The sequence below is a fragment of the Asparagus officinalis genome, chromosome 9, assembly GCF_001876935.1.
Source record: "Asparagus officinalis chromosome 9, Aspof.V1, whole genome shotgun sequence".
Taxonomy (NCBI): Eukaryota; Viridiplantae; Streptophyta; class Magnoliopsida; order Asparagales; family Asparagaceae; genus Asparagus; species Asparagus officinalis.
The window spans coordinates 67,119,352-67,191,440 of NC_033802.1; the positions used below are offsets into that span (position 1 = coordinate 67,119,352).

General features: G+C 41.5%; 3 protein-coding genes across 4 annotated transcripts; 2 read left to right on the forward strand and 1 right to left on the reverse strand.

The window, feature by feature from the left end:
* LOC109824393 (pentatricopeptide repeat-containing protein At3g48250, chloroplastic) lies at positions 2,918-5,094 on the forward strand. Its single transcript, XM_020390983.1, has one exon. The coding sequence runs from the start codon at positions 2,998-3,000 to the stop codon at positions 4,780-4,782; it is 1,785 nt and encodes a 594-aa protein (XP_020246572.1). The 5' UTR covers positions 2,918-2,997; the 3' UTR covers positions 4,783-5,094.
* On the forward strand, positions 11,699-12,514 carry LOC109823185. The gene is made up of 2 exons (XM_020389471.1): positions 11,699-11,831; positions 12,027-12,514. The coding sequence occupies exons 1-2, from the start codon at positions 11,701-11,703 to the stop codon at positions 12,415-12,417; spliced, it is 522 nt and encodes a 173-aa protein (XP_020245060.1). The 5' UTR covers positions 11,699-11,700; the 3' UTR covers positions 12,418-12,514.
* On the reverse strand, positions 12,931-47,703 carry LOC109824481 (pachytene checkpoint protein 2 homolog). Of its 2 annotated transcripts, XM_020391087.1 has the most exons (14): positions 47,425-47,702; positions 47,269-47,332; positions 34,922-35,028; positions 34,748-34,815; positions 34,139-34,242; positions 33,952-34,056; positions 32,670-32,759; positions 32,506-32,581; positions 26,965-27,034; positions 20,361-20,431; positions 20,120-20,210; positions 13,777-13,904; positions 13,321-13,449; positions 12,931-13,237 (listed from the first exon to the last, which is right to left on the reverse strand). In XM_020391087.1, exons 1-14 carry the CDS (start codon positions 47,576-47,578, stop codon positions 13,097-13,099), a joined length of 1,398 nt encoding a protein of 465 aa, XP_020246676.1. In that variant the 5' UTR covers positions 47,579-47,702; the 3' UTR covers positions 12,931-13,096. The 2 variants fall into 2 exon arrangements, with proteins under 2 accessions (XP_020246676.1, XP_020246677.1); XM_020391088.1 differs by lacking the exons at positions 12,931-13,237; positions 13,321-13,449 and adding an exon at positions 13,457-13,607 and having other exon boundaries at positions 47,425-47,703.

Genomic DNA, 72,089 nt, shown 5'->3' on the forward strand with positions numbered 1-72,089 from the left:
AACCCTAACTCAACTACATGTTAATTCATTTGAGCAACACTAGTAATCATTATAAGAACTTATCTAACACAATGGATAATTATAGTTGTTATCCTTGTCATGTATAAATTTATATTACAATGTTCACTCATAAATATAACTACAAATGAACCACAAATATAAAAAGGCTTAATCGAATTTAAATATTTTGATAGGTTTAATAGTAAATTTAACAAATTGTAAGAGTTAAAATGTTTTAAAATTCGCATTGCATGAGAGTTTTTGAGGGAGAATTATCATGTTTGCATGACTGAGGGTACTTGATGAGAGCCCCATATTACTTCACACCACCAACAAATCAAGTAGTGTTAAGCCTCTACACAATCACCGACAAATCTAATACTATTATAAAAGTGTGTTACCATGTTAAAACATTTCTTTCGAAAATACCCTCCAAGTCAAGCTAAAACACATACATGCATGCATAAAAACACATATACGAATACATAAAACACATACTTACATAAACCATACCCCTTCAAATCTTTTTCATAACCACCAATTAAATTAAATGTAATAAATACACCTCCAATTTGTATTCACTATCATTAGAAAATTAATTCAATTAAACTCCTTCTTTATTGTTATATAATAATAACTCAATATAATAATATATATTAACATGTACTAAAGAAATGATAATAAAAAATAAATATTTATAAGATTAATAGGAATATTAAACATTTGATGTTAATAAACCAATAAATACTTATCAATATATTAATAATTATTTATAATATATCAAGTATATCATGAGTAAGTATAAAAGTCCCAAGACAACAAGGCATTCGGATTCTTTTACAGGCATTTACTCCGTAATCAATAGATATGGGTGTGCGTTATAATTCTTTCAGTTTATAACAACTTATTGCCGTAATCAATAGATATGGGTGTGCGTTATAATTCTTTCAGTTTATAACAACTTATTGTTAAAAATAATAAATACATACATGTTTTTCGGTGTGCGTTATAATTCTTTCAGTTTATAACAACTTATTGTTAAAAATAATAAATACATACATGTTTTTTCAGTAACATGCAAACAGAATTGTAGGTTGTCTAAAAATCACTGCAGATAGCTTATCCCCATCAAACACTGATGATGGAAGTTATAATTTGACGGCTTCCAGAAGGCTACAATTTAAAGACTTTCACGTAGATCGATGGAGGTTACAATCTGACGACCTTCACAGCAACTGATGAAAGCTCTATTCAACAGCCTTTACAATAAACATCAGGAGTGACAGTCTAACAACTCTTATATTTTCAAGGAGCCAAGACGAAGGTTGCAATATGATGATCTTTGCAACGCTCTAGCAAAAGAGACTACAAATTGACAGTCTCTTCAAATCAAAACGCGGATATCTCTTAAACCGGAGAGAATTTAGTGAAACAAACGGCACAAACCCCCTTTGAGGTTTGGTTGGCTCTGTCTCATCGAGATAGCCAATTTTTATATATAATTAGTCCAATTTCGACTTACAATTTGAAAGTTATGACATGTTCTTCGCAGCAAGTTATGTTATGAAGTCCGTCTGCAAGACTGGACTTCGCCTGAACATTGGACTTAGTCTGAAGCTCGTCAAGCCCACCTAAGGCTCACCTCTACATCCCAGATTCAAAACGTAGAGGTCGTGCCCGCGTTTCAAGTTCAAAACACAGGGTTCATCCCCAGCGTTCAAGTTCAAAACGCAGGATTCATCCCCATCGTTCTAATTGAAAACGCAAAGGTCATTCCCGTGTTTCAAGTTCAAAACGCAGGGTTCATCCCCAGCGTTCAAGTTCAGACACAGAGTTCATTGCTACATTCCAGACTCAAAACGTAGAGTTCATGCAGAGCCCAACTCTACGTCTCAGGTTCAGAACGCAGAGTTCATTTCTGCGTCTCAGATTCATAACGCTATGCGAACACTACGTTTTTAGCCTTAAGCGCATGTCCAACTCTGCGTTTCAGGTCTAAAATATAGAGTTCGGCCCAGAACGCCAGTTTCGACGTTTGACTCATTCAACACGAGTTAAACGGTTCTAGACACCATTTTCTCCCCACGATTTGAGGGGATTACCACCCTATCATGGAGAGATTTGTGGGGGCGGTTACACCCCATTAAATCCTTATTAAGAAGAGATTTAAGGGGCGGTTACACCCCTAAATCCCCTATAAATAGTTGGAAACTCAACTGAGTTCAGGATCAGGAATTTTAGAGATCAAAAGGCTCTCTCTTTTCTGGATCAGAATTCTTAGAGATCGGCACAAGGTTTCTTGGCAGAAGAAGGATCTCGACAATCTTCAGATCCTCGAAGTTGTTCTTGGAGCTTTCATTAATCTTGGCTTATTAATCGAATTTTCAGTTCAAATCAACTCTGTTACAGAGTTTAAACTCGCTCTGAGTTCTTTAACTCGTCAAGAGTTAATTTCAAACTTACCACGCAAGTTATCCTCGATATCAATCAAGAGGAATCAACCACATTCTAGTGAAATAAGATGTTCGAATCATCAACGAAGAGCAAACTCGACGCGAGCATTCGAGGGAGACACTCCATCGCCACCGTGAAGAACCCAGAATAAGGATTAATTAAGGTAACTGGGCAATCTCCAGTTGCCATGTCTATTGGAGATGTTCAAGCGCTATCTGATATGTCTTATCATTTCTTCATTGATATATGGCTGAGTGTTCGGATTTAAAATTAGTAACGGAACATGTAACATGTTGCAAATGATTTGGTATGAGGGAATCTCTTTTTAGATTTTTTCCGGACACCAGAACCATGCCTTACCCGAAACAATTTTGATATGGGCCGCCCCGGTTTGGCCCATTACCATATGGGCTTTTGTAGACCCGGAATGCGTCCCAGAAGCCAGTTCAGCCTCCTCATCAGTCATGAACCCTAAGCTAAACCTTTCGTTCCCGATCCTTCTTCCTCCTCCCTCCCCTCCTCTTCTCTTCTCTCATCCCCAAAATGCACAGAGTCAAGAGATGGATGCTCGTTCCCTCGTATTCAACCCTGCGCTCTCTCCTCCGACCTTCTTCTTCTTCTTCTTCTTCTTCTTCTTCTTCATCATATTCGTATTCCTCCGATCCCTCAATTTCAAAAGGCCCAGTCACCCAAGAATCAGTGGTCTACGTCCTTAAACAGCTGGACAAGAAACCCCCCAAAGCTCTCGAGTTCTTCAAGCACGTCACCTCCGTCCACGGCTTCAAGCCCGGCCCCACCGCCTACAACCTCATCCTGCGCATCCTCGGCGGCCACCCCGACCACTCTTCTGATTTCTGGCTCCTCCTCAGATCCATGGACTCCTCCGGCCACTCCCTCGATGACGGTACCTACTTAAACCTCCTCTCTAAATTCAAGACCCAGAAAATGCCTGCAGAGGTCTCTGCCCTCTCTCACTTCTACTCTCAGAAACGCAAGGACTCTGCTGCCGATGCCACCGTAGAAAGGGTCTCCAAAGCCCTCCTCCTCACCAGCTCCTCTGAGCCTTGTTGGGATGAGGAGGAGGTCGAGAAGAGAGTGCGAGAAATACATGATTTCCATCTATCCGGAACATTGGTGGCAAAAGTGCTTAGGGAAGTTAGGAATTCTCCTTTGAAGGCTTTGGCATTCTTCCGGTGGTCTGCTTCTGCTTCTTCTGATTACGAGCACGGCTCTGTTGCTTACAACGCCATGGCTCGAGTTCTCGGGAGAGAGGAGTCCATTACGGAGTTTTGGGAGCTGATTGAGGAAATGACGAGAAAGGGTGTGGTGATGGACGTTGACACTTATGTCAAGATGTTAAGGCAGTTTGTGAAGAATAAGATGGTGGAGGAAGCCGTGAAGCTGTACGAGTTCATGATGGACGGGCCTTACAAGCCTGCTGTCCAGGACTGCGGCATCCTCTTGAGGCACATCTCGTTGAGCGGGAATCCTGATCTCGGTCTTGTTTCAAGGGTTGTTACCAAGTACGAGGCTGCAGGGCACTCTTTGTCTAAGGCGGTCTATGATGGGATCCATAGGTCTCTCACGAGCAATGCCAAGTTTGAGGAAGCCGAGGAGATAATCAAGAGGATGAGAGACGAGGGTTATGAGCCGGATAACATCACGTACAGTCAATTAGTGTATGGACTGTGTAAGGCGAAGCGGTTTGAGGAAGCTTGCATGATCTTGGATAAGATGGAAGAGGAGGGATGTGCTCCGGATCTCAAGACATGGACGGTATTGATACAGGGGCAATGTCAGGCCGGTGAAATTGATATGGCTTTAGAATCCCTGAGGAAGATGCTGAATAAGGGTTGCCAGGCTGATGCTGATCTTCTTGATATAGTGGTCAAGGGATTGTGTGGCGGCCAGAGAAGAGTTGATGGTGCTTGCACTTTGGTCACTGAAATGGTTGCCAAAGCCCGCTTAAGGCCATGGCAAGCGACTTACAAGAATCTAATCCAGGAGCTGTTGAAAGAAAGAAGGCTTGAAGAGGCGTTGAAGATTCTTGGTTCGATGAAGAGTCACAAATATCCACCTTTTGCAGATCCTTTTCCTCCATACATCTCAAAGTTTGGAACCGTCGAAGATGCACGAGAGTTCCTAAAAACATTGTCAGTGAAGACTTACCCCTCACACACTGCATACTTGCATGTTTTCAAGTCCTTTTTCGATGAAGGGAGGTACACTGAAGCCCAAGATTTACTTTTCAAATCCCCGCATCACATTCGCAAGCATTCTGAAATTACCAAGCTGTTTGGGTCTCTTAAAGTTGAGAGTGCTGCCTGATTCATTGAATTGGTTTCTGAGAGTTTAAACATCGTTATTTATGAGCGATATATAATGAGGAGTGTAACTCTTTCGGCCTTTTTCGTTTTGATGCAATGATACAGAACAATGGCTAAGCGTAATGTGTTGACGGATGGGAAGTAATGGGTTTGATTGCCAACCATTTTATGCATAGGGCTAGCAAGTTGCAGATTCAGTTATAGCATACAACCATTTAGCAACGATTTGTAGTTATATTACCTCTCTTTTTTTTTAACCAACATTTTGAAGTGTTCTTACAAGTTACTAGTATGAACATTAGTTCTTCTTCGACATGGTTATTATATGAGACCGAAGTGGTCTCAAATTCCACAAAGAGGACGTGAGTTGGCTTGGGTTCGTCCGTGATGAAGAGAGGAGGCGTCAAAGCTTCACTGGCGACAACAAAGGGCAGAGAGCTTTGTTTGGAAATTGAAGAAGTTTTGTTTTGAGCTTTATATTTAATTGAGGCTTCAAGTCTTCACATCGATCATCCCAGCTAATATTTACCCTAGGTGGACAGTGGTTGGCACCATTAACAAAATAACTACAATTCCTAAATTAACCTTCTAACTAACCTTGAATGGTATAGATCATCTCCACTGTGTGTGCTGCTTTGACTCTCCTNAGGTCGAAGCCGAAGCTGGGATCAAGAAGACGAAGAAAAAATCGAGAAAACAGGAGGAAGCCTGCACCGCGACGCAGTCAGCCAGTTTCCTTATCTGTTTTGGATTCTGTTTCTTCCAGGACTCTATATATACCTAAACGTTTTTAGGGCTAAAAAGAACACGAAAAAGAGAGTTTTTTTACTGTAGAAAGAGAGAGAATCTCAGAGAGAGAAAATCCTAGGTTGAGAGTTTGTATTTCTTCTTCAATTAATAAAAGAATTGTGTGGTGTGGCTCCTGAGGACGTAGGCACGTTTGTCGAATCTTGTTAAATCTGGTGTGTTCATCTCCTTTACTCTTTTACAAGCACTGTTTTAAAAAACCTCCGCCTAGTCCGCTTAGGCGTACGCCTAGGCCTAGGCGGTACCTAGGCCGCCTAACTAGCGCCTAGCGCTTAGGCGGTATTTAGGCTGCCCACCTAGATTTTACGAACGTTTAGGGGAGCATTGGCTGCTTACGTGGATTGCACTCTGTAGGCCTTGATTGTGATTTTATGTGTCGTAGCCTACACGTCCTCCAAACTCCATTAACCTCCAAATATGAACACCTTCACTACCTTCTCCGACCTTCAGCAAAACCTCATCGACCACCACTTAAATGAAGAAAAAAAAACGCTCAGAAACCACTTAGGCGCCCGCCTAGGTGACTAAGCGCTGGACGTCAAGTCCGACGCCTAGAAACGTCCAGCGTTTAATGTAACATTGTTTACAAGTTTTGATCTAATTTGTGGTGAATTTTCTACTTTCCTACTTTCAATACAAGGCCCGGAAGGGCAAGGGTTCGATTGATTGTTTCGAAGCCCCAACAACTGGTATCAGAGTTTCGTTTAGCAATTTGTGTGAAAACCATGACAGAGGAAAACAAATCAAAGATCGAGAAGTTTGACGGTTCAGACTTCGCCTACTGGAAATCACAGATGGAGGACTATCTGTACCAGAAGGACTTGTATCGTCCGTTGATGGGCAAGGAGAAGGGACAGAAGAAAGAGGAGTCAGATGGTGATTGGGAGATACTGGATAGGAAAGCTCTAGGGCAAATCCGGTTGTCGTTCGTCAAATCAGTAGCACACAACGTATTAAAGGAGAAGACGACGGTGGGGTTTATGGAAGCGCTCGCGAAGATGTACGAGGAACCGTCGGCAACAAACAACGTGCATCTCGTCAAAACTCTTTTCAACCTCAAGATGACAGAAGGACAGTCCTTCACGATGCACCTCAGCGAGTTCAACACGATTGTTGATCAACTTATCTCCGTAGACATCACGTTTGATGACGAAGTACAGACCTTATTGTTACTATTGCAGTTGTCGGATAGTTGGGCAGGTTGTGTGACGGTAATCAGCAATTCGGCGGGGAAGGAAAAGTTGAAGCTGGGTGAGGTGGTTCGCATGATTCTATCCGAGGAGGTTAGAATGAAATCGTCTGAATCAGAAGGTTCAGGTTTAGCTCTAAGTTTCGAGCAGAGAGGCATAAGCCAGAAGAAAGGAAACCAGAACAAGAATCGGTCAAAATCAATAAAGAAGAGGTCGAACTCGAAGGTTAGGCCTATCAAAGGGAAGTGTTGGAACTGTGGTCAGGAGGGCCATATGTCTTCAGTCTGCAAGAGTCCAAAGAAGGATGCGGATGAGTAGCAGGCTCATATCGTACAGGATGTCTTGATTCTTGCTATGGACAACGACTCGGATTCTTAGGTCATCGACTCAGGAGCCTCTTTCCACGCCACTACTAACAGGAAGCTTCTTTAAAAGTATGTAGCAGGGACTTTGAAAAAATATATTTGGGGAATAACGAGCCATGTAATATTGTTGGAAAGGGTGAAGTACAGATTCAGATGAAGGGCTCTAAGTGGACCTTGAAGAACGTGAGACACGTGCCGAAGCTGAAGAGAAATCTTGTTTCGATGGGACAGCTTGGAACAAAAGGCTATGTTTCGACATTCACAGGGGATTCGTGGAGAATCTCCAACGATGCGATGATAGTTGCTCGAGGCGACAAACTCGGGACTCTATACCTCACCTTACATGCGAGTGACACCCTCGCAATTGTAGCTGGCAAAGAGAGTACAGATCTGTAGCACAACAGGCTAGGGCACATGAGCGAGAAGGAGATGAAGACTGCATCTTTAGGAAGCAGAAGAGGGTTAGTTTCCAGAAGGGTGGAAGGTCACCTAAGGCTCAGAAGCTAGAGTTGATTCATACAGATGTATGGGGTCCAGCCAGTGTGTCTTCTTTTGACGGTTCGAGATATTATGTCACCTTCATCGACGATCACTCGAGGAAGGTGTGGGTCTATTTTATGAAGCACAAGTCAGAGGTGTTCGGAGTCTTCAAGAGGTGGAAGGTCATGGTGGAGAACGAGACAGATCTGAAGGTGAAGTGTCTGAGATCAGACAATGGTGGAGAATATGAACTAGAGGAGTTCAAGAGGTTCTGTGCTACGAATGGGATTCGATTAGAGAGGACTACTCCAGGGACGCCGCAGCAAAACGGCATTCCAGAGAGGATGAACAGAACCTTGACAGAGCATATCAGGAGCATGCGATTACGTACAGGTCTGCCTAAGATATTTTGGACGGATACGGTGCATACGGCAACTTATCTTATTAATCACGGCCCATCAGTTCCATTAGATTTTGGAATTCCAGAGGATGTTTGGAGTGGCAAAAATGTTAATCTCTCACACCTGTGGGTATTTGGTTGTGTGGTTTATGTTCATATCAGTAACCACGTCAGAGACAAGCTAGAGGCTAAGTCACAAAAGTGTACATTCATTGGATACGACATTGATGAGTTCGGGTATCATCTTTGGGATGAGAAGAACAAGAAGATCATCAGGAGCCGAGACGTCATATTCAATGAGAAGATGTACAAGGATAGAGAAATTGCCAAGGATAGCCAAAGAGTAGGAGCAGCACTTCAGATGCAGGTGGATCCGAGTACATGGATATAGAGGAACTTCCAGATAGGGGTGATGATGTTTGTTCTGACCGAAGAATGGAGGAGACTCCAGGTGCAGAAGCAATTACCCAAGGCGTGAAGCTTAGGATGTCATCCAGGGTACCCAAACTGAATCCTAGATATCCTTCATCTATTGATTACTTATTGTTGACAGATAGCGGTGAATCAGAGTGTTATGAGGAGGCTATGTAAGTGAGTGAATCTCAGCAGTGGGAACATACGATGCAGGAGGAGATGGATTCTCTACTCACTAATGAGACATGGGAGTTAGCCCAGCTACCTGCACAGAAGAATGCCTTACATAACAAATGGGTCTATCGGGTCAAGCAAGAGAGTGATGAAATTAAGAGATTCAATACCAGATTAGTAGTGAAGGGGTTTCAATAGCGGGAAGGAGTGGACTACACGAATATATTTTCCCCTGTTGTGAAGCTCACAACCATCAGAGTGGTGTTGAGTTTGGTAGCTGCTGAAGATCTCTTTCTTGAGCAGTTAGATGTGAAGACTGCATTTCTTCATGGTGACTTGGATGAAAAAATCTACATGAAACAGCATGTTGATTTCATTAAAAAAAAGGAAGAGATGGTATGCAAGCTCAAGAAGAGCTTATATGGTTTGAAACAGACTCCGAGACGGTGGTATAAGAAGTTTGATAACTTCATGCAAAACAATGGCTACAGAAGATACAATTCGGATCATTGCTGTTATTTCAAATGGTTCGAGTCCAGCTTTATTATCTTGTTATTATATGTTGATGATATGTTGGTAGCAGGACCGTGTTTAGAAGATATAAACAGTTTGAAGAAACAGCTAGCAAAGAAATTTGCAATGAACGATCCGGGTGCAGCAAAGCATATTCTAGGGATGCGAATCAGTAGGGATGAAGCTGAAGGGACATTGAGATTGAGCCAAGCTGAATACATTGAGAAGGTACTTCAGAGGTTTAATATTCAGGATGCTAAAGTTGTTAGCACGCCCATTGGAAGTCAGTTGAAGTTATCTGAGGAGCAATCGCCTAAGACAGATACAGATAGAGAGTATATGAGCAGGGTGTCATATTTTTCGGTCACTGGGAGTCTCATGTACGCGATGGTTTGCACGAGGTCGGACATCGTCCATGCAGGGGGAGTTGTGAGCAGGTTTGCAAGCAATCCAGGGAAGCAGCATTGGGAGGCCGTGAAGTGGATAATGCGGTACTTGAGGGGAACAACGAATAAGCCACTATGTTTCAGGAGGAATGAGTTGGTGCTGTAGGGATACGTGGATGCAGACTTCGCCGGTGATCATGATACGAGGTGAAGCACCATGGGGTATGTTTATACCTTAGCGTCGACAGCAGTGAGCTGGATCTCACATCTACAGAAGATTGTGACTTTGTCTACAATCGAGGTTGAGTATGTCGCGGTGACTGAAGCAAGTAAGGAGATGATCTGGTTGAACGGGTGTTTGGAAGAGTTGGATCTGAAGTAAGGGAGAAGAGCTCTTTATTGTGATAGCCAGAGCGGAACATGTCGACGTAAAATACCATTTTATACGCTCGCTAGTTGAAGACGGAAAGTTACATTTGATGAAGATTTTGGGGAGTCAAAATCCGGTGGACATGTTAACAAAGGAGAAACTAGAGTTGTGCGCAACTTCAGTCGGCCTTCACGAGTAAAAGACGAAGGCGGAGCCACACACGAGAATCGGCGAAATCGTCGAGATATTGTTGATTGAAGAAATGTTTTTCCGGGTAGGAGAAGATACATGCGAAAAAGGGGAGAGTTCGGGTAAGCTCGCTGATGACACTTTGGTCTCCAAGTGGGAGATTGTTAAAGTGTAGACCCAAAGTCGAAGCCGAAGCTAGAATAAAAAAGATGAAGAAAAAATCGAGAAAACAGGAGGAGACCTGCAAGGTCAACCGCGACGGTCGATCGCGAACGTGCACAGAGCGGGTAGAGCCTGGAGCTGAAGACGGTGGACCGCGGCGATCGACCGCACAAATCTCTGTAATGGATTTTGGTCTCGGGTTTTGGTTCGATCGATCGCCGCGGACGACCGTGGATATTCTGTAGGATTTTTTTGGGCTCTGTCGTTTGATACGGTCGACCGTCGCGGTCGACCGCGATACCTGAGCGGTCAATCGCGACGCAATCAGCCAGTTTCCTTATCTGTTTTGGATTCTGTTTCTTCCATGACTCTATATATACCTAAACGTTTTTAGGGCTAGAATGAACACGAAAAAGAGAGCTTTTTGACTGTAGAAAAGAAAGAGAATCTCAGAGAGATAAAACCCTAGTTTGAGAGCTTGTATTTCTTCTTCAATTAATAAAAGAATTGTGTGGTGTGGCTCCCGAGAACGTAGGTACGTTTGCCGAACCTCGTTAAATCTGGTGTGTTCATCTCCTTTACTCTTTTACAATTTTTGATCTAATTTGTGGTGAATTTCCTACTTTCCTACTTTCAACACAATGTCCGGAAGAGGAAGAGTTCGATTGATTGTTTCGAATCCCCAACAGAAAGGGCATTATTGGTTTTTCTTTTTCTTTTTTTCCTTTTGGATTAAATACGTTACACAGAAACCTTCAATTCTTCACACATCTTTATTTTGTCCTCAAATAGATGAGCAGACAAAACAACCCATCTTGTTATTCTAATTGCAGTAAAGGGTTAATAGAAAATTTAGGTTTTTTTTATATAAAACCTATGTATCCCAAATTTATAGTATTTGCAGATTTATCACTCAAATCTAAGTTTTTGCTAATTATTCATTTATTCTTTCATATTGGATTAAATAGCCTCATAGGTTTCTGTTAAAAATATGCCTATTGTATTGCTCATATTCCATTAAATGATTGGTGCTTAAAAAAGACTATTATGAGCCTAGTTAAATTAATTTGCAATTGTGTTTAGTGAGAGAAGGGATTCAGCTAGGGGATGAGTTTGAGTTATGGAGAGAGGAAAGAGAGATGATTGAGGGAGGGGGGTAATTTTATCATTTTATCCTTCATTTAGTTAAAAATTAACACTTTGGGATGAGAGGATTACTTTAACAACACTAAGGACTCTTCGGCTCGAATAAGAATCCTAATCAGAATCATCCTTATAGGAGTAGTTCATTTGCATCATAGATGGAATAGTTACAAATTAACCTCCCAACTACCGTAAATGGTATGGATTAATACCCTTCTATGAAAGAGGATTCTGATGGAATCTGCAAACGAATTCACGGTTGGGTGACATGGTGTTGGTGTTGGCTTCTACACTTTCTCTCTTGCCCCATCTATTACGCGTCGAACATGCACGCATCATTTTCGATTCTTGTTTATTTTGTGAAAGCAAAACCCTTAGCCTCCTCCTCGCGTTTCCTCTTCGCACCCAAAAAAGAAAAATCTATCTTTCGCTCAAACGTGATCCGAACGCAGTCAGTGTAACGTCCCATGGCCACCCAACCTCCCGCCAATTTATCCTCTATTACTTTACTTTTAATTAAAAGAAAAACAAAAACTCCCCTCACTCTAAAGAATTTAGACCATTAGCCATTGAATGGAGTTGTACCAGGAAATGGGGCTCCACAGCATGCCAAATGCTGATGATGCCTTCTTTTGCTTGGTATTTTTCGCAGGGGTTATAATGCCGTAGGTCCTGCTCAAGGATTGGATCATCATTCAATGATAGGCGATGAGGAGCCCGTTCGAGATTCAACACAAACTATGAGGCTGCACTTTAATGGTGACGATGGCGTTCTTAGAGATAGGATGCTCGTAGGAGAGGAGACAAGGCAGTTCAAGGACTTGTGCTTTGGTTACGATGATGAAGACGACGATATGGAGTGCTGCGTTGTTTGTCTACATGAGTCCGATAAGGACGCGGAGATAAGTCAAGTATCACAGCATGCAGCCACTTCTTCCACCGGGCTTGTCTTGAAAGCTGGCTGTCGGATCACTGCGGCTCCACCTGCCCTCCCTGTTGCATGCCCATCTCTTCGTTTTCACTGTAACGCATTTCATGATTAGCCTCTGTTCTTCACTCAGGCCTTCTATGCTTTTGTTTTTGGGTCTGTGAGAATGGCTTGTAACATGGGAGAACAAATAAAACAAGGTTCTTTTTTTACTTTGTACCCATGACTTCTCAGTTAGTGTTGCAGTGCATACTAGTTAATGATGATTCAAAGCAAAAAATGAATAAACCGTTAGTACAAAGTCAGCCCAATGGTATCAAATTGAATAAGCAAACTTGATAGAAAATTTCAGTCGATTAGTTAAAGGAAATAAAAATCGAGGTTTTGCCATAAGACGGTCTTAAATTGGTGATGCCACTACTGCTAATCATAATTGGACAACTGCGCTATGACTTTGTGATCCGCCAACCTAGAAGACCATATTCAATTGCCCATCTGAAAGGCTGCTGAGTAAAAGCCTACTATATTTTAAAAGTGAAAAGGAAAAAAAATATTATCAAGAGTTGGAAATTTTTGCACCGAGAGGCCTCGAGGTACTCAAGATTGCTTTTGTGCAAAGCCAGGATTATGACAAAAACTGTTTCCTAATTTAAACCATGCGCACCTTGACTTGATGAATGTTACACCAAAATACGCACAAGCTTTAAAAAGATCTTATAAGACGGCAATATACAACAAAGCAATGGCTATAAGCGAACAAAAACAACAAAATTTACAGAGAGCACATTATGATGTTAAGCATGCAGCTCAGACAGCTCTCTTCGCGCAGTCTCTACTAATGTGCATAGAAAATTCCTAGGATCACAGTTGTAAGGATTGGTAATATCAGCATGTGTTAAAAATGGAAGTTTTCTCAGTGCTCTCCCACTTAATCCCTGAATAGAATTTCAAAACCTGATCATCAGAAAAGTGTTTGCCTCTTATTGCCGCGAACAACAAGCACATAATCAGACCTTACCTGGCATGCTTCCGCAGCTTCAAGCAATAGTCTGGAGAGCTCAAGTGAACTTTGATGTTCAGTTGCCTCAGAAGAATGCAGCTTCTCCTTTAAGGTTGAATAGTTTGGGAGCAAAAGATGATCATGATCCTAAACAAGCAAATACTGGGATATCAGTCCGATTACAAATGGAGAAGATCAATTGTAGGCGGCACGATCAGGAAGTATAGGTAGGTCTCTCCTGGTAATACATTTATCAGAGTTCCTGTTTGCGTGTGCCTTTTGGAAGTTCATCACAGAAAAGATGCCTACAAACATCTCACCCAAAATATTTTAGCTTCTGCCGAGCCACCCAAACATTCAGCCATTCATTCAGAAAACACAGCCATATGTACGGGCACGCACCAAAAGTTTTTTTTTTTAATAAAGAGGTACTGTTTAATGAAAATGAGCATTCGCTATAGAAAAATGAAATACCTGAGAGCATTCGAGAATCCCAGAACGGACAAGTTCTTGAATACAGGACCTCAATATCTCATATCGTGCTTGAAGAGTAGGAGGGCCGACATATGCCTTGATATCCGCTCGGTCAACAAACGCAATATCTGCATTCTCAGTACAAGTGAGCTAGCTCATTTTTATGAAAAGGCAACATTGTATGTAACAAATGACGACTATGAGGAACACATATACCATGCAGTTGACAAGTTCTTGTAAGAAATCTTTATTTAGAAAATGATTAAAATTGTTAACATAGCCAAGCATACAACAGATGAGGCTCTTCATTGTACAGGATTCTAAGGACTACTAAAAAGTCCAACCCACTTGAAAGAATGGTAGTGGAAGGGAACAATGTAACAAGGTAGAAAGTATCCTTATCCCTATCTTTGACCAGAGTTTCTGTACCACGTGTGATTTAGGCTGACTGCAAGGATGCAGCCAAAGTTATTTGTTGCGTGGTTGCTTAAACCATCTCATTCTCTTGTTTTTCAAAGCAGAAATTCTTTCATTATGAAATATTATGTGATTTCTCATTGTGGCTGTCTGGCGCGGCATCCCCAACCTCGTAATTAAGTACTTCCAACATTTTAATTAGTCGTTTAAACTTCGTTTTGTGCCTAATTGTGGAAATTCTGGCATCCTATCGAGGAAAATGGGTCTAGATATGTTGGTGTTGAGAGTGGAGACCCAACCCTAAAATCAAAATCAACAAACACATGAAAAATAAGCAAGACAGACTCCACCACACCCTGATGTGGTGTCTGCCACACCCATGTGGCAGGGTGTGGCAGAATCTGCCATGTTTGTCATGGGTGTAGTGTCTGTCACACACTGGTATGGCAGAATCTGTCATGTTTGTCATGGGTGTAGTGCGCGTCACACCCGAATGTGGCAGACTCGTTTTAGAATTCTAATCTGTTTAAGATTGTGTTTTGATATAGACAGAAACACGTCCCTTTAGGGTTTATGAGAGAAAAAGAACACGAAAAAAGAAGGTTTTGAGGGCTCTTTGAGATCAGAAATCCTAGAGAGAGAGAGGCCAATTGCAAGCATTGTAATCTTCTTCAATTAATCAAAGAATTGTGTGATGTGGCTCCCGAGGACGTAGGCACGTTGCCGAACCTCGTTAAATCTGGTGTGTTCTTTCTTGTTATTATTTCTTGTAAGTTTTCATCTTTGATTTGTGATGAATTTCTTTCTTGCTCAACTCTCAAACACAAGATCCGGAAGGGTACGGATTCGATTTGATTGTTTCGAATCCCCAACAACTGGTATCAGAACTTCGTTCAGCAAACGTGTGAGAGAGAGTCATGGCAGAGGAAATCAAATCTAAGATCGAAAAGTTTAACGGTTCAGACTTCGCCTAATAGAAGTCACAGATGGAGGACTATCTGTACCAGAAGGACTTATATCGCCCGTTGATTGGCAAAGATAAGGGATAGAAGAAAGAGGAGTCAGACGATGATTGGGAGATAATGGATAGGAAAGCTCTAGGGGAAATCCGGTTGTCGCTCGCCAAGATAGTCGCACACAACATATTGAAGGAGAAGACGACGGTAGGACTTATGGAAGCGCTCCCCAAGATGTACGAGCAACCGTCTGTAGCAAACAAGGTGCATCTCGTCAAAACTCTTTTCAACCTCAAGATGACAGGACTTCAAGATACACCTCAGCGAGTTCAACACGATTGTTGATCAACTCACCTCCGTAGATATCACGTTTGATAACGAAGTACAAGCCCTATTGATTCTATCGCAGTTATCGGATAGTTGGACAGGTTGTGTGCCGGCAATCAATAATTCGACGGGGAAAGAGAAGTTAAAACTGAGTGAGGTTGTTAGCATAATTCTATCTGATGAGGTTAGAAGGAAATCGTCTGAATCAGAAGGTTCAGATTCAGCTCTAAGTTTCGAGCAGAGAGGCAGAAGCCAGAAGAAAGGGAACCAGAACAGGAATCAATCGAAGTTGAAGAAGAGGTCGAACTCGAATGTTAGGCCTACCAAAGGGAAGTGATGGAACTGCGGCCAGAAGTGTCATACGTCTTCAGTCTGTAAAAGTTCAAAGAAGGATGCAGGTGAGCAGGAGGCTCATATCGTGCAGGATGCTTTAATCCTTGCTACGGACAGCGATTCGATTTTTAGGTCATCGACTCAGGATACGTTTCGACATTCACCGGGGATTCATGGAGGATCTCCAGCGGTACGATGGTTGTTGCCCGAGGTAACAAAACAGGAACGCTCTACCTCACATCACATGCGAGTGACACCCTCGCAATTGTAGCTGGTAAAGAGAGTACGGATCTGTGGCACAACAGATTGGGACACATGAACGAGAAAGGAATGAAAATTCTACATTCACAGGGAAAGCTAACCGGGATCGATTCCGTGAAAGTCGGGATTTGTGAAGACTGCATCTTTGGGAAGCAGAAAAGGGTTAGTTTCCAGAATGGTGGAAGGTCACCTAAGGCTCAGAAGCTAGAGTTGACTCATACAGATGTATGGGGTTCAGTCAGTGTGTCTTCTTTTGACGGTTCGAGATACTATATCACCTTTATCGACGATCACTCGAGGAAGATGTGGGTTTACTTCATGAAGCACAAGTCAGAGGTGTTCGAAGTCTTCAAGAAGTGGAAGGTCATGGTGGAGAACGAAACAGATCTGAAGGTGAAGTGTCTGAGATTAGACAATAGTGGAGAATATGAGCTGGAGGAGTTCAAGAGGTTCTGTGCTACGAATGAGATTCACTTAGAGAGGACTACTCCAGGGACGCCGCAGCAGAACAGCATTACAGAGGATGAACAGAATCTTGACAGAACGTGCCAGAAGCATGCGATTATATGCAGGTCTGCCTAAAACATTTTGAACAGAGGCGGTGCATACGGTGGTTTACCTTATTAATCATGGGTTCATCAGTTCCATTGGATTTTGAGATTTCAGAAGAGGTTTGGAGTGGCAAGAAGATCAATCTCTCACATTTGTGGGTATTTAGCTGCGTGGCTTATGTTCACATCAGTGACCATATCAGGGACAAGCTAGAAGCTAAGTCGCAAAAATGTACATTCATTGGGTACGGCATTGATGAGTTCGGGTATCATCTTTGGGATGACAAGAACAAAAAGATCATCAGGAGCCGAGACGTCATATTCAATGAGAAGATGTACAAGGATAGAGAAATTACCAAGGATAGCCAAAGAGTAGGAGCAGCACTTCAAATGCAGGTGGATCCGAGTACATGCATATAGAGGAACTTCCAGATAAGGGTAATGATGTAGGGTAATGATGTTTGTTCTGACCGAAGAATGGAGGAGGCTGCATGTACAGAAGTAATTACCTAAGGCGTGGAGCTTAGGAGATCATTCAAGGTACCCAAACCGAATCCTAGATATCTTTTATCTCTTGATTACTTATTGTTGACAGATAGCGGTGAATCGGAATGCTATGAGAAGGCTATGCAAGTGAGTGAATCTCAGCAGTAGGAACATACGATGTAGGAGGAGATGGATTCTCTACTCACGAACGAGATATGGGAGTTAGCCCAGCGACCTGCACAAAAGAAAGGCTTGCATAATAAATGGGTCTACCGGGTCAAGCAAGAGAGTGATGGAAGCAAGAGGTAAAAGGCTAAATTAGTTGTAAAGGGGTTCCAACAGCGGGAAGGAGTGGACTACACGGAGATATTTTTCCCTGTGGTAAAGCTCACAACCATTAGAGTGGTGTTGAGTTTGGTAGCTGCAGAAGATCTCTTTCTTGAACAGTTAAATATGAAGACGGTATTTCTTCATGATGACTTAGATGAAAAAATCTACATGAAACAGCCTGTTGGCTTCATTAAAGAAGGAAAGAAAGAGATGGTGTGCAAGCTCAAGAAGAGATTATATGGTTTGAAACATGCTCCAAGACAGTAGTACAAGAAGTTTGATAACTTCATGTAGAATAATGGCTACAAAAGATGCATTTCAGATCATTTTTGCTATTTCAAGAGGTTCGAGTCCAGTTTTATTATATTATTATTATATGTTAACATGTTAGTAGCAGGACCGTGTTTAGAGGAGATAAACAGTTTGAAGAAGCAGCTAGCAAAAGAGTTTGTAATGAAGGATCTGGGTGCAGCGAAGCAGATTCTAGAGAGTGAATCAGTAGGGATGAAGCTGAAGGACATTGAGGTGAGCCAAGCTGAATATATCGAGAAGGTTCTTTAGAGGTTCAATATGCAGAATGCAAAGGGTGTTAGTACACCCCTTGGAAGCCATTTCAAGTTATCTGAGGAGCAATCGCCTAATACAGATACAGAAAAAGAGCATATAAGCAGGATGTCATATTCTTCGGTCATTGGGAGTCTCATGTACGCGATGGTTTACACGAGGTCGGACATCGCCCATACAGTGGGAGTTGTGAGCAGGTTTGCAAACAACCCAGGGAAGCAACATTGTGAGGCCGTGAAGTGGATATTACGGTATCTGAGAGGGACAACGAACAAGCCATTATGTTTCAGGAGAAAGGAGTTAGTGCTGTAGGGATACGTGGATGCGGACTTCGTCGGTGATCATGATACGAGGCCAAGCATCACGGGGTATGTTTATACTTTGGCGTCGACAATAGTGAGCTGGGTCTCACGTCTACAGAAGATTGTAACTTTATTTACAGTCGAGGTTGAGTATGTCGCGGTGACTGAAGTAAGCAATGAGATGATTTGGTTGGCTGGATGTTTGGAAGAGTTGGATCTGAAGCAAGGGAGAGGAGTTCTTTATTGTGATAGCCAGAGCACTATACACACCTTGCCAAGAATCCAGTTTATCATGCCAGAACGAAGCACATCGACGTACAATACCATTTCATAAGCTCGCTAATCGAGGACGGGAAGTTACATTTAGAGAAGATTTTGAGGAGTCAAAATCCGACGGATATGTTGACGAAGGCAAACACCATAGAGAAACTGAAGTTGTGCGCAACTTCAGTTGGACTTCATGCGTAAGAGATGAAGTCGGAGCCACACTAAAAGGATTGTTGGGATCGTCAGGTTGATGATTGAAGAATAGATTTTTCAAAGTAGAAGAAGATGCTTGTGAAGAAGCCGGAGTTCGGGCGAGCTCATTGATGGTTGTTTAGTCTCCAAGTGGGAGATTGTTGGTCTTAAGAGTGGAGACCCAAACCTAAAATCAAAATCAACAAACACGTAAAAAATAAGCAAGACAGACTTCACCACATCCTGATGTGGTGTCTGTCACACCCATGTGGCAGGGTGTGGTAGAATCTGTCCTGTTTATCATAGGTGTGGTGTCTGTCACACCCTGGTATGGCAGAATCTGTCCTGTTTGCCATGGGTGTGGTGCGAGTCACACCCGGGTGTGACGTACGTCATACCCGGGTGCAGCAGACTTGTTTTAGAATTCTAATCTGTTTGGAATTGTGTTTTGATATAAATAGAAACACGCCCCTCTAGGGTTTATGAGAGAAAAAGAACACGAAAAAAAAGGTTTTGAGGGCTCTTTGAGATCAGAAATCTTAGAGAGAGAGAGGGGCAAATTACAAGCATTGTAACCTTCTTCAATTAATCAAAGAATTGTGTGGTGTGGCTCCCGAGGATGTAGGCACGTCGCCGAACCTCGTTAAATCCGGTGTGTTCTTTCTTGTTCTTATTTTTTGTAAGTTTTCATCTTTGATTTGTGGTGAATTTCTTTCTTGCTCAACTCTCAAACACAAGATCCGGAAGGGTACGGATTCGATTTGATTGTTTCGAATCCCCAACAAGATATACCCTACAAGCCTACCCAATCCATATATGTATCCGAATTGGACGTCGATTCGGATATTGAAACCCGAATAAATGGAGAAACTATGATCTTTAGACTCTATGCAAGTTCGTCTCGTAAAGTAACTTTTGCATGCACAAGCGCATAATGACTTAGGTCAATGTATAGAAAATATGTAAGGTACCTCTTATAATTATCAATTGCATATCATGTTCTAAACTCACATAGTAGTTATCACTATACTTGGTTTGCTTCCTGTCAGTACATTCAATGCATTGACTTCCATGACAATGTTCATTGGATCCTTTAAGGGTGAATTAGAAAACCTTCTCGTGGTTTCAGCAGACACCCAGAAAATGCTCATGTCATATCAATTAATTACTCACAAAATGTGATCATACTTAGGAAGAAAATGGGGAAGAAAACATAATAAATTGTAACGTAATCCAATAAAGAAGCCAGACGTGATAGATATTAGATACCCTGACAAAGATATAATATCATCATGAAAAAGAAATAAATCACCAAGAAAATCTAGAAAACTTAAGTGGCTAAACATTTTCGGCATACCAATTGCGGTAGTTATATTTGACGTTGTCAAAATGATCACGTTTGGCCAATTTTTCAATTTGTCCATCTGAGTAAGCAGGGCATTGACAACCTGAAAATTTAATACATAGCATTTTATTTAGTCCAGATGAAGTTTTTCCTTTCCTATAATAGTAAAAGAGAAATGTAGTCCAAATAAATAAACCGAAAATGTCATGTTGTGGATAATGACTAATTGTTCAATTGAGTTAAGAAAGAGAACCCGAATAGAATCTGAAGGCTCAGAGCCAGATAAGGCAGCTTGTCTAGCAGCAGCAAGACTTTCAACTTCATCTGCAATATATTCATTAAAATGTAATCAAAAATGGGGATAACGAGATAGAAAAAATGGTATAAAGAAACATGGTAGAACATTATCAATAAAAACAGTAGAGAAGAAAATAAATTGGAAACAACCTACTGGAAGATTCATATTCAAGCAAAATCAGTGCTTCGAAGTTACCGATTCATTCTAGAGACATGGGGAAAAAAGGTTTAATTGTTATAATATATGGTCCAGTTGTAATACACATAGGTTCTGTTTGGCAAAGGGTTAAGAAGGAGAAAATAATGAGAAGGGTTTAAATAGTTAGCCCATTTGTTAATCCGAAGGGCTAAAATTTCTAATCCATTAGGTTAGCTTATTATAATCCTTTTGGTCATTTTTTGTGTTTGGAAATAAACAGGACTAACAATCACTTTCTTTATAAACAGAAGGGTTCTCTCTTAATCCTCTAAATAAATAGATTTGTAGACCCCTCGTTTCGAGTGGTTAACTCATTTTAACTTCTCTAAAATGGCCCTTCCACTATTTTTTGTATTTAGCATATGAGGGGTTTGTGTTTGGCAGGCTAATGAGAGGTTAACTCTCTTTAACCGTCTGCCAAATAGAGCCATAGGATATAACTAGCTTAGTTACGTACGCCTCTATCTATAATTGGATGCTCTAGATCGATGAAGAATGATAACTATAATATTATGTGGGGACCATATAACAGCTATTCATCTTTAAATTTCAATTTCCTTTTTATTCCTCACATTATATTTATTTATGTTTCAAGTCTTTTTGCTACCTTTCATTTTTCAAATCAAATCAATCTTTTGTTAAGAAATTATATTTATTTTGTTTGTTCCTTAAGCAAAGTTGATGTAGGACAAATTAGATTAGTTAGGATTTTCTTAGGATATGATTTTTCTTTAGTTGAGATTGTTGGTTAGGATTGAATCCGATTCTTAGTTAGATTTATTATTTTGTTGATATTGTAATTTTGTGAGATTTGTTATTTGATTTTATCTATTGTTAGATTTGGATTTTCGTTAGTTCATATAAAAAGGGTTATAATTTTTATTTTAGGAGATGAAAATTTGATATGAACAAAAGTTGAAATCAGCGAGTGAGAGTGAATCTTTCTTAGCATGAAGGCATTGTTTCTAGTTAGCATGTGAATATGATGTGTCCGATATGAAGCAAAATACGATTAGGTGTTGCGTGTGCAACCGGCCTAACCCCAATTTATCTATGTTTTCTTTTTGTTATTTTTTCCCTTTAGTTTTTAGATTTAGATCTACAATTAAAGTTGATCACCTTAGTTCCACATCAATAGGTCAGCTCACTCTGCCAGCTTATCAACATTTGTCCCGAACCTATGAAAATGTTGAGTTTGCAAAGATCTAGTAGTACGATGATCAAAACCGCCCTTGAATATGAAATGAAGCACGTTCGATTTGACATATGTGCATTGTTCTTGATTCATTCTAATGTTTCACTGTGGGGGTAGTGAACCTTTATCCGCATTCAATTTGTAAAGTTCTTGGATCCAATGTTGTTTCACTCCATGTCGAACATGACAAAATAAGGTCGGACCTCAAAGATGTATAAGGCACGAATTTGATAACATATAAGGCACGAATTTGATAACCACATGATTCTACAAAATAAATAATATGGTTGGAAATAAAAGGAAAAGAAAATTTTTAAAGGGAAATAAATATCATGAAGAAATTAAAGAAAATAGAACTTTTAAATGGACATATCACACATGAATCTTATATAATATTGTAGCTTTTAATATTCATCAATCTAGAGCATCCAACGAAGACGAGGTTGGAAACGAACATGAATCATATATAATATTGTAGCTTGTAATATTCATCAATCTAGATCATCCAACGATAAAAGACGAGGTTGGAAATGAACAAATAAAACAAAAAATCATAAAAAACTTGTATTTTCTTACAAAACTCTTTTAAAACTACTTTAGGCATGTTTTAACTTTTTCTTGCTTACTTTTTTCTTTAAATGAGATGATTTAATATGATCTGTAATGAATCAAAAGTATTACTTTCTTTTCCATAATTTCTTACTTTTAGTTGTGGTATCGTAACAGATATATGGTTAAGTCTATTTATAACCAAGAAATCTAAGGTAAGCAAAAGTAGAGAAATAATATTTTTTTATTGTCAATGTTAGGCAATAATTTTGTTGTGTGTATATATGTGAAACAATTAGAAGATAATCATATAATATTATAAATTAGATACATACATAAATTAGATTATAAACATGTCTAGCTTTTTGGAAGTAAACCGTTGACATGATGCACTAGTACTCTGATTTTGATGCTCCCACTAAATTTCCATAATAAATGTAAATGATTCCATTTGTTATGTGTGTATATGTAAAATACTTAGAAGATAAATCATATAAATTAGATATATATGAATAAACTAGATTATAAGCATGTCTGCTATCTTGGAAATTGTTGATGTGACACACTAGCACTGTTATAAATAGTGGTAAATAACGCTACATTAGCGGCGCTAATAGCGTTAGCGGTCCCTTCCCACTACGCTATCGCCCAATAGCGGTGACATATTGTGAAATATGTATTTTTCGCTTGCAAATACGGTTAATAGTGCGTCATAGCAGTGAATAGAGAGCGATTGCGGGCAAAATACGCTTTTTGACCGCTATTTAAAAACGGTCTGATGTTTGTTCTTTTAAAATTAAACTCGTCCTGCAACCACTGCATTCCACCGCCTCCCGCTTCTGGTTTATTCATGTTGCCTCCCACAGCCTCCGACATCTCCCTTAACACTTCCTCTCACTCCCTCTCGCTGTAAGCTCCTTCTACTACAGTCATCTCACCGCTCAGCACATCTTATCGAGAAAGACGACTCTTTGACTCCTCTAGTCGTCATCGATATTATATGACGGTTAGTTATCTATTTCATGTTTAGAATCTCTTTAAATCATCAAATATGTACTTTTAGATTTTTTAGATTTTTCTTAATTTTTTTTAATATGTATACATACCTAAATTAGACAACTATTTGATTTTACGCGTTTTACCGCTATTTTATCGCAATAGCCCCAAATAGCCTTAGTGATGTCTCACTGCTATGCGATGCTATCTTCTATCGATAACCTTGCGTACTAGTCTCTGATTTTGATGTCCCCACTAGGGGCGAAGCTATATAGTGCCCAACAAGGACTTAGACCCCCTTTGATAATTTAAAAGATAATAGGTATCCATATTTATAACTTTTTAAATAATAAGTAAAGTGTAAAATCCAAAAGTAAAAAAATAGTTATTTTCTTCATTTTGCTCGCAAGAACTGAAGCCCTTCTTTTACCACCTCTACAATAGCAAACAAACATTCTTTGATTCCTCCGCCACCTATCTACAATAGCCTCAACTCTCCTCCGGTCCTTGTCTGCCCTTATCCACCCTTCTACGACTACGTTTGTAGCATGCGTTCAGCATTCATTAACATAATCATATTCTGATGCCCATTTGTTTTTTAACTTTCCCTTCTGTTCTAATAGATTGTTTAGGTCTTCGGCTTTGATTTATTTAGTTTTCTTTAACTTTGTCTCTGTTTTTATTTGTTTAATTTTCTCAATATTTTCCTTCTATAATTAATAATTCTATTGATTTCTTTAGGTTTTATGGTTTTAGGATTTCTAACTTTTTCATCTTTTGATTTGTTTAGATTTTAGGATTTTAGAGTTTAATTTTTTTAACTAACTTAATTCTAGTCAATCATAATTATTCAGTCTTAGTAAAACCAAAGTATCAATATCCATCTCAACAAAGTCATAACCCTCCAATTCCTAAACAAAACCAAATAAATTATCACTTTAATCAATAATATATGTGTGTGTGGGTATTTGAAATGATAATGTGTTTAAAACTTTTAATATCTATACATTTTATCTTTTTCAATCATGAAATAATTTCTTAAAAGATCAAATTTCTCCTATTATTGGCAATGATGGTCCCTAATATCGAAACAGATACACTTTATAACACTGATGAGGAAAATGTAATGAAACGATTTCCAGAAATGAAGGCAAGTAGACTGCTATTTGTAAACACTGTGTTTTAATTGGAAATGTGACGAAAGTCACATTATATAATGATCTATAGATGCTAGTTGATTATGCAAATATATGTTATTGTGTTTAATTATCTTTTGGAGCCCCCTTGCTGCCAAAAATATAATATGCAATAAGGTATATAAAGTTTGTGCGAGAAACAAAAGGTGAAATATGATCTAACAGCAAAACAGTAGACTATCATGTTTTAGAGTCTTCCACTATCTTTCATTAGATTGCCTTCTACTTCAAAGAGCACTTAAGAACTTATGTTGGGAAAAAAACCACTAAGGGGATGGAGTTTGCTGACTTCGACTATAAAAGATAGTAGCGTAAAAATCTTTTGCCTGTCCTTTCTTACTTAAGAAAAAAGGTAGGTGGAAGAAAATAACTTAAAATGTCATCCAATATAAGTTGAGAAAGAACTAAAATTGAGGCATCAAGTATCCAACCAAATACGAAGACAATGAACTTTCTAAATAAATACAAAGACTAAAGTAGTGAAAGCAGAAATAAATCCAAGTTCAAAGAGCACTTTACAGGGGGGGAAAAAGCAAAACAAGAGCTATCATGCTTGCCCTATAATAGAGTAGTCGAAGAGAGTAAATAGTAAAATGACCAAAGAAACCATTTCCAATACACAAAAAAAATCTTTTACCACTAAGATAGTCGTATGGTACAAATAACAAGAATAATAATCATGTTTCCTTCTTTGGTTAGAGATCTCAAGGATAGTTATTTGGGTATTTTTCATAGAAATAAAGATCAAGTTGAAGCATGCAGAATAATGTCGGTAACCTCTGTGTAGATTTTTTTTTTACAGTTGCAAATCAAACAGTAATAATCTAGCAACTACTGAATAGATTGTTATCCTTCAATGTATATCCATCATTTCTAGTCTAACTCTTAGAAAAAATTGTCTTAGCAATAACATTAGGTGGAGGTTGGGGAAAACCAGTTGATTAGTATGTTGCAACTTTGTTCGAAATGACTGCACCACAAGAATTTGGCAGAAGGTCAAAATTCTAACGTCATCAGGGTATTAAAATAGTTCGATGTTGAACCATTAGGAATAGCGGTGAAACTTTTAGAAATATATCTAAATATTCTTTACATGTGTACCAAATTGTAAGAGCACTCATATTAAAGATGACTGGTAGTTTTAGTACATTTCAAGGTTATAGAAAGAGCTAGGCAACCTAGGTGTTAGACCCAACATCTAGAGCCTAGGAGGGGGAGCCTAGGTGGGGCCTAGTTAGCTTTTCTTTATTTATTTCTAATTATAATAATTGATAGTAAATGACAATGCTATATAAGGCTTAGGATTCAAACTGAAAACTAAGAGGATTTCTTTCTTTACTTAAGTGGTGGTAGAGGATATTTTATTGAATGTCAGAGGAGGTAGAGAAGGTGTTCATAGGTGGAGGCTGGAGGATATGGGAGAGCACGGAGACTACAATAGAGGTAATCATGGTCAAAGCCTAAAAGGTGCAGTCCACATAAGCATCTCATTCTCCCATAGACGCTCCAACCTAGGTGGAAAGCCTAAGTACCACCTAGGAGCTAGGCTCGCGTCTTAGGTACCACCTAGGCATAGGTGGATGCCTAGGTTGGCTAGGCGGAGATTCTTTAAAACATTAGTGCCTTCTAACCAAATACTAAAGCCGGTATTAGGTTAAAGCCAACTTTCTATAGCTCAAAATTTTTAACTAATTCAATAACACCCCCACACTCAACCAAAACACACATGCACACATAAGGAAGGGAGCATTTGCAAATGTATAATGAAAATAGAACATAAATATCAAGGGAATATATCTTAAGTTCAAGATTATTGAGAACTAATGTCCTTATTGAGAACCAATGTCCCCTTAGTCTCTTGTTCCAACACATTCATAACCACACCTCAAAAGGTTAAGTTACTATGCAAAGGTGAAACTTTTTACAAGGCAATCTCTAATAGATGGAAATGGGCTTGACCAAGCTTGCTCGATTATAAGATACCTGAGCCTCGGAAGTGGTGTCAATTCTTTTTTCAATCTTATCATTTAAAATCATCTTTGTTTGAACCTTATCCTACTTTGGGGGAATTTGCAGGATTGATATTGTTGAGTTTAAACTGCATGGATGTAAAGGAATTGATAAACTGACAGGCCAAACTTGATTTTAAATCTCTATGACGAAGAATTTTCTTGCTCATGGTTGTCTTGGCTTGAAATATAGGACCAACTCATAAGAAATAATCGTAAAATCTTCTTCAGTATTTTTTACTGACTCCTAAACTTGGCTTTCTGCGCCATACCTGAACTCACCTTAGATATGATGGTGACGACCGCTTATATGGACAAAAAAATAAGTGCATGAAAGGAGTGAAAATTTAAGTATTTTGTGGAACTTTTTAACAATACTAAAAGGTGAAAGAAATACAAGAATTAGTCAAACTCACCAATCAAAACAAAAACAAGGTTACTTTCATCCTCTACCATCTCCTGAATTTTCTGGAAAAGCTTCGCAACCTGGAACATGATTCAATTCTGATTCAACATTTATAAGTAACATCACATTTTTTTAAATATGCATAAATCATAAAATGGAACAATAAATGCTTGTACTTATGAGGTGTGGAAGTACTCAAACATATTAACTTCTCAAAATGCCAAAATCCTAAAGATCAAAATGGAATAATCTATGAAACGCATGAATCCATTCATGGACAGAACAAAGTTTATAATTCATACTATAGTCAACCGCAAACCACAACCAATATTTAATTTTAGTCACAACCCACAAGTCTTTTGAAATGGCAATGAGAACAATGGGAGCAAAGAAAATAATTTGAAAGAATATTTTGTGTCAATATAATGGCACACTTACCTCCTATAGCAATGAGCACAACTTGGGCTTTCTAGAAAATAAGATCATGGTGATGGGGCTAAAAATAACTTAATTAAGAGATCTTTTGGCATCAGTGACATTATAGGGCGTTATGGTTTAGAGATCTTTTGGCATCAGTGACATTATAGGGTGTTATGGTTTAAATGTCATTTTAAGTCTTTCAATCATCATTGACACATAAGATCATGAATTAGGGATCTAAATGATTCTTGTTATGAGAGGCAAGGCACTTGAAACTACTCAGGTGTTAATAACATGACTATAGCAGAGAGAAAGGAGGCCAAAGTTTTAGTGGCTTAAGAAAGCTATAGCTATACAAAAAGTTGGGAGAAGCTGCAGAAATTTTCAATGCTTGATTATCACATTTTATTACGCTTTTATACCCACGTTATCTATTTTATTTGAATATATATATTGACTAATAATGAGTTTTTAACTTTATTTTACAAGTAATGTAGAATTAATAAATAAGAGCCCAAAAGAACCAAATTTTCTTAATTTTCTATCATTTATTGAAGCCCAAGATCAAGCCAAGAAGAGGCCCACAAAGTCTAAGAGATTAAGAAAAAATCAGGTTTAACAAGTAACAAAAGAATTAATTTTGTTAGGAACCAATCGGTTAACCAACCGATCGGCCAATCGATTAGCAAATTGATTGGCTAATCGATTGGCCAACTAATTGCTTCGTAATAGAATTAGTTAATGGCTGAGATTTACTTCTTGGAGGTCAAGACAAATCCAATGGCTCTTGTTGATTGTTGTAAGTTACAAATATCAGTAGAGAGTGAGGGATTTGAGTAAAAAAAAATCTAAACTCCATTTAGAAAGGAGGGTTACTTTTAATTGAAAAGACCTTCTAAAAATTATAAATTTTTTATTTACAATAAATAAAAAAATATCTCCTATTAAATTTTCTTTTATTCTTCTTTGATGAAGAAGATGAAGATTTGTTTTTCCTCTTTTATTTTTATTTTCTTTGATATTAAATTTTATTTTATTTTCTTTGTTTTTCCTCTTTTATAAATTTTTATTTTTATCTCCTATTAAATTTTCTCTTATTCTTCTTTAATATAAATTTTTATTTTCCTCTTTTATTTTTTCTTTTAGAATTACATGTTTTAGGATTTTTTTTTTTATTCCATTTTTGGTAGATTAGATTCATTTCATGCTTATAATATATTTTTTCATGCTTTATGGAGTAGATTAATTTTTTTACTCTTTATTGTTTTGATTTTCTATTTCTTTTGATTTTCTATTTCTTTCTTTTATTACTTGTAGTTTAGATTCGCTTCTAGTTCTTTTATACTTGTTAGTGTAGATTTTATTGTATTGCTTTTATTTCTTTATTTTATAATATGAGTAACTAATTCTTATAGGAAATCTAGGATTATATGAAACTAGTTTAATTTTTTTATGGTCTATGGATTGTTTTCTTTATGCTTAAATTGATCATGTTTAGGATAAAACAACTGGAAACTAATTGGTAGAAAAAGGGTTTGATAATCTATGTGTATCTTGAGTATTTTGATAGGTTATGCTTATTCATTTCTGGGATTATTATCAAGTTGCTTGTTCTTTTCATGAATGGGAATTTTTACTTGAATGATAATTTGATAGTGTGTGTCTTTTTTATGTGGTTTGATAACCTGTGCTTAGTAAATCTAAAATAAATTATGATAAAAAGATAGTAGTTCATAAATCCTAATTAAAACTAACTAGTAGATTTAATTCTAGATTCCTAACTTCTCTAGTTGTTTACTCCTCAATCTTTGTTGATTTGATTTTTCTCTCTCCTGATTGTCCTCTTCTTGATTTTATTTTGTTAATTTTTCTCTTCTTCCTAATTCCTTCTCTTTTCTTATTTCCATTTTTCCCTTTTAGTTTCCTCTTTTCATTTTTCCTCATTCTCTCTTTCTTCCCTTTTGTTTTAGTTTTATTTATTTTGTGGCAATTCCCTCTCTAAATCTCTACACATTCTATTTCACTCCTTTTTGACCACCCTTCTGTAGGACTAATTTTAGAATTTTCAAATACACACCTTCCTCGTGGATTCAACATCTATACTGTAATATAACTTGATAGTTGTCTCTTGCAACTTTGTATGTTTTTAACCTAATCAATGCTGCAGTACACGAAAGTCAAAGTGGATAACATAAACTCAGCAGTTGGACCCTAGTTATTAAGGTATAAACTAAACAAATGCCTATCACTTATTGTTTCACCAATCAATGTACTTGTGTCAACCTTAGCCCTAGCTACGTTAACTATGAACTATGAAGCATGATCCTAATAGCCACATGACCAAAATGCTGACTATTCTATTTGTCATTACCCAGGCCCATGAGCCTAGTGGTTCAATGTAAGCCCTAGGAGCAATTAAGTTTGACACATTGTTTGGCTCAAACAACAATCATAAATGTCTAACCATTATTACACTTGATTGGCCCACATTGTAAACTCACTGATACTTTGGTAACTTCCATTGTGGGACTACTAAGTGGGGTATCACAATCACCCCACCTCAAACATATGATTGCCGCATGATAACAATACATCATAGGATCACCACCAAGTGATTTGGGGTGGAAACAAATAAATAATTAACAAATAGTTCGTTAATTATTCGACTGACTATTCGGTCATATTCGATCCGCTAGTTCATTTAACACTAAACAAATAATATTTAATATTCGAGTTCATTAACAAATAGAATTTAACTAGTGGTATATTCGATTCGTTTGATTGTCAAATATTTGTTTAAAATTTGATCGCTTATACTCTGGATCATTACACATATGATTTTATATTTTCAACGAACTTATATTTTCTACTTAACTTCTATATACTAATTTTGACAAGCTTAAAGAATCTTAAATCTATTTTCTAATGAAATATTCGAATTAAATATATATACATATCATAACTATAAAGAAATAATTTTCATTTATAAATTTAAATACTATTTAAAAATTAAATTCTTTAGCAGAATGAATATACTTTGACATTCGATAAATATTCGTGAATATTCATGAATATTTATCAAATATCGAGTATTCAAGTTTGAATTTGAAAAACTGTAGACATGGATATTTGAATTCGGATTCGAATTCGAACAAATACAAATACGAACATCTTAGTATTCGATTCTATTCGTTCATTTACCACCCCTACAAGTGATGTGTATTCTAGAGTTGGCTCATCCGCCTTGTAGAGGTGACTTCCACGGCGCTGATGCAATGTAGTATTTAGTCCCACATAGCCACTTAGTTCTTCATTTTTGGTTGGCTAATTACTTTGATATCATTTGTCACTCCCCCGAGCCCATTGTCGTTATGTCAAACCTAGGACCAATTGAGTGCAACACATTGTTTGACCCATACCCACTGTCAAAAATAACGAGTCATTGTTACACTTGATTTTCATGAGCCACACTATAAGCCTAATACTTCGGCAGCTTCCGCATGTAGAACTAATAAATATATCACACTATCAATCGGAAGCATCTTTAAAAAGTGTAAAGATCATCAATTATTTGAAACTTTAAGATTGCTAGAGAATACAACAATTCTCTAAAATACACAAGATTTGTCCTATGAAGCATATGAGTGATCTAGCTATGTTTCAAAGAGGGGACCAAAAAAATATGGCAAGATAGCCTTATATTTTGAAGCCTCTAGTTAATTAGTCATATGGGGAGGAAATTGGTAGCTCCAATGTTATCAATCTTCATACGTCATTGCAAAATGAGAGAGAATGTGTTGGTCGTTCCATTTCAATTTCATGTTTTTTCCTATATGTACTCCAGTAGCTCCACATTGCTCGAATTTAAATCTAATGACACTTTGAAATTAAGGGAACTTTTTTTAATATTTATTTAGGTACTGGATTAAAAATGATATATTAATTAATCCTCTCATTAGTCTTTCACTATACAAATTCCCCTGTTAATTATGAATATGAAGTCCTGCTACCTGTATATTTTATTTAATCATGCATGTGATTCTTCATAATGTCCCCACCCAAACTTTTTAAGTGAAATCCTTCTTAATTTAAGATTTATGACACTAGAATCAAAGACTTATCGATGATCCTCATTTACTAGGGTTTTTGGATTTCAAACCAATTTTTGTTGAGATTTATTATTCAATCACCCACTTCCAAAAGTACACTCAAAGTATCCAAACTCAATTCTCTTTAAACCAAAGTAGTGTAATTACACGGTGAATGTATCCTTAAAAATGAATATTACCATATCGGTCGTGTGCTAGGAAGGTGCTTGGTACAAAAATTCTAACAAGTTCAAGAGAAATTGTTAAGTTGGGGGTGGTGGTAAAAGTAAAACTCTATAGGCAAGCAAACTCAGAAGTTGTACTAGGATGGATGACCTCTTGAAAACCCGTCGCTAAGAAGTATACAAAGTTCCATGTTGTACAAGAGTGTTGTAGGCGGTTACTTACAGAGACCATACCTACAACCCAACATCATGTGGTGGTCAGACATCCGAACAAGCCTTTGTTAATCACATGGATTATTTTGGCAAGACTGGTTTCTAGATACGGGATGGGATACTATGTCATGGACCCTAAAATGAAAGATTCACGTCAGATGTGTGCTGAAAGTATTTTGGCTTATTATGCTTTCAATGAATTGTTGATCAATCCATGGCTAGCATTGTTTGGGAAGGAACTATGGTAAACACTCTGTAGCGTGCTCTGTACTGCAGTGGTGGAACATGAATTCTGAGAAGTTCTCTATTGGGGCGTTTTACACTTTCACTAACATTATACATAATCTATATATTTTAGCGGTTTATTAGTATAGCCCATGAAATTTATCTGATGTTTTAAAGAATAATATGCGGATGTTTTAAAGAATAATATGCGGAAAGTCGTAAAGAAACCTTGTAATTTTATACTTCCCCTGTCAAAACTAAAGTTCCAAAGAACTGTCCATTTCATCTCGATTTATGACAAGGGAATAGATGTGAAAAGATACACATAGCATTATGGAAAGGTCATGCAAATTATGATTGAAATTCTAAAGATTAGTATAATTAAAGATGGCTGAAGAAAAGTGAAGTGACGAAGCATACCAGTTTACCGCTTTCAGAAAACCATTTGCTAAATAAGGAGTGAGCATTAACTTCGACCAATTGGCATAATGAGTATCTAGTTCAAAACCAACCAAATATTAACCTTTAATGTTATTATGAATAGATTAATAAAAGAAATTAGTAAGTTTTTTTCTTCAAACTACCTTGAACTAAAGCGTATAGAAAGTTTCTGGGCAAGTGCTTTACATAACGATGTCTTTCCAGTTCCAGGGGGTCCATGCAGAAGGATAATCCTACATAACAACATATAATAGGCAGCATCGAATAAAACAAGTTCCAAATCTGCACTGTTTATTTTTCTTGTTTTTCATAAGAAAACAAGACATGCCAACAAGTATAATTGCATCAGTTATAGCTTTTGGATCTAACAGTCATATCAGAATGATGATTTCAAATATAGGTAAGCTGTAAGCTCATTATTACTTTTGGATCTAACAGTCATATCAGAATGATGATTTCAAATATAGGTAAGCTGTAAGCTCATTATTAAAAAAGTGGAGGTTGAGTCATATCAGAATGATGATTTCAAATATAGGTAAGCTGTAAGCTCATTATTAAAAAAGTGGAGGTTGAATAAAGCTAAATTGGAGATGCTGCGTTGAGAAACTAAACAGAAAAGCTGCCACCTTTCATATAACTATAAACTTTCAATGATAAGGGAACCTTCATATGTGAGTAGAATATCAGGTGGTGGAAGAAATATGACACTATAGTTGATTATTAGATGCAATCAAATAGGATATAGAAGATGAACTACAACAAGTTAGCATGTGGGAAGTATATGGTCACAATGGTTAGACAGTTTAGGAGGTAAATGAACCTTCACATTTAGTGATCAAGAAAGAGAGGAATCGAACTTTATAACTTTATGTGTAATATGATAAAATGCAACCATTTGATGATAGGTAGATATAGGAAGGTAAACAGTAACTTCAGACTGAAATATGCAATACCACAAAAAACAGTTTAGGGGCTACTTAAGCTCTAGGCGGTTCAATTAGGCAGCCGTTTTGCAGGTAGAACGGAGCTAGGCAGGCCAAGTGCGTGCAAAGGTAACTCTAGGTGCTAGATACCTGCCCCCTCTACCTGAGTAAAATTGTATAGTACCTTTTAGAGCACTAGGAATATGACAAGCTATAGGAAGAGGTGTTGGAAGTAAAAACCACAACAAAAACCCACCAAGAAGAACTGAAAGGACAACTAAAGCAGGTACCTGTAAGGCATGTCAAAAAAAAAGACAACTAGAATTGATAAACAAGTCACTACACCACTATTTATTATTTCAGATGAAAATTGATCTTCACATTTCTTCCCAGTATATAATATACAAAATCCAAGCGACGATAGTACTCAATCAGTGATTATTACAAAGTCCATTTTAAACAATGAAATAGGGGACATGGTCACATATAGAAGCTTATTTACCGGTTCCATGAAACAAGGCAAGGATCTACACCCTTCTCTGTAAATAGCAGAGCACTAGCAGCATATCGCAGCAAACGTCGTTTGAGGCCAGTTTCATAAATTAAGCTGCAAAGATAATTAAAATTATTAGATATCATAAGTCCTACAGTTTTCAGGGGATGTAATAAACTAATTTTGCATCCCAAACCTTTCCCACATTCCATCAAGTTCTTTAGCAGGTAGAGTCCATTCATTGAAGCTAGAAAGCATCTCGTCTCCACTAGGTTCCTCACCAGGACCATCCTCACTAAGCTGTCAATATGACTTGTAATGTTCAATGGTATATACTACTTAGAAAAAAGAAGACAAAATGTATTGGAATGCACTATCATGCGATGTTGATATGTTTGAGAATGTCAAAAAGCTACCTCAAACTTATTACATGTATAAGTATTGGCATAAAATTTGGCCATAACTGTAAACAGGCAGTAGAAACTTGAGTCATTTATAAACATTTTTTTATGAAGTGAGATCATGGAATTTAGGTACCCATATTATGGAGCAGCGTAAACAATAAAACAAATTAATAAAACGAATTACAGAATGTACTGTGATAAATGGGGAAGGAAATACCATATTTCCAGACACAAGAAACCTACATACTTTGGAACAACGCTAGTATGCAACAGAAGTATTCATATGAAAGTGGCATATGACTTTAGATACTAAGGCAGCAATGCTTTCAACATAGTTAATCATGCTCAGATTTGTGTCATACAATTATGGAAAATCTTCTGTTGGATAGATCAACACATACCTGAAATACATGGACAACTGGCCTGACTTGCCAAAATAACAGTACTTTATGGTTATCCACCCATTCATCTAGGAACAACATTTGAAATTATCAAGACAAGAAAATGAGATATAGAATACAGTATATCAAACAAAGACAGAGTATAAAGCACAAAGTTTACAAAAATTAGTGCACCTGTATCGCATATTAAGATCCGATTCACATTTTCAAGAAGAAAAGATTCATCAAGGGGCAGCGGAACAGGCCCATCGACATAGCTTAAACTCCTTTTTTCAAGCATCCTAAGAGGGAAAAAATACAATTACCAAAAAAAAAGGAAAAAGGTAAAACTGGTAGTTGCGACCAAAGTAGGATGCTCTCAAAAGCAAAAATATGCTTCAACCAGCTCAGAATAAAAAGGTTGAAAATTGAAATAAAAGTTAGCTGCGCAAATATGAATAAATGAGCTTAGCAGCACAAATATGAATAAATGAGCAAGTTTGACTTGCAGGTAGGATCAACTTTTTAAAAAGCTTTCTTGCAACTCCTTTCGAAGCTTTTTGAAGGATAATTGCTTCGAAACTCACAAAAGAAGCAATCTGTGCCTTGAAGCATACACACCATCACTTAAAGCATAATTGAAGTACACGCTTTGCTTTCTATAAAATGCTTCCCTATTGAAGCACATGCTTCAAGCAAAATAGGAGGATGAAAAATGAGTTCCCCTTTTTCTTTTCTTGAAATTGGAAAGCCAAAAGAATCAGCTTACATAATCATATAATATGTTTCCTTCTTTTGTATGCTCAGGAAGAATATTTCTTTCTGCTTATTCAATTTATTTTCCAACAATTCTGAATATTATGTTGATATTTCTCTTTGTGTATTAGGATGATTTTATATTCATATATGGACTTTGACGTTTCTGTTTTTTAGGAGCTGCGCCTATTTCTAGCCCCTTTTTGTCAGGAGTTTTCAATCAATGTCGCCGGTGAGCTTGGTTTTTAATAAGGAAATTTAATTTTAGATCATGTGTTTCTTCAGTATGATCATGCAGTAGTTAAGATATATATCTTATATAAGTAGCTTAATTTATTATGATTTTCATGATTTGATCTATACTTAGTGTTATGGTAATTCACCATCTAAAGATAAAAATATCGAGAAACTGTCTTCATAGGCCCAAAAGAGCTATGGCCCAAACCAGCTTAGCGGTCCAAAGCCCAGCCAAGAACAAATCTATCGACCCGCCGAGTAACGAGTCATCTTTACCGACGCGAAGTGCTGGATCAGTCAACCCCTCATAATCAAGACGACTCATCAAGAGTCCGCCCACCTCATAATCGAGACGACTCCTCAAATATTCGGCTCGACCATCTACTCTGCTGTCTCCTCGGCCAGAAGCTCACTCGACTATCTGGTCGGCAAATCATAGGGACGACTCGAAAACCAACCTGTCTCTACTAAGGGGATAAGATCCAACTAAGCTCCCTTCAGATATACATCAATCAACACTACAGTATTGATCGGTCCCATCAAGATTTTAACTCTGACAAATCTCAAGCATAAATAGCTTACTCTACTCACAAGCCACTTCCCAAATATCACTAAGATATCCTCTCATATGCTCGAATGACTTCCCTTCCAGTCACCAGCCGACATCTGTAAAGTAGAGGATGACTCAGCAGCTTGTCTACTCACCCCATCACCGTCCTCCTGTGCATAGTCAAAGCTAAGAGTTAGAATCTCAAGGTCGAAGGACTATAAAAGGGAGGAAGGAGGGCAAGGTAAAGAGGCTGCTCTTTTTAATCTTGACTCTACTAATAGGTTGGACCTTTATTAAATTGCAGGGATCATTTCTCCCACTTGATCTATTTTTTTTTACTAATAACTCTAAAAGACTACCCCTTACAAGGACCTCAATGGTCCCGGGACTCTCCCTCAAACCCCACTCAAGCTCACCAGCTGACTTGACCATCAGAGGTACCACGGGGGAAACAAGTCCCGCCCTCTTACGGGTTCGTTCTTCTTGTTTATGCAGAAGAATCAGGAATTTCAGTCCAATGATCGGGCATAAAGTCAGAGGAGAAGTCGGCCCCATCTCTCATCTTCTCCCTCTTCTTCATCAGCGGATAGTTCTCATCGATTGTGTGATATCGGACATCAACAGTTTGGCGTTCACCGTGAGGCTCACTTTCTTCTCTGAGAAGATATGCCCAATTCTGAGCAGGGACCTGATCTTGTTCATCCATGAAGAATAACACTGGAATCGCACCATTCAGGTTAAACAAAGCCTGGAATCGCATCATTCAAGCTAAGGAGGATTAGCCTATGACTATGAGGAGCCAACATAGACGCAGCCCTTGAAGGTTTCAACAGCTTTCTGGGGAGTATTTGTCAAGCAGACCATCCACCAAAAGATGGACCCGCTATCAGAACCCCGAGAGCCCTCCTAAGAGAAGACACACCACTATGGTGCTTGTCTGGCTTGAAAATGAAGCACAGACTTCTTATCGCCATCACAGATGAACTCCACCTTTTGGACAGCCAAGGAGCTTGGAGTCGGATCACAAAACAAAACCCCGCCTCTAACAAGAGTTATGATCAGATCCAATATCGCTTAAGCTCCCATCGACGATAGCTCATTCGAGCTTAGGAGCAGTGATCAAGTTTGTAGCAGGCTCCTCGGACCATCACCACCTTCAGAAGAGAGTTCCTACTTGCTAAGGATGAGATAGCGGGAAAAACTCGGAGGGCCACCTGATAATTACTTCCTCAGGAAATCCAGCCCTGGCCCCCCGGCAGAAGTTCGGACCACCAAAGCCGAAACAAGCACTGGTGGTCGAAGCATGCGACTCGCACTCTCCCTACAAGAAGGTTCCTCCATTCACAGGATGGTATAGTCGTTGCTATTCCTGAAATCCCTAAGGGAAAACTATGATCCCATCAAATTCCAGGGAACAAAGCACCGGCGTCTGGGATTTCACCAATAAGAAGCTCACATCACAAAAGTTGTATGGCCTCCACCTGTTAAAACACCGACCTCCGAAGGTTCAATCAACAGGACGCTGGCCATATAGGGCAACCAACAGTGGTGAAGCAAGATCTGTTGAAAATCAGCACATCCACCGTCGGCCTGCAAAGATCTCAACAAATATTCAAATTCAGAAAGGTCATGACCGATGAGATGGCAAATATGTCGACAACTCAGCGACGTCTAAAGCCAAACAGTTCGCCCTCAAGAAAGAGAGCAACATCCGACTCCAGATATTCAATCGATTGGCGACTTAGTGTCCTAAGTCACACAACAACAAAGATGGCCAATAAAGCAGCGACTCGTCCTCGTCAAAACATGAATGTTCAAAGACGACAAGAAACAACCAAGGAAGTTCCGTTTCGGTGGTCTTGTCCTCTGCAAAAGGCGATCTTCGAAATACATATGAGCGGAGAACAAGAATTCGACGTCATTCAGACGTTAAATGTTGATAAGTTGCGCTTCATGATGTACAAATTTCAACAATCAATGAAAGTTAAAAAAACATCAAAGACCTAGCCAACTCTTAAGGGTTCTAGACATTCGGCTTCCTAGTCGGATTTGAAAGACCTTGGCTCCTCATCAATATAAGCCCAAGGCACAACGATTTCTCAGTCAGTAAACAAGACATTGGCTCATTATCAGGATAAGCCCAAGGCACAACGATTTCTCAGTCGGCAACCAAGCCATTTGTAGGCATCAAAAATTGCCTATAGTTCTCCACAACCGGTTCAGTGTTAACGAGCGACGATGGACGTCACCACCCAATCCACATGAGCCTAATCGACGTCGACGAACGACTAAAGTGAATCGACGAGCTACATGAGCGGATAGGACTTCGGAATCACGAAGACCCGGACCAATCGGGAAGCCCGGCACTGTTCACAAAAAGGACAACGCCCTTCATGCCTCGACCACTTTACAGATAATCCAATCACCAGAGCGGGTCAAACTCTTCGTCGCGCATCCAACGCACCCGGAATCACTCAAATCCGAATCCGGACGAAGAATATACAGGGGAAACAACTAATACACCTAAACGGAGTCCCGGCGTGGCGAAACACCCCGGGGGTGTCTAGGAAAAGCCTAGACACCCCAGGGGTGTCTCGGCCTGGCCGAGACACCCCTAGGGTGTCTCGGCCAAGGCCGAGACACCCCAAGGGTGTCTCGGCCATGGCCGAGACACCAGGGGGTGTCCACGCCCCCTAGTGGTCCCTAGACCCCCCTAGACCCCTCTAAACACTATAAATAGCCCCGTACATACATGTCTTCCGCTGTGTATTATGCATGTAGACATAGCACGATTTCCTTCAGAGACACCCCAAGGGTGTCTCGGCCATGGCCGAGACACCAGGGGGTGTCCACGCCCCCTAGTGGTCCCTAGACCCCCCTAGACCCCTCTAAACACTATAAATAGCCCCCTTGGGCCTTTGGAAAAGGGAGGATTTTTGGAGAGCTTGGCGAAGCCCTGCTGCAGTGAAGAGTGCCCGTGTGCTTCAACAAGAGGAGGAGAGGCCTTGATCAGAGCCTTCATCGCCCGTCAGATCCTTAGTATCGGCCTTAGCGTTGATACTAAGAAGAGCTATTACCTCGCTTTAGCCGAGGTATACGCTTATAGCTTCTAGATCTCACGCGGATCGACGAAGCTCTGCTTCTATATCCCTCCGCGGATAGACGAAGCTCTGTCCGATTTATCCGGATCAGAAAGTTTCTAGATCTCACGCGGATCAACGAAACTCTGTCCGATTTATCCGGACCAGATCTGAGTGCCCCGGTGGTCCACGGATATCAACATCCCCGTCACAGGCAAAAGACCCACGCAAGCAAGAGATGACAAACAGATCTTGCGTTTGTTTGAAAAGAGTTGTATTTCTTTTGTTTTCATTGTGTACCGGTCTTATAAAAAGGCTATCTTTTTATTTCATTGTAACGATTAAAGTTGTAATGAATGCAGCAATGAATACAGCAACTTTTTCCGCAAACACCATTGGCTCCTTATCAGGATAAACCCAAGGCACAACGACTCCTCAGTCGGTAACAAAGTCATTGGCTCCTTATCAGAGCAAACCTAAGGCACAACTAGTGATCGATTCATTTGGCTCTCATCGACTATCATGGTCAAGACTTTTGCTCCTCATCAGGATAAGCGCAAGGCACAACGACTTCTACGTCGATAAGCACGACTTTGGTTCCTCATCAGGATAAGCCCAAGGCACAACGATTTCTCAGTCGGCAACCAAGCCCTTGGCTCCTCATCAGGATAAGCCCAATGCACAACGACTCCTCAGTCTGTAACAAAGCATTTGGCTCCTTATCAGGATAAGCCCAAGGCACAACTGGTGGTCGATTCCTTGGGCTCTCATCGACCATCATGATTAAGACCTTGGCTCCTCATCAGAATAAGCCCAAGGCACAACGACTTCTCAGTCGGTAAGCAAGACATTGGCTCCTCATCAGGATAAACCCAAGGCACAACGACTTCTCAGTCGGCAACTAAACCATTAGCGTCTTATCAGGATAAGCCCAAGGCACAACGACTTCTTAGTCGGTCACTAAGCCATTGGCGTCTTATCAGGATAAGCCTAAGGCACAACGACTTCTCAGTAGGTAATCAAGACCTTAGCTCCTCATCAGGATAAGCTCAAGGCACAATGACTTCTCAATCGGCAACTAAACCATTGACGCCTTATTAGGATAAGCCCAAAGCACAACGACTTCTCAGTCGGTAACTAAACCCTTGGCTCCTCATCAGGATAAACCCAAGGCACAACTGGTGGTCGATTCCTCCTGCTCTCATCGATCATCATGGTCAAAACCTTGACTCCTTATCAGGATAAGCCCAAGGCACAACGACTTTTCAATCGGTAACTAAGCTATTGGCATCTTATTAAGATAAGCTCAAGGCACAACGATTTCATCAGTCAGTAACAAAATCCTTGATTTCTTATCAAGGTAAGCCCAAAGCACAGCTAGTGATCAATTTCTTTGGCTCTTATCGACCATCATAGTCAAAACCTTGGCTCCTTATTAGGATAAACCCAATGCACAACGACTTCTCAGTCGGTAAGCAAGACATTAGCTCATCATCAGGATAAGCCCATTACACAACGACTTCTCAGTCGGCAACTAAGCCCTTGGCTTCTCATCAGGATAAGCCCAAAGCACAACGACTCCTCAGTCAGTAACAAAGTCATTGATCCCTTATCAGGGTAAGCCCAAGGCACAGCTGGTGATCGATTTATTTGGCTCTCATCGACCATCATGGTCGAGACCTTGGCTCATTATCAGGATAAACCCAAAGCACAACGACTTCTCAGTCGGTAAGCAAGACCTTGGTTCCTCATCAGGATAAACTCAAGGCACAACGACTTCTCAGTCGGTAAGCAAGACATTGGTTCCTCATCAGGATAAGCCCAAGACACAACGACTTCTCAGTCGGTAATCGAGCTCTTGGCTCCTTATCAGGATAAACCCAAGGCACAACGACTCCTCAGTCGGTAACAAAATCTTTTGCTCCTTATCAGGATAAGCCCAAGGCACAACTGGTGGTCGATTCCTTTAGCTCTTATCGACCATCATGGTCAAGACCTTAGCTCCTAATCGGGATAAGTCCAAGGCATAATAACTCCTTAGTCGGTAATAAAGTCATTGGCTCCTTATCGGGATAAGCCCAAGACACAACTGGTGGTCGACTCCTTTGGCTCTCATCGACCATCATGGTCAAGACATTGGCTCCTTATCAGGATAAGCTCAAGACACAACGTCTTCTTAGTCGGTAAGCAAGATCTTGGCTCCTTATCAGGATAAGCCTAGAGCATAACGACTTCTCAGTCGAATATCAAGACATTGGCTCCTTATCAGGATAAACCCAAGAAACAACGACTCATCAGTCGAGTTCAAAGCCCTTGGTACCTTATTAGGAATAAACCCAAGGCATAACCCTTTGGCTGACTCCCACAGTCGCCTCTCAACTTTAGGAAAAATTTGAAGACCTTAGCGCAAAACCTATAGGCTACGTTACATGGACTCGGGTACGAGTATCCGATACGGGTGCGGATCCGAGTGTCCGATACGTTACATGGACTCGGGTACGAGTATCCGATACGGGTGCGGATCCGAGTGTCCGATACGAAATTTCTGAAAATTTTGGATACGAGGACACTGTCCTAAATTTCTACACGGGTATGGGGATACGACAATAAAACAAATATTACAAGCATTCCTCAAAATATTACAAGCATTCCTTAAAATATTACAAGTATATTGTTGAAATGGAAGGTAAATATTACAAGTATACAAAATATTACAATCCTAGCCCAAATTTTTATTTACAAATGCTACCCATATAAATATTACAAGGTAAATATTATAACTTTTATTTACAAATTTTTTATTTACAAATGTTACTCTTACCCATACAAATGCTACCCATACAAAATATTACAAGTATACAATTTTTTATTTACAAAGGGCCAGGCTACCCATATAAATGGGTTCTAGGGCTAGGGTTCCCCCATTTTCCCATGTGCTCCTTTCCGCCGCCTCCTTCAGATCCAAGGAGATCGACTCCCTCCTTCCTTTATCCTTCCTCTCTCCTCCTCCAGATCTCACTCCAACTTGATTCTAGGGCTCAGGTTGTCACTGTTCTCCCGCGAAGCTCGTCTCCCCTCGAAGCTCGTCGTCGACTCCTCCCTCGAAGCTCGTCGATTCCTCCCTCGAAGCTCATCGACTCCTCCTCGAAGCTCGTCGACTCCTCCCTCGAAGCTTGTCCCTCGAAGCTTGTCGTATCCGAGTGCCAACCACCGTATCCGACCCGTATTTCGTACCCGGATCGGTGTCGGATCTTATCAACGCCGGTACGACGGCCAAACCACCGTGTCCAAGTAACGTAGCCTACAGGTATCGTCTAATCAGAATGGGCCTTGTAACCACTCGCACTAATGTATGATTCCTGCAAACATGACAATCCATCGACATAAACTTCGATAAATAAGTTGTCAATCAGATTGCTCAGCCAAGCACAAAGCATTTAAAGTGAACTAATTGTAATCTCTTACATATGGATCGACATTATGCAATTAATTTACTCAAACTACAAAACTCAAATGTTTAGGTATAAAAGCAAAAATTAGTCTTTCATTCAAAAAGTTTCATTACAATATCCTCCATAGTTCTTTCTACAAAAAAAGGGAGGGAGGGATATCTTTAATACCCTCGACCAAGTCCCCAAGAAGGGCCCAGTCATCTCCTGGCCGCTGTCAAAGAAGAGTCGTCAAGGGAGTCGTCAGCCGACCTCAAAGCATCAACTTCTCGTTCTAGTCCTTGGATAGTCCCGGACTGTCTGGAGCTGATGATCTAGTAGCGTCCCAGCAACCTCTCTGTCTCGGCCAGTTCAACCTCCAAGGCAGCAACCCGTCTCTCCGCCTCTTCCCTGGCTGGCTGATCTCTCTACGGCCAGCAAATGATCGAGCCGGCGGAATAGAGGCAGCTCTAATGAAGCCCTTTGGGCCTGACAGGCTTGAAAAGCTTGATGAATATCGTTGCTTGACATTTCCTTCAGACTTTCCTCGCCAACGTCACCGTCAGGGCCAGGAGAAGACTCTTCTGCACCATCCACCTCATTGACCGAAGCAAGAGGTTCTTTACCGGGTTGACGAGACGGTCCAGGTCTCAAGGAAGATTCCCTAGCAAACCATGCATCCACAGAGTCGGCCAAATTCCTTCTCCTACCCCTCGTCTCATCAGGAGAGGGAGCAACCTCGATCACGAGGGGCCATCTGTCAGAATCCCCCTCTATATCGAGGGCCCCCCTAGATCTCTTCCGAGACTCCCCAACTGAGCCTTTCCTCTCGGCCCCTGTTACATACCTCCACTGACGGAGGAATAGGAGAGCTCGCCCTGATCGCGAAGCTAGTGAAAGATAAGATCATGGACATGTCCTCCACCAAGTTCTCCACGTCCAAAGGCCTGACATAAGAATGGATCTTTTCCAGGGCCTCTTTCTCCAGACCACTAAGAGCAACTGGCCTTAGGGCCTCCATGTTTACCTCCGGTCAAGTCGAGCAGGCAAAGATGTCACCAGCTCCATAAGCCCACACAAAATGCTCCCTCCAATCCTCCTCCAATTCAGGAAGATCCAGGGAGAGCTTGAAATTAACATCAATATGATAAAAATAGTGTGGATCCCCTTCAGTCGATCCCACACTCAACAAATAACCCAGCACTTTCATGCTAGGCTGTACTCCAACTCAGTAGCAGACGACCACGAAGGCCACCAAAGCCCTTACTGCATCTGGATAAAACTGCATGGGGGAAACACCCAGAGCTGCATGTACCAGTGTTGTCAATGCGCGAGGCGCAATGCGGTGCGCAAAGCATCTTTACGCGCACATGCGTAAGGCGCAACGCGATGCGCGCGTCCGAGTAATGCGAGGCGCACACCGCACACATAATATTTCAATATATGTAATCAAGCGTGAAAGAACATGTTTTTAGAATTTACATGAAAAATATCATGATAAATAGTATCTTACTACAAAATCATAATATATTACCTTAGTTTCTAATGCTAACACCCAACATAGGAGCAAATTTCATAAATTTTTAAATCAAATGTTAAATCAAGACTAATATCCAAACAAAAGATTAGTAATGGTCCTCAATTGAAAGTTATTAAAAAGGCTCAATAGATTTATTTTGCTTTTTGAGATATGGAATATCAAGTATAAAGACTCGATTGAAATGTTAACAAACAAAATTATACGAGGAAATGTACTACATGCATCCTACACAAAGTACGGATATACGTGAGGCGCAAAAGATGCTGCTGCATCAGATGTGGGGCGCTTCGCCACCGCCCCACATTGTAAGGCGCATGAGGCGCAATGAGGCGCGCGCCTTTGAAAACACTGGCATGTACTCCCCTGACAAAAGGATGAAGAGGCAGCCGCAAACCCTGCTCCAGATGTGCCAAGTACAATGGCACTCACCCCTCGCTATGATTGTATACGGACTCCGTCAGCTTGGGCTCCTCAAGTGTTAAGGCTCGAGGAATATCGAATCTCTTGCACGCCCATTTCAATTGATCTCTAAGAACCTTTGAACGCATACGTCGAAGTACAGCAAGTTTTTCTTCGCGATGGCTAGGAGTGGGAGAGGGAGAAGCCATGGAAAAGTTCCTTCTTTACAAAGTCCAACGATTTTGAAGATGAAAAGTCTGTGTGAAAATCCTCTCAGCCCTCAAGATATTTATAAAACCTCCAAAGAAGCATGCAGAAGAACTCAAGAGGCACAATCTTGAAGCGACCAAGAAAGATCCACTTTGAAAATCCGAAACGGATTGCTCGAAATACCAACCGCCGCTCCTGCACATTATTCCATGCCAATAAATTGGCAATAAAGCGCCACTCGTTTTGTCCACGATACTTCCTATGACGGTTGGACAGAAGGCCCTACATCACGTTTTCAGCCACGATCAACTGGCTAAGAATCCTCAGTAATCTTGGGCAAGTTTATAGAGATCATAAGCTTATATCTATTTCACTCGAACCCGATTAAAATCGACTCCGCCGAGCGACGAGTCATCTTTACCGATGTGAAGTGCAGGATCAATTGACCCCTCATAATCAAGACGACTCCTCAAGAGTTCATCCGCCTCATAATCGAGACGACTCCTCAAATATTCGGCTCGACCATCTACTCGGCTGTCTCCTCGGCCAGAAGCTCACTCGACTATCTGGTCAGTAAATCATAGGGACGACTCGAAAACCAACCCGTCACTACTAAAGGGATAAGATCCAACTAAGCTCCCTTCAGATATACATCAATCAACACTACAGTATTGATCGATCCCATCAAGATCTCAACTCTGGCAAATCTCAGGCATAAACAGCTTACTTTGCTCACAAGTTACTTTTCAGATATCTCTAAGATATCCTCTCCTATGCTCGAATGACTTCCCTTCCAGTCGCCAGCCGACATCTGTAAAGTAGAGGATGACTCAACAGCTTGTATACTCACCCCACCACCGTCCTCCTGTGCATAGTCAAAACCAAGAGTTAGAATCTCAAGGATGAAGGACTATAAAAGGGAGGGAGGGTAAGGTAAATAGGCTGCTCTTTTTTAATCTTGACTCTACTAATAGGTTGGACCTTCATTAAATTGTGAGGATCATTTCTCCCTCTTGATCTTTTTTTTTACTAATAACTCTAAAAGACTACCCCTTACAAGGACCTCAATGGTCCCGGACTCTCCCTCAAACCCCACTCAAACTCACCAGCTGACTTGACCGTCGGAGATACCACGGGGGAAACAAGTCCCGCCCTCTTACAGGTTCGTTCTTCTTGTTTATGCAGAAGAATCAGGAATTTCAGTCCAAGGATCGGACATAAAGTCGGAGGAGGAGTCGGCCCCATCTCTCATCCTCTCCCTCTTCGTCATCAACGGATAGTTCTCATCGACTGTGTGATATCGGACATCAACACTTAGTACATGTAATTCTTATTTACTAATGAAAGCCTGATTATCTATTTATAAATTATTATACCACTATACATGTTTATAATATATATTAATTTTAAAACTAATAATACTTAACACATGAGGCTTACGCCTCACGCTTTGAAGTTTACGCGTCACTTTATAAAAGGCTCTAACCCCTTACGCTTACGCTTTTTTAAACATTGGGTAGGACTGCAGTGCCTTAATAACCTAAGCAGATGTCTACAACTTATCCCATTTCTAAAGAAAGGTTTGATTTAAGTGCCAGCGCAGGACTACTAACAAAAAGAGACAAACTCAAAAAGAAATCACACTGTAGCTCAACATTATTTGAGAGACAACCAAAATTTAGCTAAACATTAAACAGGAGGTAATAAACAACTAAGAACAAAGAGAAAATTGTAATTTGTTATAAATTCTCAAACTGAAAGACCCTCGAAGTGAAATGATGACCGTTGTTTTATTAGGTCCGTCTTCATTACTATAAGGTGCAGCTTCACTAAACCTCATGGCACGAGTCATACTAATAATCATCCTACAGTTGTTACATATAATTCCAAATGATGAGAACAGGTGAATTCCGAAGGAAAGGAGGAAGAAAATTCATAAAACTTGTGTTAAATGGTTGGCGAGGAATTTCATTATGTTGGCACAACAGATGTTAATTCATACATATTCCCTTAAGAGATATGCACAACGAAGGTCAAGGGTTAAGGTTTGATTTTTTAAGCAAAACTTCCTTGGCAAGCTCACAGTTTGACATTTCCACGAATTGGCAACTGCATCAGACGTTGAAATCACACATCTTCATCTAAAATCTTTCCTATCCATGGATATTGGAAGGATACCCCTTTGTCAATTAAGCTTAAAAAGGAACCACTAACATAGCAATTCGCAGCATCACCAAAGAAATTCGCTGTCGAAATAAAGCCAGTTGTAGAGCAAGACGGTAAGACGAGAGTCTCCCCCCTTTTTCCACCCTAAAAAGGAAAAAAAACTAAATTGTACGAACCTTTCTACAGCTCTGCGGACATCTTCAACCCGAGCGGTGCTGGATGGATTCAAGCAGACCTCAACTGCAGCAAATAAAATCATGAAAATCAGAAGAAATAGGAAAAAAAAATTTGAAGGGAAATACATTTTACTTTTGGCTTTTCTTTGTTTTTACCTGAGACGAGAATCTTATCTTCTGCAACTGCGACTGACGCCCGAGCAATTGGGGGATTTGATGATTCCGGTGCTGCCTCTGGTTGCTCACAGACCTCCGCTGCTGCGACTTCTGAGGCGGCGCTCTGGAGGGTAACCTCCATTGGGGAGCTCATCGTTGATTATCCAAGGATTTGGGGTTTGTTTTGGTGGAACGAAATGAAAAACCCTAGAAACGGTGGTTTTCGAAATTTTCGATTTCCCTCGCTTTGGCGGAGGCCGGAGAGATAGAGAAAGTTTGGGCCTGCGAGAAAACAAATAGCCGAAGCCGAAGTGGGTTCCGGCCCTAAAAGGGCTGCATTTGGGCTTTGCATATTGAGCAACCTTGCCTGGATTGAGTATTATTTTTTATTAATTATTTATTATTGTTATTATTATTATGTGATGTGGAAAACTATCCACTCCTGCTGTTTGGTTTTGATCATTATAATAGCGTCAGTCAACAGCTAGGTTGACAAAGTAGTACATAATTTTGAACCAGAAGATGAATGCCCAATTTCGAACTGGGATCATGTAACTTAGGCTTCGTTTAGGGGTGTCAAAACGGCCAGGGCCGGCCCGGAAAATCAGACTCGGGTCGGGTAAAATCGGGCCTTGGGCTCGGGGCCATCGGGTCGGGTTCGAGCTAGGACCGGGTCTGAGCGGGCTGGGCTTCGGGCTGGTTGGGTTTTTTGGGTTTTTTATTTTTTTATTTTTTTTATTTTCAATAATACATAACTAAAAATAAACAAAATTTTAATTAATAAATTATATTATTACTTATTAATCATTTGAATTTACATAAATTACAAATACAAAAAATGATAAAAATTAAAATTGTTACGGGGTGTTTCATGTTACTTACAAATATGCTATCCCGAGAATAGACCCAGTCGAGCTGACATCACTCCCAAAAGACGACTTGAAAGGCGGAATCAGTCGGGCAAAAGACTGCTGCTCAGCAACCGGCCGACACTTCCCCCAAAGACGGCTCAGAACATTAATTCCCAGCATTATTTTACCATTTCTGGTCATCATTACGACTCCACATCACCCGCTGACAAGCCTCAACGGTTACTGATTCCCCATGCCACAGAAGCGACTCCACGTCACTCACAGGTAAGCCTCAACGGCTGTTGATTCCTCATGCCACCGAAGCTAACGGTTGCTGATTCCCTATGCCACCGAAGCGACTCCACGTCACTCACAGGCAAGCCTCAACGGTTGTTAATTCCACATATCACTGAAGTGACCCGCCATCACTCATCAATCGACACGAATAGGGCAGAGGATGACTCAGCCTCCAGCTCACCCCTCGCTGTCATCGTGAGCCGTCTCCTCACTAAATACATGTGTTTGTGGAAAATTTGCAGTAAAAAGAAATGAAGGAAAATTGATCTGTATTCCTTTAATCTCAGTTACAATTGGATTTCCTGATTACAAAAGAGAGGAGAATGATCTGGATTCTCCCCTTTGTTTAATTATGGGTTCTTCACGGTGGCGATGAGATGCCTCCCTCGAATGCTCGCGTCGAGTTTGCTTCTCGGTGACGATCCGACGTCTTGTTTCACTGGAACATGATCTTCTCCTCACGATTTGACGTTGTGGAGAACTCTGAACGAGTTTGAAACTCTATGAAAGAGTTGATTTAACCGAAATCGGTTTATAAGCCAAGGATGAAGAAGATCTTATTGCTGATCTCCAAAGCTCCAACCGAAGGATGAAGGATCCTCTTTTCGCTGCCAAGAAGTTCCAATCGACCGACCCCTGAACTGAATTGATTTTCAGTTATTTATAGGGGATTAAGGGGTGTAACCACCTCCTTAATTCGCTCCTAAGTGGGGCTAATGTGATGTAACCGCCCCTTAAATCACTCCTGAGTGGAGTTGTGATCCCCAGATCGTGGGAAACAGTTTTGAAACCGTTCAGCTCGTGTTTGAACGAGTCAAACGCAAAATCCGCGTTCTGGTGTGAATTCTGCATTCAAACGCAGTGTCTGGAAGCTTGAACGCAATGTCTGAAAGCTCAGACGCAGCGGCTGGAAGCTGCGTTGGCATCTTGTTGGAAGCTGCGTTGGCATCTTGTTGGAAGCTGCGTTTGGCGGCTTGGAAGCTGCTTTTGGCAGCGTTGGAAGCTCATTTGCAGCGATTTAAGAGCTGCGTTTGGCAGCGGATCTGAGCTGCGTTTACAGTAATTTGGAAGCTGCGTTTGTACGATTTAAGAGCTGCGTTTGGCAGCGGATCTGAGCTGCGTTTGGAGCTGGATGTGACCTGCGTTTACAGCGTTTGAAGGCTGCGTTTACAGCGATTTGGAAGCTGCGTTGGCAGCCGAATCTGAGCTGCGTTTGCAGCTTTTAGAGCTGCGTTTGAGCTGCGTTCGTGGCTATGAACGCGGCGCATCTTGATGCTGATACGCGGGGAGGACTTCCACGTCTTGATTTGAAGAGACCGTCGATTTGTAGTCTCTTTCTATCAAAGTTTTGCAAAGATCGTCATTTTGTAATCTTTACTTTAGCTCTTTGATATGCAAGAGTCGTCAGATTGTAACTCTCGATGTTGATTGTGAAGGCTGTTGAACTAGAGCTCTTATCGGTTGTCGTGAAGATCGTCAGATTATAACCTTCAGCGATCTACGTGAAAGTCTTCAAATTGTAGCCTTCTGGAAGTCGTCAGATTGTAACTTCCATCATCGGTGTTTTGATGGGGATCAGCTATCTATTATGATTTTTTTTGACAGCCTACAACATGTTCTGTCATTGGCATCCTATATAAATAGAGACGTTATTCATCCTAAGCGGAGGTTCGATCTTTCCCTCACTACCTAAAAAATTCTCTAGTCGTATATTAGGATGAGGCACTATTCCTCTAGATCGGACCCAGATCCACCAGCTAACTTGACCGTCGGAGGTACCACGGGGAAAACAATCCCCGTACTCCCGTGATTCTTATGTGTGCAGGTGACCCGCCCACCCCGAGCTCTAAGAACCATGCATTAAATCAAAGAAGGAAAGCGGCCCTCTATCCCTCTCAACGATCCAGCAACTCCGCAACCCTCATCGACTGTTTGTTCACGAGCATCGATAGTTTGGCGCCCACAGTGGGGCTACTTTCCTCTTTTTGAGAAGAAATGTCGAGTTCTGAGTGAGGAGTGGACTAATCTCTTACAAGGGGACCTCCAAATTATGTGACCCAGGGTCAATTGGAGCAGACGGTAGACAGACTCTCTTCATCTCTAAAAGAGCAGTTTGCCGCCCTGACCCATGAACTCCTCTAGCGAATCCCGCGACAGCCCCACGACAGCCACACGCCGATGAACAACCTCCACCACTTGAAGACCGGCGATCGGAAACTCACACCCAGGAAGTGTCGTGGGACACACCCCGGCATCCTCCTAACCACCACGAACAGGCAGAAGACTGCCCCAAGCAACTAAATAATGATAATAAAAGCCCCAGTCCCAGCCATTTGGGAGGACATGCTAAAGGAAAGGTTCTCAGAAAACCCCACCGCCATGACTCCTCAACTTCGTCAACCACTGCAGGGGCCTCCGGCTACGATCGAGGGTAAAAACCAATTTTTGATACTATCGAAGGAAATACTACGTTATCTGACAAGATAATGGAATTCCCGTTTGAGAAATTTAAGATGCCTCACCTAGAGACGTACTCAGGCGAGGGAGATCCTTCGGAGCATGTTCAAAATTATTTTGATATAATGAGCATGCTTCAAGTATCCGAAGCAGTCTTATGTCGATGCTCCCCCATCACCCTCAAAGGAAGTGCTAAGCTCTGGTGGAATGCTCTGGAGGAAAGATCCATCAGCAGTTTTAAACAACTCAACCGTAAGTTCATTCATCATTTTCTGGCAGACACAAAGCAGAAGCTCCCTCCTCACGTGCTGATCCAAATGAGGCAAAGGCCAGATGAAAGCCTCCAGGTTTACTTCAAGAGATTTCAAGTAAAGAGGTTGGAAGTCAATGATCCCGGAAGCGCAGTCGCTATGTCGGCACTTGTAGCGGGCCATCAGGATAATGAACTAGCTGATTCCCTCACCAAAAAGCCAGTTGCCAACTACGAGCAGCTAATATCCAAAGCTCATGGATACATGGATATGGAGACTGCTTATAAGGGAGTCATCAATGTAATTAGTGGGGGCCTGACCGTTAGAGGGCAGTCCAACAACAAGCGGAAGAAATACGCCAGGAGGATGTTGCAGGTCGACCACGACCCTAATAAGACGAGAATAGGAGAGCTTGTATCCTTCAGCGAGGAGGACCTACAGGGTGTTGAAACACCCCATGATGATCCTCTTGTCATCACCGTGACCATTAACGGATATCAAGTGAAGCGGATTATGGTCTATACAGGAAGCTCGGTGGACGTTCTATACACTAGCACTTTTGATCAGATAGGGATCGACAGATCCCGCCTACTGTTCACGGTGAAAATCGTGTCTTTCTTTATAATTGATTCCATTGCCATCTTAAATAACAGCTTTTTGAGTTACAAAGATCCGGTCTTTTTATAAGATCCGGTTACAATGAAAATCAAAGAAAATAAAAGAAAGTTTACAGGTTTTTATCCTTGTTTGTCGAACAAATCACGAGCTCCTGTTTTGCGGTCGCTCGCTTTGTGGGTTCTTCGCCTGCGCCGGGGTTTATCCGTGGACCACCGCGCGATCTAGATCCGGTCGGATCTACGCAGTACGACGGGTATTATTTCACGAAGGAAATAATAGCTGGGGGGGGATTGGTTCACAAAGGAAACAATCGCCCAAATCTCGGGATCAAAGGCCAAGCTTTGATCCGGAGTGTGCCTGCGTAGATCTGAGATCCGGTCCTCTCGAACTCTTGCCTTATTTGACGTTGACGATCGTCGAGCACCAGATCTGGATGAGCAAGTCCTCGAAGTCCTAAAGTTTGAATCTTTTTTAGATCTGAGTCTTCACTCCAGTAGGGCTTCGCCTCCAAAAAATCCAACCAACTCAAATGAACCACCATTGGCCTATTTATAGGCACCCAGATCTGTGCCTAGGCACAGATCTGGGCTGAGGTGGCTCGGCCACAAGTGGCCGGCCACCCCTGGGTGGCTCGGCCGGTTTCGGCCGAGCCCCTCAGGGTGTTTGGGTTCCTGTCTTTTTGTCGTTGTTCCCGTTTTGTCCGTGATTCGGTTGTGCGGTTGATTTGTCTGGACTCAATTTGTTGACCTGATTTGGCAGTAGATCCGATTCCTGATTAGGCAGTAGATCCACTTCTGAGTTCGAGTCCGAAACCAATCTTGATTCGGTCGTGGTTCATTCGAGTCCGCTCTTGTTTGGATGACTCGTTGACTCCCCAAACCGTTAGCTTGATTCTGCACGTGAATGGATGCATTCCGTTGCTCGCGTGCGATTCGTTAACCTCGTCGCCTCGTTGGTTCGTCGGTTTGTGCCGAGCTATGCTAAGGGACCTATAAGCAATTTTATATGCCTACACCTACAGCCTTGCAGAGTGCCCCTTGTGGGCTTCACTGGCCATTCCCTCCTCCCTGAAGGAGTGATAACTCTCTAATGACACTGGGGGCTCCTCCTAAACAAGTCACTACTCAGATTCAATTCCTCGTGATGGACTTGAAATCGGCCCATAATGTCATATTGGGCCGGACCGCCCTCCACTCCTTGCGAGCCATCGCTTCCACCTATCACCAAGCTCTCAAATTTCCAACTCTGAATGGAGTGGGAGTTGCCCGGAGCAGCCAGAAAGAAGCCAGGTCATGTTACCTACTCTCAGTCAAGGGAAAGGGTGCTCAGGGCACCATGTCCATCAAAAAAGCCTGTTTGCAAATGGAAAAAAATGGCTGAGAGACCGAAGGCAGAGCCAGTAGAGGAACTCCAAGAAATTCCCATCAACTCGGCCGGCACAAAGGCGATCAAGGTAGGATCCAGTCTCGTTGAACCCTTGAAAGGGGCTCTGATCGAATTCCTAAAAGTCAACACCGATGTATTCGCCAGGGAACCCGTTGACATGCCAGAGATCCCTCCTGAAGTCATATGCCATGAGTTGGCCGTGGAAAACATGTCAACCCGGTCAGGCAGAAGAAGAGACACCTTGGCTCAGAGCGCTAGAAGGCAGCAGCCGACGAGGTAAAGCAGCTTCTGCAAGCTAACTTTATCCGAGAAGTCTAATATCCGGAATGGCTGGCCAATGTCATCTTGGTGAAAAAGGCATTGGGCAAATGGAGGATGTGCGTAGATTTTACCGACCTCAATAAAGCCTACCCTAAGGATATCTACCTCTACCTCAGATCGACCAGCTAGTCGATGAGAGTGCTGGACATGAGTTTCTCAGTTTCATAGATGCATTCTCGGGCTATAATCAGATATTCATTGCAAGACATGATCAGGAGAAGACTTCGTTCATCACCGATATAGGCACGTATTGTTACAAGATGATGTCGTTCGGATTGAAGAATGCCATAGCCACCTATCAGAGGCTTGTGGCCAAGGTCTTCTAATACCAAATCGGTAGGAACCTTGAAGCCTATGTGGACGACTTGTTAGTAAAATCCAAACAAGCATCCGCCCATATTTCTGACTTGGACAAGACTTTTTCTACGTTGAGACGCTACCAGATGAAGCTCTATCCAGCTAAGTGTGCCTTTGGAGTGCAATCGGGAAAGTTCCTAGGGTTCATGATTACCCAAAGGGGAATTGAAATCAACCCTAAGAAAATTGCAGCGATAGAGCAATTACATGAACTCCATACATTGAGAGAAATTCAGAAATTGAACGGGAAGGTTGCCGCACTTGGACGATTCTTGTCTAAATCTGTAGAGAGAAGCCTCCCTTTCTTCAAAGTCCTAAGAGAGAGCAAGAACCCAAAAGAGGGTATAACCTGGACGGCTGAATGCAAAGCAGCATTCCAGGATCTCAAAGCCTACCTGAGCACTAAGCCATTGTTAAGTCAACCTATGAAAGGGGAGACCTTGTTCATATACATAGCCATCTCCCCTGAAGCAATGAGCTCTGTCCTCGTCCGAGAGGAAGAAAATACTCAGAAGCTAGTCTATTATGTAAGTTGAATCCTCCGGGCCGGCGAGCTCAACTATCCTTTCATAGAGAGAGCGGCCTTCGCTCTCACCTTTACAGCCAGAAGACTCCATCCCTATTTTCAAGCTCATACCATTATCATCAGGACGAGCCTTCCTTTGAAGAAAGCTTTAGGCACCCCTACGATGTCGGGGAGAATGATCGCTTGGGCAGTCGAGCTTAGTGAACATGACATCCAGTTTGAGCCCCAAACGATCATCAAAGCCCAGGCTTTGGTGGACTTCTTGATTGAGTCGACTTACCAAAATGATGAACCAAGCATGGATTTGCCCACCATGTAGCCTTCACCACCAAAACAACAAGCCAATCTGCCCACTCATCACACATTGCAACATGCGTCACCCGAGTATACGTCTTGGTGGAAACTGCAGGTGGATGGATCTTTAGGGGAAGTTGGCAGTGGAGCAGGAGTGGTCCTACGAGGCCCTGATAGGACAATATATGAGCATTCCATCTCATTCAAGTTCTCGGCATCAAACAACAAAGCCGAGTATGAAGCCATACTCGCCGGCCTCAGAGCGGCCCAGGCCTTAAAAATTGAGAACCTTTATATCCTAGCCCTATGCCTCGAGGTTGCCAAAGAACTCTTGTCAAAGTTTCGAGAGTCTAAGATAGTCCAAGTCCTTCGAGCCCTCAATGCTTGAGCGGATGCCCTCTCTAAGCTAGGGTCGACAAATTCGGGAATGAACTCCGATCCTATCTATATGGATACATTGGAACATCCCAGCATCTCCAAATCATTGAAGAAAGTCATGGAGATAGAAGACCCAACACCTCCATGTTGGCTAGATCACATTCTCCTCTACTTGACTCAAGGCATCTAACCCGAGGATCAGCTTGAAGCCAAACACTTGCTAAGAAACTCTCATCGCTATCTCTTGATAGAGGATCAACTCTACCGAGTATCCTATACCGACAGCAGCATAGGGCCTTATTTGCGATGTTTACGGCCACTCGAAGCCCTCTATGTACTCAGGGAAATTCATGAGGGTATATGTGGAATCACCCAGGAACTCGAACCCTAGCACAGAAAATTATCCGATAGGGTTACTACTAGTCGACTATCTTAGCCGAGTCGACTCAGCTCGTGTCTCATTGTCAAAGATGCCAATACTTCTCGTCCATCCCAAGAGCAACCACGACCGAGTTAACTCCCATCTTGAGCCCTATACCTTTCGCCCAGTGAGGCTCAGATCTGTTAGGGCCACTCCCTTTACCCTCAGGGCAAAGGAAGTTTCTCATTGTAGCCATCGATTACTTCACTAAGTGGATCAAAGCCGAACCATTGGCCAAGATCGGTGAAAGCAATGTCACCAACTTCGTATGGAAATCCATCGTCTGTCACTTCGGCGTGCCTCGATCACTTATCACTGACAATGGCACTCAATTTGATAGCAAGTACTTCCTCGACTTCTGCGAAGAGTACAACATTCACCTCAAATTCGCCTCGGTAACACACCCAAAATCAAAAGGCCTTGTGGAGGCTGCTAACAAGTGCATCCTCCAAGCGCTAAAGAAAAAGGTAGACACTGTCGTAGGACGTTGGGTCGAAGAATTGTCAAGCATCCTATGGTCGTACCGAACAACCCATAAGAATTCAATGGGGGAAACTCCCTTTAGGCTAACGTATGGAGCTGAAGAAGTAACGCCAGTTGAAGTGAGCATGTCGACCATTCGGTGTAGTCATTGAAAATTACCTATAGGTCTCCACGAACCGCTCAGCGTTAAGAAAAGACAATGAACGTTACTATCTTATTCACAGAATCTTGATTGATGTCGGTGAACGCTTGAAGTGAATCGATGAACTACGTAAAATAACGAAATTTCAGAATGACGAAGACACGAACTGATCGGGAACCTCGTGTCGTTCACAAACGGAGAAATACCATTTGTGTCTCATTTATTCCATAGACGACCTAATCATTGGAGCTTATAGAACTCCTCGTCGGCTTTCCAACGCACTTTAAATTGCTCAAATCCGAGTTCGGATGAAGAAGTTACGGCGGAAATGGATGAATAGGCGAAACGGAACGTCTTAGCCTGAGTTGAGACACCCCGAGGTGTCTCGGCACAAACAAGACACCCCAAGGTGTCTCGGCCAAGGCTAAGACACCCAAGGGTGTCTCGGCTTGGGCCGAGACACCCAAGGGTGTCTCGGCCCAAGTTGAGACACCCAAGGGTGTCTCCAGCCCGAATTCCCCCCGTGCCTATAAATACAAGCCTCAGAGCCTCATTTTTTTGGAGATCTGGAATTTTGGAGAATTGGCGAAGCCCTGCCGGATTGAAGATTGATCGAGTTCTTCAACACAGGAGACAAAACTTCTTCAGATCTGCACCACCCGCATTCGATCCTTAGGATTATCCCGTTGTGATAATTCTAAGAAGAGCAATTATCTCGCCATTGTCGAGATAAGCGCTTCTGCTTCTAGATTCCTTCGCGGATCGATGAAGTTCTGGATCTGATCTGATTGCCAGGTAGTCCATGGATATCGACATCCTCGTCACCGGCTAAAGACCCACGCAAGCAAGAAATGACGAACGGATCTTGCGTTATTTTCGAAAAGTTGTAATCTTTTATTTTTTGTATTCTTTTTGTTGAATACTTTGAATTCTTTGTAAGCAATCCATATTATAATGAATTCTACAATGAAGACAACTTTCTCCGAAAATAAACTGGCGACCACAGTGGGAGCCAACAACCTCGCTGCCGAGGCTGTCGTGACGCAACCGGCATTCAAGATCCGGGTGAATGAAGAGATCGAATACGAATTCGATCAACAAAAGTTTGAAGAGTACCTCTCTTCCTACTCCTCCAGATCCGCCTCTCCAAACAGGCGCAGGAAGGTCTCCTCTTCCAGGAATGTTCGCGCGACCTCAGGGTTGAAAAGTCGAGATCCACTCGCCGCCGCTGCACCTACGCACCGCGACGTCCCTACGGCATCCAAAGAGGTTGAAGCCGCAGATCCGGACCTCCCCTCCGTCATGAAGATAACTGCTGAAGGCGCTCCGACTTTGTCGAAGAGGGCGCGCCAAAGACGGCGTCAACGCCTTGCACGACAATTGGCCAAGGCTTCAGAGTCGATGGACATGATCCGCTATACTGAGGATACGAAATCAAGGCAGCGCCAAGAACAGCAACAGCGAACCGCCAGCCTCTCCTCTAAGGCGGAGACGAATGAATGGGTTCGCTGTAGGCGTCAAAAAATGCTGAAAGATATCCAAATTCAGCTCAAAAGGAAGTCATAAAAAAAATCAAAGAGAAGACAGCCTTTACTGTCTCGCCGTGTGAGACAGTCTTTACTATCTCGCACGCGAGACAGTCTTTACTGTCTCGCCTGCGAGACAGTGTTTACTATCTCGCAAGCGAGATAGTTTTGAAATGGTCAGAAACCACCTTGAACAACTGCCACACACGTCCATTAACTGCCAAAGAACATGGGGAACATCATGAGCGAGAATCACATGGATAACTGCCAAAATAACGGAGTTTGAAAATGTGGGAAGGCAGTTATGCGAAAACTGTCTGGCAGTTGGAGATTTCTGAGACAGCATTTACTGTCTCGGAACCCGAGACAATGTTTACTGTCTCGGAACCCGAGACAGTCTTTGCTGTCTCGGCCGTCGAGATAACAAACACTGTCTCGGAAGCAGATATTGTCCTGGAGGTTATAAATACCCCCCCGAATGCCATTTTTTGAAGAGGGGGATCATTTTGAGCACTTCAGAGCAGACAGAACAGAGTTCTTGAGCTTCTGGCAATCCCTTGAGATTCGAGCTTTGACTTGATTTCAAGAAGAACGACTATCTTACTTTGATAAGATATCGTTTCAAATTCTCACTTCGATAAACGAAGGAAGAATCATTAAACCCCTCACGATTCAATCAGAATCTGTGATTTGGTGGTCCACGAGTCAAAGCGCTCCCGGCACAGGCAAAGATCCCACGCAAGCAGCGATCCAAACAACGATCCTGCGTTTGTTTCTCAAGAGTTGTAATTTTTCCTTTTGTTGTGTAAAAGGAGTCTTATAAAAAGGCTATCTCTTTTTTGAATTTATTGTAATCAACCGAAGATATAATGAATTCCATGACAAAGTCAACTTTTAACGCAAACAAACTGGCGACCACAGTGGGAGCCAACGGTCTCGCTGTCGAGACCGTCGTGTTGCAGCCAATCAAGATTCCAGTTGAATCCATGGTCGAATACGAGTTCGACCAAACCAAGTTTGAGGAATATCTCTCATCATCCTCTTCAAGATCTTCATTGTCTCGCGAGTACAAGAGGATCTCACCATTGAAGAAGACTTACATGCCAAAGAAGGCACAAAGTGAAGACTCTCACACAATCGTTGCCGAGGTCTCCCCTCGCAACATTATCCCGGCGACCCCCAAAGCCGGAAGCTCTGCTAATAATGATTCCACTATAATTAAGGAGTTGTTAGATCGAAGTTCGCCAACTCTGACAAAGAGGGCTCGTCAGAGGCGACGCCAACACCACGCTCGTCAATTGGCTAAGGCCTTGGAACAAACCGACGGGGTTCGTTATTACGCGGACCTAGAGTCGAGGAGACATCGAGTGGTTCAGTTGTCTCAACAACCAATCACTCATATTTTTGCTAAACTAACAACGGATGAATGGACGTTAGTCAAGAGGGCTCGCTCAACCCTTAAAGAACGTACACAAAAACGTTATGTAAACGCTGCTCATGACCGTGCTCTCTCACAACAAAGACAAGAATGGAAGAAAGAAATGGTGGCTAAAGAACCATCAAAACTCTACAAAGTTTGGATTCCAAAGTCTAGAGTTGTGCAAAATCAGCATTCAGAGCTCGTTAAAATTCCATGCCCACAAGGGGGTGGTTCTAAACGTGTGACTCCTGACATAACCTTGGATCGTTCAAAGACAATAATAAGTTGTCCTGAGAATGCCAACAAGGTTTTATATCCTCAGAAGAAAACATGTTCGTCAAAAGACATCGTTATACCCGGGGGGGTCATACCAACAGACGATAAGATTTTCTGGCAATCATACCGATGAATCATACTATCAAGCTGGGGGTATGAACAAAACTCGGAAGAGAACTGTTTGGGAAATGAGCTCTCATTGTTCCTGTGCGCGACTCATTAGAGCAATGCTATCAGATTGTGACTGTTTCAAACGAGGAGTCATCCTGCAAAGAGTCTTAGTGCTCCAGAAACTTTTCACCAAAATGTCGAAGCCTAAGCCGAGACATTTCCGCAAGAGAAAATCAGCTGTCCAAGATGATGAAATCCCTGAAGTCACCATCAACGTGGCTGATAAAAGAAAGTCTGAGCGGCATTCAAGTGACTCAAATCCCGACTTTTCTCCGAGAGGAAAAGTCAATCCAAGAATTGCTCAAAGGATGTCTCGACTCCAATTAGGAGCCATCAGATGCAGAGATTACAAGAGAATGCAAGAAGGAATATCCTCGGATGATGGATTCTCGGACACTTGTTCTGCAATCGCTTCTGATGATACAATGTCTAGCACGGGACAAACCAGAGAAGTACTCACGATCACCTCTGATCAATTTGCTCAAATGCTTCAAGAAGCTCTAGAGAAGCAACGCGAATAAATTAGAGCTGAGATGAAGACAGAGATAGAGTTAGCTATCCAACAAATGAGAGAATTGCTAACTCAACAGCCTCAACTTCCTGAGTCCAGTCAGCGAGCTGCATCCAGCCGCCACACTCAGACTGTTGTAGATGACAGTAGTCATCTTTGCTGATACACCTCCCAATAGCAATAACGCTGGGGGTGGTTTAACACACCCTCCTAATAACGATATTGGGGGTGGTTCAATGGCACCTCTTACAGAGGGTGGTCTAACTCATTCTCCTCAACGTCCTTCGAATGAAGACATAGACGATAAAGGGAAAATGAAAGAGCTTGAAAACAAAATCAACGCTTTGATGACGGCTCTTGAAGTGAAGAAGACGGGTATTCTATGTCCCTATCCAAGAGAATGGGATTCAATACCGTATCCGGCAAAGTTCAATCTGATTAACTTCACACCGTTTGAGGAGAAGAGCTCGCCTATTCAGCACTTGATTTATTTCAAGTCTCATTTGGGCATGATCTCTGGAAACGAGGCTTTAATGGTCCGGTCATTCGTTGGCACCCTTCGTGGGCCCGCCTTCGATTGGTACCGACGGCTCAAGCCAGGGAGCATCAATTGCTGGGATGACATGGAAAGTTTGTTCCTTAGCAATTTCTTCGATGATGACACCGAAATGTCAATCGGAACCCTTTTAGATGAGAAGCAAAAAGACGAAGAGTCAGTTGACAATTTTGTCAAACGCTTCCGTAACAAAGCAATGAATTACAGAGATCCTATTACAGAGGAGTTTATCCTGCAAACATGCCACAATAATCTCTCCATCGATGTCCTGGAAGCCCTGGGGGTCGTACCATCCAAAACTTGGAAGGATTTGAAAATGCGCGGTAAACAAGCTGAACACTTTCTTAAAAGAAAGAAAGCTGAGAGAAGCCGACCGACAACATCTGCAATCGTTAGGAACGCGACTCTTGATCCAAGGTTCCAAAAGGAGTATTCTTTCGAAGATGATGAAGCTCCAGCCATATTGGAATACCTCCTTACCAATGACAAAATCGAGCTACCGCCTATTAAAGATCAGGAAGGTGCTAAGATGATTACAGATCCAAACTACTGTGCATACCACAGAAGGGTTCTTCATCCCACCAATATTTGCTTTGGACTCAAAAACAAGATCCAAGCATTAATTGACTCCGGCGTCATAATAGCGAAACAAGCCAAATAAAGACGACCATTCACTCCATTGGATACACGAGTATAAACTGTTTTCCCCTCATTCCGAAGAGTATACGAGTATAAACTGCTCCTCGATACTCCAACAGGTATATGAGTCTAAACTATTTCCTTTCTTTCACGGGAAGTTCCTGGAGAGCGCTATGCATAGTACTCTTAAGGATAACCCGATCATGCAGCTGAATATAATGATAAACCCAGTTTCATAAGGAAAGCTGGGGGTGGATGGTTCATGTAACGGGAAGTTCTCGGAAGAATGCTCTATGTAATTTTCTTAGGGATAACCCGATCATTACAAACAAAGTGATAAACACTACATCCCCACGATGATTTTCAAATACTCTTTTGCTGAGATGAGATTCGATCACTTCTTTAGATCAATCTTCCCTCACAAAACTCATTCTTGGTCAAACCTTTAAACAGTTAGGACCAAAGCCCAAAATCCTCTCTCGGTTCCTTCCATGAACGAGAGATCCACTCAAATTGAACGATCAAATCTTTAAACAGTTAGGATCGTCTCAAATCCCTATTTGGTCAAACCTTTAAACAGTTAGGACCAAAACCAAAATCCCCTCTCGATTCCTTCCATGAACGAGAGATCCACAAATTGAACGATCAAACATTTAAACAGTTAGGATCGTCTCAAACCCCTACTTGGTCAAACCTTTAAACAGTTAGGACCAAAACCAAAATCCCCTCTCGATTCCTTCCATGAACGAGAGATCCACAAATTGAACGATCAAACCTTTAAATAGTTAGGATCGTCTCAAAAACTCCCACTTGGTCAAACCTTTAAACAGTTAGGACCAAAGCCAAAATTCCCTCTCGATTCCTTCAATGAACGAGAGGCCCACAAATTGAACGATCAAACCTTTAAACAGTTAGGATCGTCTCAAAACTCCCACTTGGTCAAACCTTACTACAGTTAGGACCACAACCAAAATCCCCTCTCGATTCCTTCAATGAACGAGAGGTCCATAAATTGAACGATCAAACATTTAAACAGTTAGGATCGTCTCAAATCCCTATTTGGTCAAACCTTTAAACAGTTAGGACCAAAACCAAAATCCCCTCTCGATTCCTTCCATGAACGAGAGGTCCACAAATTGAACGATCAAACCTTTAAACAGTTAGGATCGTCTCAAAAACTCCCACGTGGTCAAACCTTTAAACAGTTAGGACCAAAGGCAAAATCCCCACTCGATTCCTTCAATGAACGAGAGGCCCACAAATTGATCGATCAAACCTTTAAACAGTTAGGATCGTCTCAAACTCCCACTTGGTCAAACCTTACTACAGTTAGGACCACAACCAAAATTTCTTCTCGATTCATTCCACGAACGAGAGGTCGACTTTCAGTTGAATAATCAAACCTTATGACAGTTAGGATTATTCAAACATGTCCAGATTCTCTAAGTGGAGATCCCACTTTGAGTTTCCTTTGCATCAGGAGATAGAATATAAAATTCTTCCTCTCCGATTTCGGGTTCATCTCTACCAACAAAAAAAGGGACCAGGAGATAGAATATAAAATTCTTCCTCTCCATCATCGGGTTCATCTCTACCAACAAAAAAGAGACCATAATACTCCAATAGGTACACGAGTCTAAACTGTTTTCCTACATTCGACAGACAGTTTCTAGAGAATATCATTCTGAATATTCTTAAGGATAACCTGACGAACTCTCAATGGATGTCTCAATTCGGTGACAAAAAAGCTGAACCCACAAGAACAAAAGCTAGCTTCGAATCAAGATCTCGACAACGGTCAAGCGATAAACGCAGTGCCGGAGAGATATTAGCTATTCTACAAAGAACTGAATAGACTAATGGATGAAGAGATCAAGAGCCAAAGCCATTTTATGGATTCTTGTACATGATCTGCTCAACCAAGTATTGAAGAGATCGTAAGAAAAATCTATCTTATCCAAAGTATCCCAGACTCCTCTATAAAAGAATGAGTCTGGAAAACTTTGGAGGGGGTATCTGTAGACGTCAAAAAATGCTGAAAGATATCCAAATACAGCTCAAAAGGAAGTTATCAAAAAAAAATCAAAGAGAAGACAGCCTTTACTGTCTCGCCGTGTGAGACAGTCTTTACTGTCTCGCACGCGAGACAGTGTTTACTATCTCGCACGCGAGACAGTCTTTTCTGTCTCGCCGTGCGAGACAGTCTTTACTGTCTCGTCGTGCGAGACAGTGTTTACTGTCTCGCCGTGCGAGACAGTGTTTACTATCTCGCAAGCGAAACAGTTTTGAAATGGTCAGAAACCACCTTGAACAACTTCCACACACATCCATTAACTGCCAAAGAACATGGGGAACGTCGTGAGCGAGAATCACGTGGATAACTACCAAAATAACAGAGTTTGAAAACGTGGGAAGGCAGTTATGCGAAAACTGTCTGGCAGTTGGAGATTTCCGAGACAGCATTTACTGTCTCGGAACCCGAGACAGTGTTTACTGTCTCGGAACCCGAGACAGTCTTTGCTGTCTCGACCGCCGAGTATGGCCATCATTGACAGGGGCTGAGCATTTTCCAGAGAGATTAGAGCAGAGAGCCTTGAGTTTTGGTGAATTAGAGCAAGAGAGAGAGTCTTTCTTCTTCACAAACATCCTCAAGAAGCTTTTGGCCATTCCTAGAGATCTAAGCTCAGACTTGATCTTTGGAAGAGTGAACATCTTACATCGATAAGATATTCGCTTCAAATTCTTACTTCGATAAACGAAGGAAGAATCATTAAACCCCTCACGATTCAATCAGAATCTGTGATTTGGTGGTCCACGAGTCAAAGCGCTCCCGGCACAGGCAAAGATCCCACGCAAGCAGCGATCCAAACAACGATCCTGCGTTTGTTTCTCAAGAGTTGTAATTTTTCCTTTTGTTGTGTAAAAGGAGTCTTATAAAAAGGCTATCTCTTTTTTGAATTTATTGTAATCGACCGAAGATATAATGAATTCTATGACAAAGTCAACTTTTGACGCAAACATTCGCGTTAGGAAGACTCGCTCCACTCTCGAAGAGCGAATCAAGAAACACCGCGCATTACTCGCGCATGCCCGAGTCCTGCTGCAGAAAGCGGAAGAGATGCAAAAAGAAGAGACGGTCAAGAAGCCGCCTAGACACAAGCAGGTGTGGGTACCAAAGGCAAAACTAGCACCTAAGGTAAAAGTGGACGGAGTTACCGTCCGACCTTCTCCAAATCCAGATCTTGTTTCCTCTATTCCTGCACCTCCAACGGAGCCGGGTAATAACGTGGGTCCCACAAGATCCAGAGTTCCTTTGAAAGGTTGCCTCGGTCCTTTACCGGAAGATCGAGGTAAAGCACCCGTGAAGGAGCGATTGGGACCATTGAAAAGTCCCCAAACAACAATCCAGACTGGGCGTCGTACCAATCCCCCTAAGAAAGATAATAAAGGGAAAACCCATGTTATCGACCGCATTGGATTGCGGGTTGAAGTTCAAGAGCCCGTTAGGTTTTCACGCTCACAAAAGCGTAAACCTGAACGAGTGAATTTTGGAGACGCTAATAAAGCGTCGTATCCCCAGAGGGAAACACATTCGTCTGATGATGATGATGTTATACCTAGGAAGGCGTGCCAACACTCTATGGGTTGCTCCAGTTATCAAACTGACGAGTTGTACTATAGGGCCGGGGGTACGAATAAGTCCCGAAAAAGAAACGTTCGAGACACAGATTCTCGTTGTCCGTGTGCCAACATAATCAAGGCAGTACTATCAGAATGCTGCTGTTCTGAGGCCCCACGAAGAGTTTCTGTGTTTGAGAGAATCTCCACCAGAATGTCCGAGGCCAGACCAAGACACTTCCGTAGAAGGAAACCTACTCTTCAGGAGGATGAATTTCCAGAAATGTCCGTCAATATGACCGGAAGAGGAAAGTCAACACGACGGTTTAGTCCGGATCAGTTCACCGAGGTGTCCCAACGTATGACTCGATTGCGATCAGGGACCAGTAGGCGAAAGAATTACCAAAGAATGCATAAGGGACTCCCTCCAGATGATGAAACTTCGGACGTTTGCTCGGATGGTTGCTCAGATACATGCTCAGCAATGGCTTCCGATGACACCGTATCGAGTGCAGGACAACCCTACGAGTCACTTATGATTAGCGCCGAACAGATGGCTAAAATACTTGAGGATGCCCTGACTAAGCAGAAGGAAAATTTTAAGTTCGAAATGGAAATGACCATGCAGCAGATGAGAGAAATGCATGACCAGCAAATCGCGGCACTGACGACTCATCAAGGAGAATCTAGTCGTCGCAATAATCCTAACCATGATGATGATGAACGGGAAGTGGAGAATAATGCCAACATGAACACCCCTCCCGTTAACAATAATAATGGAAGTGGCCCCTCGGATGATAACAATACGAAGGAGGACCACATCACTTCTACCCGAAATCACTCGAAAACAGATACGAGTGAGGATAAGAAAATGAGGGATTTGGAAAACAAAATCAACGCTTTGATGAGTGCTCAAGAAGTGAAGAGGTCCGGAATACCATGTCCATACCCAAGGGAGTGGGAATCAATTCCATACTCGGCGAAATTCAATTTGATCAATTTCACGCCGTTCGATGGAAAGGGTTCCCCTACCCAGCACTTGATATATTTTAAGTCTCACTTAGGAATAATCTCCGGGAATGAACCTTTAATGGTACGGTCATTCGTTGGCACTCTTCGAGGAGCAGCCTTCGATTGGTATCGCCATCTTAAGCCGGGGAGTATCTCCAGTTGGGATGACATGGAGGATATATTTTTGACGAACTTCTTCGACGATGATACTGAGGTTTCAATTGGTACATTATTTGACGAGAAACAGAAAAATGGTGAGACGATTGAAAACTTCGTCAAGAGATTTAGGAACAAAGCGATGAACTGCAGGGATCCGGTCAGTGAAGACTTCCTCCTCGAGACTTGTCACAATAATCTTTCGTTGGACATCCTCGAAGCTATGGGAATGGCACCACCAAAGACCTGGAAAGATCTAAAAGTGCGAGGAGAACGAGTCGAAAGATTCCTTAAAAGGAAGAAGACTGAAAGGGGTCAAATGGCAAATAATGCTCCGCAACAGAACTTTGTTCCTAAAGGTAAAGGAAAGGCACAGGCGAATGCGGTGGACGCGAACCAAACGTTCGAAGTACAAGCACAACCGCAGCAACAACAGAAGGCGCCTCAACAATCAAGATGGCAACAGCAGCCTCAGAAACATAAAACTTCGGAACCAAAATTCCCGAAGGTTTACTCGTTCAAAGAGGATGAAGTTCCTGGTATTTTCAAATACCTTATAGAGAACAACAAGATCAAATTGCCTCCGGTCCAGGATCAGGAAGATGCTAAGAGAATTAGCGATCCAAAATACTGCGCATTTCATAGAGCGGTGCACCATCCTACTAAGGCATGCTATGCCCTTAAAGATAAGATCCAAGCTCTAATCGATGTCGGGGTCATCACTATGAAGCAACCTAAGGAGAAGAAAGTGGGTGCGAATGCAGTATCGATTAGCTTCAGTTTTGTTCCCTTGAACTGGTTCCAGCATAAGCCGGTAATAAATGCAGCAGTGAAAACCGTGAACGATGATCCTCACAAGCAACGCCAGAAAGGACTTGTACCACACACAGCTCCAAATGGCGAGATTCTTTGGGTTCACCCCGATCTAATTGGAGATGAACAATGGACCAGATCCTCTTCCAAGATAAAGTCAAAAGGAAAAGGTAAGTCTTGTTATGGAGCATCTGCTATTCCAGGGGAAAACGACGAAGCAATTCTTGCTTTCTCATTTTCCGACAATGAACGTGAAACTTTCGTAACCACCGGAGAACCAGTCCTCACCACCAGAAATGGGAACGAGTATCGTTTCGAGTATCCAAGTGCCTCTGATCGACTAGCTGAGGTAGGGGTGATTACAACTCCCCCCGCACCTGCTGAGAAGACCCGCACCTGCACCAAGGTGTTCAAAACCCGAGGCAGTCTCATTTCAATCAGCCAATTAGAAGAGATAAACTGGGAAATCCAAACACTTCATACCACTTCGATGTTATGACCCAATTGGCTAACGTCCCAGTGAAAGTAACTCTACATGAGTTATCACGTCTTTCTAAAAGCACTAGAGAGGCGTTCACGATCACTCCTGACCAGCTCACCCAAATTGTTTAAGAAGCATTAATCAAGCAGAAAGAAGAATTTGAGACTAAGATGGAGTTGGCCATGTAACAAATAAGAGAGTTGCAGGCTCAAAAATATCAATTTCCTAAATCCGGACATCAGGTGGAGTCTAGTTGTTACACTATACCAGTTTCGCCTATTCAAAATAAGACAAGTAACAATAACCCAAATCTGAACATGGTCATCAAGACTGATTCACCCCTCGATAACACCGGGGGTAGTGCAATTGAACCCCTCGATAACACTGGGGGTAGTGCAATTGAACCCCTCAATGACACTGAGGGTGGCCCAATTCCTTCTACTCGACATCACTCGAGGAGAAATGAAGATGAAGACAAGAAGCAGAGGGAGGTCGAGTCTGTCACCACCCCCATCAGGCGCTATCCTAAAAGAAAGAAAGTTAAGGGAAGTCAACCGGAGTTCATACCCAGGTTTGTTGTTGATATTAATCAAACATTACAGCGACAACCACAAGAGAAGCCGCCACAACAGTCGCTTCAGATGCGATGATACTCTTTCAAGGATGATGAGGTTCCAGCCATCCTCAAATCCCTCCTAAAAAACGACAAAATTAAGCTCCCACCTATTAAAAATCAGGAGGAAGCCAATGGGAGTTCAGACCCAAAATATTGTGAATACCACAGGAGAGTCCATCATCCCACCAAGACTTGCATCACTCTCAAAAATACAATACATGCCTTAATTGAAGCTGGTGTTTCAATGGTAGAATAAACCGAATGAGAACGATCGCAACACTCCGAAAAGTATACGAGTATAAACTGCTTCTTTCAAAACTCCAACAGGTATATGAGTATAAACTGTTTCCTTTGTATCCAACGAGAAGTTCCTGGAGAATATTATACGGGATATTCTTAAGGATAACCCGATATCAATAAAGAGGTATTGGAAATAAGATATTGCTTATTGAACCAGTCTCACCAAAGAGCTAGGGTCGAATATCTCGAAGTTTTTGGGAAGGACCATTCAAAGTAGAGACAGTCTAATCAAGGGGCGCATATCACCTTGTTACCAGGGATGGCGACTGGCTTACCATATCGATAAACGACAAGTTCCTAAAAAAATACTACCCTTAGTACTTTCAGGATAACCAATGTATCGGGAAGTTTCCGGAAGAATACCATGTATGGTATTCTTAGGGATAACTCAATCACTGTAAAAGTGATAAATAAGAGATCTACATTTAAACGCTGAATGTCAGAATATTTCCTTTTATTGTTATCAAATTCTCTAACTCTCATGAGTTAGTTTGTGAGATGAGATTCAATCCTTTGACAGATTAATCCTTCCTCGCAAAGCTATCCACTGATCAAATCAATTGACGGTGGGTCCACCAAAATTTCTATCCGCCAGTCATTGGCAGTTCTCGAACTCAACTTGTTAGGTCTTAATCACTTAGCATTGAAGTCCTCCATCGAGTGATAGTACGAGTCGGCATTTTCTATTGCTACCTATATTCCACTTTCTTTGCTTTCAGGTCAAACCTATAAAAGTTAGGACCAAAGCCAAATTCCTCTCTCGATTCCTTCCATGAACGAGAGATCCACTTTTAATTCGAACAATCAAACCTATAAAAGTTAGGATTGTTCCCAATCTCACTTAGTCAAACCTACAGATAGTTAGGACTAAGACCGAGTCATCCCTTTTCGATAAATGAAAGTTTGCCTTTGTTCCTTTTTCCACCAAACCTATAAAAGTTAGGGTCGAAATTAGACTTTCTCTTCAATAAATGAGGGACTCTTTTTTTTTTGAATCAAACGACCAATCCCATAAAAGTTAGGGTCGTTTGAATCTTTTCGATTCTCGGAGTGGAGATCCCACTCTTAGTTTCATCTTTTCGGATTCTGGGGGTGGTGATCCCACATTGAGTTTCCTTTCCAACTGGAGATAGAATATAAAATTCTTCCTCTTCAGTGTCGGGAGATAGAATATAAAATTCTTCATCTTCCATTTTCCCAGTCCGTCTTTACTCTGAGAAAAGATACAATTCCTAACTTCCAATCCGTGCACTTTATGCATGGGGAATTTTATCTTAACTCCTAAATAGAGATAAGTCTATGCCTAACACGCGTTGTCGGTTTAGTCTTTCACCGATTGAAAAAGACACCAGAGTATAATTCTGAGGACTTTCATCCCGAATCCTAAGTAGGGATGAGTCAACGCCTAATACGCGTTGCCGGATGCCATATTCCCGTAAGAAATGGTGAAGTATATGTATTCAAAATCATAGCATTAAGTCTAAGAGAAGCAATTCCCTTAGCACAACGTTACATGTGAGACGGGTTTTAATAATTCACATGCTAGCACGATTCAAACGGTAATCAGTAAAGGCACGTCAAACCCGTTGAAGGCTGGGGGTTTGCTAAAAATCCCAAAGTCTATGTCTAACACACATTGCCGGTTTAGTCTTTCACCGATTGAAAAAGACACCAGAGTCTAAATCTGGGGAATTTTATCCCGAAGCCTAAGAAGGGATAAGTCGTTATCTAATACGTGATGCTGGGTACCTTTTCCCTATAAGAAACGGTTAAGTCTATGTATTCAAAGTCATAGCATCAAGTCTAAGAGAAGTGATTCTCTTAGCACAACAATACATGTGGAACAGACTAAAACAATCCGCATGCTAGCCCGATTCAAACGGTAATCGGTAAAGGCATATCAAACCCGTTAATGGCTAAGGGTTTGCCAAAAATCCTGTAAGTCTTATGACCGCTGGGTTCATAATCAATAAAGAAATATCATAATCGAATCAAATACTGAGTCTCTACTAATAGATCAAGTCAGAACATACAATAAAAGCTCGTCAGCCCGAAGGCAGTCGGCGGTTAAGAACATGAGATTCTAACTTAGAAAGCCTATCTACATAACTCTGCTCAAGTTCTGCCTGCAGATCAGCTCGGACAGATTCTTCAGAACTGCTCAAGATCTTCGCGGCTTCATTCTTCAGCTTCATCAATCTCTCCTGTGTAGATCCTAGCCTCTCGAGTGCCTGTCCACGAGAACTCTCTAATCCAGCCAGCTCTTCTGCAATCATAGCACCAGACTCCTCGACGTGCTTCAAGGCCTTCTTCAACCTATCCACTTCCTTGCGGTTAGAATCCAAAGAGCTGAGTAACTCAGCTCTATCTGTATCCTTCCTCGCAAGAGTAACCATCAGGTGCGCAACAGAATTCTCATGTGACTGAAGCTCGCTACCAATGGAAGATCTCAGATCGCGCCACTGTGCCAGCCTATGCTCCAACAGAGAGGACACGAAGGAAAAAGCTCCATTAGCCTTCAAATCCTCCAGCTCTCGGATCTCAGACTCCAGAACAGTAAAATCGGCGGTAAAGGATGGAAGATCTCAGATTGCGCCACTGTGCCAGCCTATGCTCCAACAGAGAGGACACGAAGGAAAAAGCTCCATTAGCCTTCAAATCCTCCAGCTCTCGGATCTCAGACTCCAGAACAGTAAAATCGGCGGTAAAGGATGGAAGATCTCAGATTGCGCCACTGTGCCAGCCTATGCTCCAACAGAGAGGACACGAAGGAAAAAGCTCCATTAGCCTTCAAATCCTCCAGCTCTCGGATCTCAGACTCCAGAATAGTAAAATCGGCGGTAAAGGAATCGACCAACTCTGGATACCCTTCTTCTCTGATCATCGTCATGTAGCGAGAAAGGGAACGCCTGAACTGATCGAGGATACCCTTCTTCTCTGATCATCGTCATGTAGCGAGAAAGGGAACGCCTGAACTGATCGAAACAATACCCTCGATGAAGAAGTTTCTCGATCATGCCGTTAAAAAAGACGATGAAAAGGCCGAGATCCGTGCGAAAAATGTCTTTGTTGGGATCAGTATCGGCCAAAGGGGCGAGGACAAGCTCATATAGAGATGATCGAGATCCTACAAGCAATAATATGGAAAGGTAAGAGATTCTCGAACATGATAAGAGAATTTAAAAGCAAATTGCAAGCATACCAATACTAGTAGAGGTCCCCACAGGCTGAAGTCCTGCGACTGGTTCTGTCAGTCTAGTCTCAACAGGCTCCGAGATAACAGCAGAGGTGGTCGTTGAGGGTATATTAATCTCTCCAGGTAAATCTGTAATGCCTCTCGGTACTGGAGGAGAGACACCATTGTTAGCCAAGCTTGCAGAGCTGGAGACCGTAGTCGTATCAGTCATGATGGCTGGTCCTATGATCACACTCCTCTATTAGTCAAGTAAAAATTCAGGCAAAGGAAAAGGATTACGGTGACAGAGATTATGTACATACCTACAGACCCGTTACCCTCAGGTAAATTAGAGATACCAGGAATCACAACTGAATCAGTCCCGGTGACTGGTCCTGTGATTACAATTCTGGGTTAGTCAAAATAAAAATCTCAACGAAATAAAGAGAATGATATAGGTACCTGCAGACGAATCACCCTCAAAGGGTGGTCCTGCAGTCCCTCTGGTAGCCTGCTCCGCCAACATGTCAACCAATAGTCCAAGGTCAGATCCCGAGAAACTCGGTGCTGAGACATACGCCTGCTCCGCCAACATGTCAACCAATAGTCCAAGG

What these genes read in the sequence shown, in the direction of transcription:
- LOC109824393 (XM_020390983.1), top strand. Translation starts at nt 2,998, where the DNA reads ATGCACAGAGTCAAGAGATGGATGCTCGTTCCCTCGTATTCAACCCTG.
- LOC109823185 (XM_020389471.1), top strand. Translation starts at nt 11,701, where the DNA reads ATGCACGCATCATTTTCGATTCTTGTTTATTTTGTGAAAGCAAAACCC. An exon ending in GTGATCCGAACGCAGTCAGT is followed by an intron (nt 11,832 to 12,026) that starts GTAACGTCCCAT and finishes TATTTTTCGCAG; the next exon opens with GGGTTATAATGCCGTAGGTC.
- LOC109824481 (XM_020391087.1), bottom strand. Translation starts at nt 47,578, where the DNA reads ATGAGCTCCCCAATGGAGGTTACCCTCCAGAGCGCCGCCTCAGAAGTC. An exon ending in AGATAAGATTCTCGTCTCAG is followed by an intron (nt 47,333 to 47,424) that starts GTAAAAACAAAG and finishes TATTTGCTGCAG; the next exon opens with TTGAGGTCTGCTTGAATCCA. An exon ending in TTTCTGAAAGCGGTAAACTG is followed by an intron (nt 27,035 to 32,505) that starts GTATGCTTCGTC and finishes ATCATGTTCCAG; the next exon opens with GTTGCGAAGCTTTTCCAGAA.